General features: G+C 48.3%; 1 protein-coding gene and 1 long non-coding RNA gene across 2 annotated transcripts; one reads left to right on the forward strand and one right to left on the reverse strand.

Annotated features, from left to right (window-relative positions):
* The first annotated feature begins 18,416 nt into the window (after positions 1-18,416).
* LOC119624463 (uncharacterized) lies at positions 18,417-33,631 on the forward strand. Its single transcript, XR_005240624.2, has 4 exons — positions 18,417-18,774; positions 30,890-31,016; positions 31,781-31,830; positions 33,036-33,631. It is a non-coding gene; the product is annotated as an uncharacterized lncRNA (long non-coding RNA).
* Positions 33,632-59,550: 25,919 nt separating this feature from the next.
* Positions 59,551-60,243, reverse strand: LOC103236830 (putative uncharacterized protein FLJ41423). Its single transcript, XM_037999472.2, is given in 2 exon segments — positions 59,551-60,018; positions 60,021-60,243. Coding segments are annotated over 2 exon segments (498 nt in total). The 3' UTR covers positions 59,551-59,743.
* Positions 60,244-72,089: the final 11,846 nt, after the last annotated feature.

Raw genomic sequence — 72,089 nt, forward strand, 5'->3', positions numbered from 1 at the left:
AGTGCTGAGCCCAGAAACGGTTCCAAATAAATGTTTCTGAGTGAATGTGTTTCTAACCCATAAGTGCCTCAGATATACATTGCTAGTCCAAAGAGCTTTTCTTTTCTGATGGAATTTTACTGCATGAAAGAGAAAAAACAAAGGCCTCAAACCAAATAATTCATCTACATTTTATAATGGCATTAGCACAGGGTCTTCCATTTTTTTAGCACTTAAGATGTTTCTAAGACTTTTTATATCCCTTTGACTGAAACCTCAAAGCACAGTGGTGAAGGGTAGAGGCCGCTGAGCCTGGCGGTGGCCTGGGTTCAAGCCCTGCTCTGTCACTCCCTGGCTGATGATCTGTCTGAGCACAGTGACCTCATCTATGAAATGGGGACAGTAACAGCTGCCTTGTAGAATTGCTGTTTGGATTAAATGAGATTAAAGCACGCTGTTTGAACAAGTTTCTGGTACTCTGTAAGGCTACAATAAACTGGGGTTATCCTTTGAGAGCTGTGAAGGGTGTGATGGTGGTGGTGTTACCACCCTTAGCTCCGTGAGCTAATGCAATTGACACCGTGTGCTGCAGCCGAGTTAGGATTGGATTCTGGTTCCAACTCAGCCACATGCCTGGGACAAGACCCTGTTCTTCTCTGGACTTTGGTTTCCTGATCTGCAAAACAAGGGGACTGAACAGGGTCAGTGTGCGTGGGGCTTGGCATTCCTTCTTCACATCAACATGTGTGTGGAGTCAATCTGAAAAACAAAAGTAGGACTGCCCAGTTTATTGATAGGGCGGGGACCCCTCACCCCTCACTCCTCACCCTAAGGAGCTCTGAGGCATCGCAGGAAGACAGTTGGAACGCTTGGTTGAGCCAGAATTTAGCACCAGATTAGACCTGTAGATTTGTCTCCTTTGGGGTGAAGAGTTAAAACGTGTGTAAGCAGGGAGGGGAGGGGGACTCGTGGATTTCAGTGTCTTTAGACAGGGTCTGACCCCTGCAGGGAACTGAGTTGGATTCATGTTCAAGCTCTTTCCCTGGCCTCTGATCAACTCTTAGATGTAGAATTCTTTTTTTTTTTTTTTTTTTTTTTTTTAACTTTTATCTTCAGTTCAGGGGTACGTGTGCGGGATTGTTACATAGTTAAACTTGTGTCTCAGGGGTTTGTTCTACAGACTATTTCATCAACCAGGTATTAGGCCTAGTACCCATTAGTCATTTTCCCTGATGGCCTCCCTCCTCCCAGCCCCCCACCCTCCAGTCATCTCCAGTATCTGTTGTTCCCCTCTGTGTGTCTCTATGTCCTCATCATTTAGCTCCCACTTATGAGTGAGAACACGCAGTGTTTGGTTTTCTGTTCCTGCATTAGTTGCTAAGAATGATGGCCTCCAGCTCCATCCAGAGTGTATAATTCTATAAGGTCAGGCAGGATCTACCCCACTTCTCCCACCCCTCTCCCACCTCATCCCTCACCTCCCCTCCCTCTCCTTCCACTCTGAACTATTCTGTCTTTCCTCTAATTGTTGAATCTTTTATAATTATGAGCCTTTAAAATTTCCTGGTATCATTACATTGGTGCATGCGAGGCACACAGGGCTTCTTTCTGCCAAGGGGCTCACTTGGGAGCTGGTTGAGCTACGACCAGAGCTGGTGGGAAGCCCCTCCTACAAATGCGTCCAGAAGCCCCCCATGAGAATGCCCACTTGTACTTGATGTTGTTAAACCCTGCCAGGGGAGACTAGAACTGCGGGAGAGAAAATGTGGGAAGTGAGGGGTACAGGTGAGGTGGTCAGCCCAACCCATAATCAGGCTCAGAAAAACCTATTGAGCAGATCTTCTTCCCTAAATGACTTTCCTCATGTAAAATTGTCTTCTATGATTGTCAGAAAAAGGGTTTTTAAAAGAGGTTAACATGGGATTTAATGAATATACAGTAATAATGGTCCTTGTATCAAATTAAAATTCTAAGGTTGCCACATGAAGCAAGTACATTATGAGTATCCAACATTATGTATTATTATTATTGGACTGCTTGATTGCCCTACATACTTGGGAATAAAAGAAACAGCTCCAAGTCCTGCATTTAAATTGGCACACATCTCCCTTGGAATGAGAGTCTGGGAGGACCAAGAGCATGCCCACTCTGCAAAGGCAGATTCTGGGATCTTGAGAAATATCCTCATAATAAAGCAGAAGGACACAGAACAGATAGATGGCAGTGTTTTGTGAAAGTAGCAGAAAGGAAGGGCATGTCTGAATCTGTATGCTGTGTGACTTTGGGCAAGGCACCTCACCTCTCTGAGCCTCCATGTCTCCACACTTAGTCTGGATAAAGGACAGTTGTGAAGATAAGTTGAAATTACAGGCACGAGAGCACTTTGTAAACTCTGGCCAGGTGCAGTGGCTCACACCTGTAATCCTAGCACTTTGGGAGGCTGAGACAGGCAGATCACTTGAGGTCAGGAGTTCAAGACCATCCTGGCCAACATGGCGAAAACCTATCTCTACTAAAAATACAAAAATTAGCCAGGTATGGTGGCAAGCACCTGTACTTGTGAGGCTGAGGCTGGAGAATAGCTTGAACCCAGGAGGCGGAGGTTGCACTCCAGATATTGCGTCACTGCACTCCAGCCTGGGTGACAGAGCGAGACTTCGTCTCAAAAAACAAACAAACAGGCTGGGCATGGTGGCTCACACCTGTAATCCCTGCACTTTGGGAGGCCAAGGCAGGCAGATCACGAGGTCAGGAGATCAAGACCATCCTGGCTAACACGGTAAAATCCTGTCTCTACTAAAAACACAAAAAATTAGCCAGGCGTGGTGGCAGGCACCTGTAGTCCCAGCTACTTGAGAGGCTGAGGCAGGAGAATGGCTTGAACCCGGGAGGTGCAGCTTGCAGTGAGCCGAGATCGCGCCACTGCACTCCAACCTGGGCGACAGAGCGAGACTCCGTCTCAAAAACAAACAAACAAACAAAAACAAAAAGCGCTGTGTAAACTCTAACAGGCTGTTGAGTTCTGAGGATTGAAGATAATTCTAAAAGCGCTTTGTTGATGTCTTCCCTCTTCCCACCCCTCCTTGACCACTGAAGCCTGGATGCCGTCTATAACATTTAATAACAGTAACCTGCATTTACTGAGCACTTACGAAGAGCCAGGTATCATTTCACCCAGTTCCACCATAGCTTTATGTGGTAAGTATTATTATTACCTCCATTTTATAGACTAAGAAATGGAGGCTCAAGATGACTCCTAAGTTGCTCAAGGCTCAGGGAGTGGCAGGGATTTAAATTCCGGTCTTCCTGACAGAAAACCTCTTAGTTCTTATGCTATATTTGCTTCTACAATACTTCTGACAAGCTGCTTCCAAATTATGCTTGAACACCTCCAGGGACAAGGAGCTCATTGCCACCCCCTGTCCCTCTCCCCACAATGAGTGCTCTCCCCTGACACATAAAGCATGATTATGGTGATATTATTATCAGTAAAATGGAGTGATTGGAGTGGATACTCTCTTAAGGTCTATTTCAGAATGTCACTTTAAGAGCATGAGTATTCACAGACAAATTCACACTGGCTACAGAAGAAAGGATTAAAAATCTCCGTATGAAAATGGAACACAGCAAGGAAGATGTGCGTGTGAATGGGGGCAATTAATTCTCTTTTGCCAATCATTGTTAAAAAAATATATATATATTTGCTGGAAAGGAGGCATTTATTCCCTGCAGACCCATGGTGTGATTTTGAAATATCTCCGCAGAAGGAAAGATGACTGAGAAATACAAATCTATTAAATGTGGAGGACAAAAGAAAAAGGGGTTTCCATAAAAGGATTTCTAAACCATATCAAAGGCTTCAGAGGTCAGGGAGGGCTGCCGGCACACTACCAATTAGAGCTAAATGGGAAACCAGCTTGAATCTCAAAATTAAAGATGAAGAGCGGCAATTAACCTGTCTTCTAACAGAAAACATAGTCCTTAATGCTCAATGTAATTTAATATTTTAAAATTACGACCACAAGCATCAAAGGCTCCTGTTCAACAATATAAAGTGGACAATAAAAGTCTCAGTGGGGCTTTGGATATCGTGGGTGAGATGGCACAGGAATAATGCTGGTACTGATGACTCTGAAGCCACAGAAGCTGAACTGGCAGGGACACAGTTAGATCTCCCCCCAGGACGCGAGCCGCCAAGCCTCAGCTCCGTTTTCCGAAGACCCATTCTCTGGCCAGCAGGAATCATTTGATTTGCGTTTTGTGGGCTTTAATAGGATGGATCACGCTGATGTGAGTAGAAAGGAACCCCCCAGCAGTGCTTAGAGGGTCCAGAGCCTATTCCAAGGGATTTCTTTAAAGCAGTGCTTCTTATTGGGGAATTTTTATGCCTGGAGGGGCAAGGTGGCTTATGCCTGTAATCCCAGCACTTTGGAAGGCCAAGGTGGGCTGATCACCTTAGTTCAGGAGTTCAAGACCAGCCTGAGCAACATGGCAAGACTGTCTCTACGAAATACAAAAAAAATTAGCCAGGCATGATGGTGTGTGACTGGGGTCCCAGTTACTCAGGAGGCTGAATTGGGAGGATTCCCTGAGCCCGGGAGACAGAAGCTGCAGTGAGCCATGATTGTGCTACTGCACTCCAGTCTGGGTGACAGAGAGAGACACTGTCTTAAAAGAATAAACAAAAAAATAAATAAAATGCTTCATGCCTGGGCCTTCATGCAGACTAGAAGCCCTGGGCATCAGTATTTGTTAAGGTTCCTAGGTTAATTTTCACTGGTGTCCAGGATTGGGAACTGCTGCTCTAAAAGATTACGGGCCCAACAAGGAAGAGAAGATGGACATTTGGAGCATGGCAAGCCTTGATGATACCAGAATCAACAGCGTGGTACCTGATGTTCTGACAGTGAGTATACAGATGAGAAAGTGGGTCCAGGGACAATTTTTCTCCTAGCAGGCAGGAGAATAGGGAGCTGAGCAGAACAACCACATAGAAGGCAGCCCCTGACAAAGTCTCCGGCATAAAACCGTGGATAGAAAAACCCGCAGCTGAGAGTCTGGATTTCCAGGTCGCTGATTAATATCTGTGGACACTTCAAATGTGTGTGGCCCCTTTCTGTGGCTGGCCTGCCCTAAGAAGGCTAAAGCTGAAATGCCCCTCTCGAGTTCTCCAAGTCCGTGGCGCTTGGGCCAAATGAGTTTCCCCTTCATTCTCCGTGACTCTTCTTGCATTACCTGGGTGACAGTGTGGAGCACTGGGAAGGTGAGTGGCCCTGTGGACAGACAGACTGACAGACCGACTTGACGCCTATAGCCACCACTTACTGAGGGATCTTGGGCAAGGAATTAGCCTCTTGGAGGCCATTTTGCATCTACAAAATGCAGATCGTGGTAGACCTCATGGAGTTAGCATGAGGAGTCCGTGAAATGACCCCGGCAAGCTGCTGAGGTGGTGCCTGGCCCACAAAACCACATCTGTGCTGGGCACTACCTAACACCCCTCGGTGGACCCGCTGTCAATATCAACCACCGAGGTGCTCCTCCCTGGACTCCCCCCAGGCTTTCCAGCCTCCATGCTTCTGCCTCAGCAGGTCCCACCTCCTGGAGTGCCTTCCTCATCATTCCTTCCTGTCCAATCTTCCACCATCTAACCTGATGCTGGGTTAGGCTCTAGACCAAGCTTGTCCAACCCACGGCCTGTGGTCACACGCGGCCCAGGACAACTTTGAATGCCGCCCAACACAAATGTGTAAACTTTCTTAAAACATTATCACAATTTTGTGTGTGTGTGTGATTTCTTTCTTTTTTAGTGCATCAGCTGTCGTTAGTGTTAGTATATTTTATGTGTGGCCCAAGACAATTCTTCTTCCAATGTAGCCCAGGGAAGCCAAAAGATTGGACACCCTGCTCTAGACATACCATGTTTTTGCTCTATTTGGCATTTTTTCAACCTGGAATTTAGATTTAAAACTCTCCCATGGTACTGCTGTCTTCCTTGGCCATTTACTCTTTCCATTCTGGGCCTTCGCTTTGCACTGACCCCCCTCTGCCTAGTTCACCTTATCACTCCCACCTACACTGAGAATTCACTGAGGGTAACATCTGTGACTTTTCGTCACCTGGAGGAGAGCATGAAGTCCCAGAAAAGCACATGTTTTGGCACTTAATCCTCATAGCTAAGTCCACATGGTAGATCCTATTATGATCTCCACTTTACAGAGGAAGAAACTGAGGCAGAGAGATGAAGTCACTTGCCTAAAGTCAAACAGCCTGTATCAGAGGTGGGACTCGAACCAGCAGCTAGCTCCAGTGTTCAGGCTCTTAACTACTTTGGGGTGCAGACTTGCAGAGTGAGGTTCTTACTGCAGATGAGAATAAACAGGAGGAAAAAGGGGAGGGTCAGGGAGATTAGGCAGCACCATGAAACCCAGCTGGAACTGGGAAGCCTGTCACAGCATCAAGGAAGCTACATGAGTACTGAGGTTCCCTTCCCATTATTGTCCACATGGACCACCTGGGGATGGGGTCCTCAGGTCCCTGGCCAAACATCCAGTCTGAGGTGTCGCCCATTGGTGCCTGGAAACTGCTCAGCGCTCCTCCAACCCACCCCTGAATGGGCAATTCAGAGTCCAACAGTCCAGGATGCTTTTAAACTCTTCACCCAACCAGAAGGAGGGGCTCTGGACATCTAGAGTGATGGTGGTAGTAGCATGGAAGAGAGGACCGTATCCCTGACCAAGGTCAGACTTGCAAGAACCAACGTGAACCCTCCCATTCAGTAGAGCAGCCATGGGACACAAGCAATAACATTGTGTGGTCAGTGATTCCAAAGGCTGCAGCGTTGCTAAAATATCCTGGGCCCACCTTCTCCCCTCATTTCTCCCAGCTGGGCTCAAACAGCCTCCTCAGATTCCTCAGCAGAGTTCCTCTTACCCACCAACATGCACTCAGTAATCCTCAAAAACCCATCATTGTCAGCATGGATGATGCCCCCTACTAATCTACTAATCAGTGCAGCCAACTGCTTCAGATCACCTTGACCTGTGGGCACATGAATTCCAAGAACTGGTCTGGCTCCTGGGAAGCCCCCCTTCCCAATGTCTACCCCATCTCACTGAGCGATAGTCTCTTCTCGGCTTCTGTCCATCCTGGCTACACCACATTTATTAGCTGTGGAGTCTTAGGTAAGTCATTAACTTCTCTAAGCCTCTGTTTCCCCATCCTCAGAAGGGGACAATTCTGCTTGCCTTACAGAGGCACTTGAGGATGTAACGAGCTGCCATTTAGAAGGCTCCCAGAACAGAGCATGGCACCAGGAGACTCTTGGCAGTCACTGGTTCCCTGTAGGGTCTCCTGTTCCAAATTGCCAAAAGCGAGTGGCTTCCATTTGGCCCTGCTGGTGTCCCTCCAACTTCCAGTTTCTAGGCAGACCAATCCTGAAGCCCCCTCCACCCCACACATAGGTCTCTTCACTGTAAGTGGGATGAGAACTGAGCCAGACCCCACACAAATGTCCCTAGGACCTGCGCAGAGAAACTCATCAATTCCTACCTCTTTGCACAGTGAGGGACCTCAGTCTCATCCCTGCTGCCTCCCCCGGAAGACTGGGATCATGGAAGAATATCCAGGGTAGAGCGATGTTTGGGCAGCACCTAAAACCATCCTGCTCTGAACCCCAGAAAAAGTCCCTCAGGGGCCTCCAAGCTACCGCCCCAGTAGCTGAAATTTCTCCTCTGCAGAAATAGGAATCACAAACAAAACCAAAACAGGAATAGTTTCAAAACTCAGAGAACGAAATGTTCAGAACAGAGTGCAGAGCAGGTCCTGCTCCACGGGGTGGGAAAGGAAAGTGCTATTCCTTTTTGAAAAAATTTTATCCAAGCAAAACATAAGCAGTTTGGATTTCCCATGCTTGGCATCCTGAACAGTTAGTGGAGTGCCTGCCTCTGCCACCTGCCACCTTAAAGGGTCCGAGGGACGCAAAACTCAACAGGGTGATTTCCCAGTTCCCAGGACAGCCCCTCAGACTTTGTTCTCACACTGGCAGATCCATTCTGTCCTGGTGGCAGTGCAGCGAGAAAGGGTAATGTGATTCTTTTTCTCATTTTGAACAGATGGCCAATAGAGGCTCAGGGAGGCAAAATGACTTGTTCCTGGTGATCCAGCTAGTGAGTGCTGGGCTGGGATTTGAAACCATCGCCACCAACTAGTAACTTTCAAATTGCATCCTTGGAGTTTTGGGGGTCTCGGGGGAGGGAGAGAAGGAGTTACAGGGAAGAAGAGCAACCAGGTGTCAGGCTTCTTTCACTTCTCTTTCTCTCGCTGGCTATAGTGATCGCAAACACAAAGAAGAACCCTTGAGGCCTGTCTGGAAAGCAAGAAGCATGGGCTGGGAGGAAGCTGGAGATATTCACACATGGGTTAATTTCTGTTCCTGTCACACATTGGGGCTATTTGTTACTGTTGGATATAAATTGGGCCTCCACATAAGATTTCATTTGAAGAAGGGGATAAACAGCTTAAAAATAATTGAAAACCAGTGTACCCAGCCAAGTCTGTGGCTTGTGCCTACTGGGTGGGTTTGTGATGAGGTGGGTTTTCTCTACCGTGGTGTACAGTGACAACCCTCAAGTCTCCAAGAGGCTGCACTGTGGCAAACGCCAGGCATAATTGGGGGAGGGCAGGGGGCGGGGAGAGGGAATGCCTCTGCTGAATTTGAATTAGAAACTTTAGCTGTTATAAATCGGCAACAGTCCCGTTGGTATTGGCAACACTCAAGTGGCCACCTCCCACGACAGAGCTCTGGGGAAGGTTTTGGTCCTTGTAAAGTTTGCCCCTTGGTCTGACAGGCATGACTCTTCAGGCTGGGTAGCTGTTGATCCCATGCCAGAGTGTCTGACCTCCAGGCTGGGCTAAGAGGAGGAGACTGGCGCCAGCTATCACTGAGCCTTCAAGCCCTGACCCTCAGGCATTAGATAACGGGGTTTTCCCTCATCTAAGCAGAAAACGTCAGACTCCTTGGGCACATTGGGTCAGCCTTGGGCAGATGGTCTGTCTGGGCAACTTCAGAGGGAGGCGGCAGTTTAAGGAAGTCTCTGAAGTCGCTCATACATCTGCAGAGGCTAAAACAGCAATTTCCTTTTGGTGGCTGGACACGGTGTTCCCAGAGGAACACGTGGCCCCCAGGTGCTCGTGGGCAGTCCCTGTTGTCCCTGATCCTTTCTTCTGCTGCTTGGCCTGATCAGAGCCAGAACAAACCTGCCCAAGAACTGACGGTTCACACAGCAACAGATGCGGCCCAGCCCCCACCAACGGCCAGGGCTACCAAGACTAATAAGATATAGCTGTGCCCTTGAGGAGCAGGGAGCATGCCAAGAATCCTTGCCTCATCACCTAGTGGGTTCCGGAAGTAATGACCACAGTAGCCACAATAATTTATTGACAGCTTACTGTGTGCCAAGCACTCTACATACATTACTTCATTGTATTACCACTATGACCCACTGAAAAGAGAATCCTGTTTCCAGATCCATTTAACAGATGGATAGACTGAGGTTCAGAGAGGTTATGCCAAACATTTAAGTGCCAGAGGAGAGACCTGAACCCAAGCCGGATGCCTAAGCCTTTATTCTTGACCAAGCTCTACTGCCTAGACCCTGTGTGTCTGGAGTAAGTGGGACCCCAACCCAACCAAGTCTATATTCCAGGGCCCTTGCCTTAGTTTCTCTACACCATACATTCTCATTGGGGACAATATTGTCCACTAATGCAGCAACAACTGATTCTGTGTGTTGGGGAACAGAACAAAAAATATTACTTGTTTTACATATAAAGCATACATACAGTATACAACAGATATAGAGCATACCTGTAATATTAAAAGTTTATGGGGAGTGCAATCAGGAGCAAGTGTCTGGTGCATAGCAGGTGTCCAGTAGACAGCCATCCCCTGCCTCACTGCCTGCTGGAGCCACACATGGATTGGTCTCAATGGGAGCTTTTGTGTATAGGCCTCAGTCTGCCTGGGCCCAACTCCACCCTCAGGCTTTTGGCCCTGGCAGGCTCCATGCCCTAGTCAGCACCCGATAGCACCCAAGCTCACCCCAAACATCCCTGGTGCCTCCTTGGAGGCTCCCGCTCCCCAGAGTTGCCTACTGGGACTTGTTATAGGTTAAACAGGTACAGGCTTAGCTCGGCTCAAATGAAACTTGAACACTTCGTGTCGTTGTTGTCAATTCTCCCAACACAGGGAAAAAGGTAATTGTCAATTAATGAGCCCATCAACTGAGGCAGGAGGAAAATCAATAACACGGACCAATACAGAGCTTTCTAATGCCAGTCAGGATTCCAGGAGCGGGAGCCTTTCAAACAGGTACGTGGAGTAATTGGCTTTTCCCTTGTGACCCGTCCCGCGGACTCTACAACTCTCCAATTAACATGTACCGTTGACAGGCACACAATTATTTGGGTTCACTGTGCCCCAGCCAGTGTTTGTTCAATCAAAACTTGCAAATATGTGGAAAGTGCACAGAATAGCAAATGCTGGATGTCTCTGGGGGAAGCCAAGTAGTGAATGGGTCTTAAAGGAACCTTGGATTTGACTTCTATTTCAGAGATCTGCCCCAAGTCTCAGCCGAGATGCTGGCTCCACATCCCTGTTCTGGCCAGCCCCTGACTGGACCTGTCTGCATCCTTATGGGGGACTCAGAGAAGTCTGCTCATGGCCTGGCCAGCACTCTCCTTCCACAGCCTATGAAAGGGGAAGGGACCAGCGCCCTCCCACCAGCTCCACCAGAGCTAGGAAACAGCTGGGTCTGTACTTTTGCAGAGGAGGCTCCTGCTGTCTAGAACACCATTTCTCACCTCCTCTACCTGGGTCATCTAGGTAAGCCTCCAAATCCTCAAGGATTCTTCTGGAGGCCAAGGGCCCTTCTACAGTGCACCCATACCATCCTGGTGCCACTTCTTCCTTAGCATGTATGCCATCTAATTATACCCATTGGATCACTTCCCTGTTTTCCTCACTAAAAAGTGAGCTTTTGATGTCAGGGACGACGTTTATTTCTCTTTAAACATCATTAGGTTAGAAGGTGCCAAGTAAATGGTTGTTAGACGCAAGTATGGGTAGGTTGTGCCAAAAAGGGTGGGTACATGGATTGATGGACTGTGGGTGCACAGAGGATCAGGAAGAGGAAGAGGAATGGATAACTAGCAGGGAATAAAGATGGTTGAGTGGTTAGAGGATAAGAGGGGAGAACGGGTGTTGGGTGAAAAGAGCAGGAGGGTACGTGGGTTTGAATAGAGGAAGGGTAAGAGACACGGAGGCTAAGTGGTTAGTAGGTGGGTAAGGCTGTGGAAGGCCCTTCAGTGCATTGGTTAGGAGTGTGTGCTCCAGAGCCAGATGTCTTCGGTTGAATCTCAGCTCTGGTATTTTCTGACTGTGTAATCATGGGCAAATCAATCCTTTTCTCTGGACCTCAGTTTTCTTTGTATCTGAATGGGAATAATAATTATAATAGAACTTTTCTCTTAAGCTTATTGTGAGGACTAAATTATACCTAGGAAACACTTCCAACAGTGGCTGGCACAAAGAGGACTGAATAAACATTAGCCACTGTGATTTTTATTATTACCATACTTACTATTAATAAATGGAGATGTGAATGGATGGATGAATGTGTAGACAGTTAGGTAGATGGGTAGATAGATGGATGATGGGAAAATGGATAGATGGGAGAGTTAATGCTTATGTAGGTGAGTGAATGGATGGATGGTGGGGAGGACGAGCATGGGAGTAGGATGGACAGAGAAATGGCTGCTCTGTGCCTAGGGTAGCAGTTGCATCTATCACATACAAGCCCTCCCCGAAAGCCACCCCCAAGGCATCCAAGACTGCTGCCTGCCATCCCTGTCAGCCCATGTAGAGTTTTTCCGGTTCCAAACCAGAAATCCTACTGAACCCCTCCCTCTTAAATTCCTGCTCCTGGCACAGTTATTTTGTTCTTCCTCCTGGAACCAAGCAGCTGGTAACTCAGTCCCTGTCCTCTTCTCATAGAGCTGTGCCCTTAGCCCAGACTGAGTCTCCTCCTAGAGGCTGACACCCCCGGGCCTCCTGTGAATCTGCTAAGAGTTTGGACTTTCAGTGCTCCATGGGAGGGAGCAGGACACAGCTTCCCTCTGTTGCTCCTTATTACTGTTGAGGTCATGGAATTGCCCTTATTCCTCCCAGGACACTGAGGGAATTGACTGAGCACCTCCTACATACCAGTTACCTGGCACCAGTTATTTTATTTCATCCTCATTACAACCGTAGAAGGTAGGGTATAACAATTCCTGTTTTACACATTAAGAAGTCAAGGGCTTGGAGTCACAGAGAGCAAGGAGAGGAGTGAGGATTTGAACCCCATTCTCCTACTCCAACGCCAAAGCTCCTTCCACAATCCTAGCCTTCTTGGGATCCTCAGAAAGTCCTGTCCCATTTCCAGGGTGCGTACAAAATGCTGCTTGGGAACAAAAGTTGGAACGGTGCCACGATTCTGGACAGAAAAATGTCTTCTAGGGATACATTTATTGATTTTGTAGTAGAGCAACTTGGCTAGAAACAAGTTCTGTTTATCAGTTTAAAGAGTTCAGCCACTTCTGGTCCCCAGTGCTACTCCTGTAATGGTGAAGAACATGGACATATTTTCCCCTTTGGATGTAAGGATACTGCTACCTGATGTGTCATCTCCCCATGGGAGTGGTCCTGGGACTGGCCAAGTGGGTGAACTGTGTCTTCTCTGCCCCATCTCTTGGGGTGGCAGCTATCTAAAATAGCTTCAGTAGAGACTCACTCTCAGGGTATCTTGGATCTTAAACGGGATTTTCGAGGACCAAAAACCTACCAGAATTATGGATGGATCCTGAATTGTCCAATTCCAGGCACTGCATCAGCCAAGTGTCTCCACATCACCCCACGTGGGCAGTTGGACATGCCTCTTGGTCAGGCACAGCCCCCCTCCCTGGGCCAGGCTCTTTGAGAAAATTAATAAATATCTAAAAACTTAGTGTTATATGATGTTCAAAGCACCATTTCTCTGGATCTTCAATACAGACCCAATATAAGGTATTATTTAAAAATCTCACTTATGAACTTGAACAAATTCCAGATAAGATATTAGCTAATAATTCAGTAATACATTTTGCAAATATACTATGATTAAGTAATATTTAACCCAGGAATGCAGGGTTAGTTCAATATGAGAAAAATTATTATATAATACAGCGTACTAGCAAATTAAATAGAAAAATCAGAGGATCACTTCAAAAGATGCAGAAAACTCATTTAATAAACTTCAACATGTATTCCTAATAAAAACAAACACACTTTTGGAAAAGTAGGAAAATAAACAAACTTTCCTAATCTGTTAAATTTCATCTATCAAAAAAATTAAAGCAAACATCACGTTCAATGATGTTGAATAGCAGACATAGTTCTGCTAGTCAGGAACAAGATAAACATGCTTTCTGTCATTGATTTTGTTCAACATTGAACTGAGTATCCTAATCAATGCAATAAGAAGAGAAAAATACATAAATTGCATAAGAATTAGAAATAAACTGTTAGTCCATTTTCACACTGCTGACAAAGACATGCCCAAGACGGGACAATTTACAAAAGAAAGAGGCTTAATTGGACTTACAGTTCCACATGGCTGGGGAAGCCTCACAATCATGGCAGAAGGCAAGGAGGAGTAATTCACATCTTACATGGATGGCATCAGGCAGAGAGAGGTTGTGCAGGGGAACTCCTCTTTTAAAAACCATCACATCTTGTGAGAGTTATTCACTATCACAGAACAGCATGGGCAAGACCTGCCCCTGTGATTCAATTACTTCCCACCGGGGCCTTCCCACAACACATGTGAATTCAAGATGAGGTTTCAGTGGGGACACAGCCAAACCATATCAGAAACAAATCTGTCTTCACTTGCATTTCTATATAGAAAATCCCAAAAAATCTCCAAGAATGAGTAAGAGCTCACCACAGTTGTGAGGTGAACTCAAGGTCAGTATATAGACATAGATTGTGTTCCTATTCACTAGCAATAACCAATTCAAAACTGTAATAAAAAATACTATCAAAACAGCAAGACATCCTGAAAGGTACCTAGGAATAAACCAAGCAAAAGATGTGCCTGATTTTATGGAGAAATTTATATAGCATTACAGAAGGAAATAAAAAGACAAACTAGAAAGACTGAGGGGGTTATGGGAAATGAGAATAAGGGAGAGAGGGTAGGTGAGAAGACTTCTCCAAGGCCCATGTCATGTGGACTTTGTACAGGTTGAGATAAAAGTTAATGGAAAAAGCAAAGCATGATTAGGATCCTGGACTCTGGGCACTTGAGTAAACTTCTCTTTCTGGTAAGGGGCTGCACTTCAATGCTCGTTGATTAAAGCATAGATCATGCACATGCTATTTTGTCAGTAGCTTTGCCACTTAACAATATAGCATAAATACTTCCCAGATCATTAAATGGTGTTTGATTTTTAAAAATATATTAAGAACAGTTCTCCAAGTCAGACAAGCCTAGGCATTCCCCCTGTTTCAGAGATGAGGACACCAGGGTGCTGGGGAGGGAGGAAGATTCACCCAACCCCTATTACATATCATCCAGTTTTCCCAGCCACTCTAGGATACAGAATACTTTCCCTCCATTTTACAAATGAGGGAATGGGGCAATGCAGGTTCCAGCTGCTGAATCACAGGTCTGGGACTCACACCTGCCTTTTTGTCTCTCTCAGAATGCTCAGCATAGTGCTATGTGAAAGGACATTTATTCAGTCATCCAACACGTGCTGTGTGCCCACTCTACTTGGCATTGTGGGACAACTTGAGAGGCAGCAGTGAACAAAATCAAGATCCTGACTGAGTTTCCTGGGAGTGATACAACAAGCTCCCTCTAAAAGTTCTTCCTCACCTCTTCCAGCTTCTGGCAGCTCCTTACATTTTTTGGCAGCATAATTCCAGTCTCTGCCTCTTCCTGTGGCCTTCGTCCCTCAGCCTCTGTCTCAAATCTCTCTCTCTCTCCTTTCTCTTATAAGGCTCCAGTCATTGGATTTAGGGCCCACCCTAAATCCACGATGAACCCATCTCAAGATCCTTAACTTAATCTGTAAAGAGCTTACTTCCAAATAAGATAAAATCATAGGTACTAGAAGCTAGGACTTGGACATAACTTTGAGTCAGAGTCCAATTCAACCCATTACATTCTAATGGAGGAAAATGGACACCAGCCAACTTTGTAATGGAGGAAAATGGACAACAAATAAATATACAGCATGTGAAATGGTAATCAATGCTCTTCCAAAGAAGGGGAAAGGAGGGAAGAAAGACAGAATCTATGGGGGGCAAGCACTGCAGTTCTAAATGGGGCATTCAGGGAAGGCCTCACTGTGAAAGTAAACATTTGAGCAAAGACATGAAGGTGTCCACAGAAAAAGCCATGTAGGTATCAGCATGAAGTGTCCCAGGGAGAGGAAAACAGCAAGTATAAAAGCCCATAGGAAGGAGCATGCCTGGAAAGAATTGAGCATGGGGAAGAGAAGGCGGAAGGAAGTCCAAGCAGTGGTGGGACTTGGATCACAGATGACCTCATGGGCACTGTTCTTCTGACCAACATGAAAGCCATTGGAGGGATGGTTTTGAGCAGAGAGGCTGATGTAACAGAAGAACATTAGCTGCCTTATGGAGACCAGTGAGGAGGCAACTGCAGGAATCCAGATGGGAGACACTGGCTTGGATCAGGTAGCAGAGGTGGAGATGGGGAGGATTAGTGGAATCCTGGGCACATTTTGAAGATTGGGTCATTAGAATTTCCTAATATATGTGGAATGTGATAAAAAAGGGAGGAGTCCCAGATAACAGTGAGGTGTTTTAGTCTAAGCAATTGCAAAGATGGAGTTGCCATTAACTGAGTTGGAGAAGGATACAGGTAGAGCAGAATTACAGGGGAAAGACAGGAACTGAGTTTTGGACATGTTGAGTTTGAGATACTGTATTAGTCCATTTTCACACTGCTATAAAGATACTACCTGGGACTGTGTAACTATAAAGGAAAGACGTTTAATTGACTCACAGTTCCACATGGCTGGGGAAGCCTCAGGAAACTTACAATAAATGGCAGAAGGGGAAGCAAACTCATGCTTCTTCACAAGGCGGCAGGAGAGAGAAGTACAGAGCGAAGGGGAGAACCATCGTGAGAATTCACTCACTCTCATTAGAACAGCATGGAGGAACCACCCCCATGATCCAGTCACTTCCCATGAGGTCACTCCCCCAACACATGGGAATTACAATTTGGATTACAATTCAAGATGAGATTTTAGTGGAGACACAGAGCCAGACCATATCAGATGCCAACTAAGAAGAGGTGATGGTGAGATAGTTGGATATTTGAGTCTGGAGTTTGTGGCAAGGTCTGAGCTGCAGATATGAATTTGGTTGTCAGCATAGAGACAATATTTAAAACTGTGAGAATGGATAAACAGGCTCAAGGATCAACCTTTGCAAAGGACACGTCAACATTAAGAGATTGAGGTGGGGTGTGGTGGCTCATGCCTGTAATCCCAGCACTTTGGGAGGCCGAGGTGGGTGGATCATGAGGTCAGGAGTTCGAGATCAGCCTGGCCAACATAGTGAAACTCTGTCTCTACTAAAAATACAAAAAATTAGCTGGATACAGTGGCAGGCACCTGTAATCCCAGCTACTCAGGAGGCTGAGGCAGGAGAATTGCTTGAACCCAGAAGGTAGAGGTTGCAGTGTGCCTAGATCACACCACTGCACTCCAGCCCAGGTGACAATGTAAGACTCTGTCTCACAAAGGAAAAAAAAAGGTGAGAGATTGAAGAAGGGGACCCAACAAAGGAGGCTGAAACCTGTGACCAGTGAGGCGGGAAGAAAACTAGGGGAGGGTGGTGTCTGGGAACCAAGGGAAGAGTGATTTAAAAAGGAGGTGGTGATCAATCTGTGAAATGCTACAGCTGGGTCAAGTAAGACTAGCACTGAGGAGTGGCTCTCGGTGCCTTAGAGATCTTTGGTGTCCTTGGTAAGAGCAGGTCTAATGGAACTACAGAGATGAAAGCTGGCTGGAGTGGAATTAAAACAGAGCGGAAGAAGAACTGGAGACAGCCCGCAGAGACAACTGCTTGCAGGTGTTTTGCTATAAAGAAGTAAAAGGAAATGGAGTAGTGCTGGCAGAGATAGAGCGCCAAGAGATGTTTTATAACTTTCTAGAAAGGGAGAAACAACAGCACGTTTGTATGCTGACGGGAATGACCAAATAAAGAGGGAAAATTTGCAACACAGGATAAAGCAGAGGAAATCTCTGGACACTGTGCTCCAGGGAGCTAAAGTGGATGGGACCTGGAGCTCAGGTCAAAGGAAGGGCTGCCTTAGGCGCATGAGCAGTCCATTTCATCAATGGGAGAGAAGACAGAGGATGTTGCAGGTACAAGCACTGGAAGTGGGTACCTGGGGAGCTGGTGGAAGATCTCTTCCAATTGCTTCTATTTTCCAAGTAAACTCGAGTAAGGCCTTCAGCTGAGGGTAGGAATGGAGGAGGAAGAACTGGAGGCAAGAAGGCAGATCTAGGAGAAGGGCAGGATGAAAGCACTGAAGAAAATATTAATAAATAAAGCAATTGAAGGCAGCGCAACGGACCCACTTGAGAACTGTTTGCTGTGTGCTGGTTGAAAGAGGAAGTGAATGAATGATTTTGAGCTCCATGAGGATGCCTCTGTGTTGTGCTGTTTCTAGTCCTCAGCACAGAGCCTGGCATTTGCTATGGATTTGTTGATTGATAACTGAATGAATTAATGAGCACATGAGTAGCAAAAAGAAGGGCTGCCCTGCCTGTCTGAGGGTGTTTTTCTTTTGGTCACCATGATCTGCTTCTCTTGGAAGGCAGAGTGAGACCCCAGGCAGCTGTAAGACCTGAGGCACCAGCCATATTGCAGGAAGTTAATTAACTCTGGGTGTTTTTCCCTTCTGTTCTCAACTGTGGAAAGCTCGCCTTTGTTCCTGACAACCTCAATTAGCTCCTGCTTCTCCTGAGCTCCCCTATCCCCACCAGACGGCAGGTGCTGTGGTCACTGGCCTGTTTCTGGGCAAGCAAGGTAGCCTGGCTTCCCCTGTAGCCTCCCTACCTTCTCAGACCCCACAGGCACTTGCTGCACTGGGTGTGCCCAGGGACAGGGCAAGATGGTGCCATGAGCCCTCCCAAACCACCCCTGCTGAACAGTGAGGCTGCCCTGGACTCACTCCAAATCCCAGGCACCCCGCCCTGCCACACGCATCTCTTGGCCCCTGAAAAATGCCCTCTCCTGGGCTTTTTGTTCAAGGCAACCAGGCCCCACCTGGGCCTCTTCTTCTTCAGTGCCTTGTACAGGGATTCCTGTCCTGTGCAGACAGATGCTGTGACCCCAGGAGAGATCTGGCCATGGGGACCCAGCACGTGTAGTTTCTAAATCTCCACAGGTGATATGGTTGGCTGTGTCCCCACCCAAATCTCATCTTGAATTGTAGCTCCCATAATCCCCACATCTCATGGGAGGGACCCGGTGGGAGGTAACTGAATGACGGGGGCAGGTTTTCCTGTGCTATTCTTGTGACAGTGAGTAAGTTTCACAAGGTCTGATGGTTTCATAAAGGGCAGTTCCCCTGTACAAGCTCTCTTGCCTGCCACCATGTAAGATGAGCCTTTGCTCCTCCTTCCTCCATGATTGTGAGGCCTCCCCAGCCATGTGGAACTGTAAGTCCATTATACCTCTTTTTCTTTATAAATTACCCAGTCTCAGGTATTTCTTCATAGCAGTATGAGAACAGACTATTACACCAGCTGTTTTTAAAACATAGCCAAGGTTGGGAACCACCTCATCCTCCATAAAACCAGGCCAATCATTCCTTTGTGATTATGAGGAATTTTTTTAAAAAAGCAGAGCAGCTAGTATTTATTGAGCAATTACTATGTGCTCAGTACTTAATCTTCCTTAATCGCCATAGCAGTCCTATGAGGTAGGTATCATTAGTCACATTTAACAGATAGGGAAGCAAGCTCAGAGATAGGAGTAAACTTGTCCTGGGGCGTTTAGCTATAAGTGGGCAGAGCGGGGTTTGAACCCAGGTCCTTGTGACTCTAAGGCAGGTTGACGTTTGCACCTGGCACACATTGGGCCTTTGTCCACATGGGCTGTTTTCTTTCTTTTCTCAAATATACAGATAATGATAATCCCAAGCAGGATGGGTGAAGTGGTTTTGTTTTTTGTTTTTATTTTTAATCTGGGCTACAGACCCAGTGGTATGTAGGGATGTCAGTGAGGTGGTGCAGTCCAGCCCACCTGGAAGGTATTGGGAGGGCTGGGTGAAGGAGTGGAGGGGGCATTTAAATTGAGAATTTAAGTCACTGAAGGCCTCTGAGAAGGAAAGTGATCAGACCAGAGCAGGAAAGAATTGGCAGCGGAGGGGAGGTGAATAGGATGTGGTAAGCCCAGTTGGGAGGCTACTGCAATAGTCCAGGCAGGAAGGAGGTGCAGGCAGGTAACAAGCTGCACACAGGCCCATACAGGCATCCAGGGCAGCCCCTGCACCCAGCTGCCTTTCTGCTGGAAGACCGTTTTCACAAGGCAGCCGGAGCCACTCCCAGGCAATCCCGTCTGGATATGACTGCATTTCATTATAATTTAAGTCTTTCTTGGGCTTCATCAAAGGCTATGAGTGTCTTGAAAAAGAGAAGCATCTCTTTCCTCAGGTGAGAGGAAAACACGCCAGAGCTTTCTCTTCTAATATAAACTAGACAAGGAGATGCAGCTGAGCTTGGCAGAGCCTGCCGGAGAACGCTAATAGATTCGACGAGGATAGAATTATAGAAAGAGACAGCTCCAGCGGGTGGTGGGGCAGGAAGAGAAAGAGGCCCCGGGACTGCCAGCCCCAGGCGGGCTAGTAAGGAGCTGGATTGGTGTCAGCAGATGTGGCCCGAAGGCCTGCACAGATCAGCTCCTCATCTGGCCAGAAACTTCTCTGCCTGGAGACCAGAGAGATAAGATCCCAAGAGATAAGACCCCTCCTCGCCCCCAGCATCCCTCTGGCTGGTTTCCAGTGATCCCATTAATTATGGAGGCTCAGGGACTGGAGTGGAATCCTTAGCGTTTCCTGCATGGGAGCTCTCAGTGGGGGAGGATGGAAGTGACCTAGAAACATTTAGCCCGGGGAAAAAAATCACCCACGCAGGTTTGACACTCCCACCCGAGGCTGGGCAGGGGTCAGGGGCTATCCTGTGTATATGAGTGTTTTAAGATGTTATCTCAGATGGTTAGATGTCCCATGAAACCTTAAGAAGGTGTTTTGCTTTTTTAAAATCAGATTATTTTCCTTTTGCCTTTAATAAAAACCAGCACTGGTCTCTGACTCACAGGCTTAAAACAGCCTTCACTGGTTACCGAGGCCGGGATTTCAGCAGTGGCACAGGCTGGAACTGTTCTCAAATAGGAAATCGAACACTGGGAAGACAAAGGAGGGGAGAGGGAAGAAGGGAGGGAGAGGCAGAGCAAGAAATAAATTTGGAGTTAATGCTGAGTGAGGGAGGGCTTCACTGCTGGCTCCTCGGGTCCTCCTGAAAGGCTGCTCAGCCCCAGGAGTGAGCAAGGCAGGGGTTCTCGGCTCCACCCTGGCAGCCCACTTGTCCCCTGCCAGTCAGCCCTCCGGACCACAGGGCTGCTCATCCCAGCTTGCGAGGGAAGCCTCCTCTGTATCAGAGGCCTCTGAATCTTAAGCAGATGCCCTGTCACACAGGAGAGAGGCTGTCACCTCCCCCAGGGAGGGTACGGTCACTCAGAGTTGACATGGTGGCTACAAGGCTGATGGACACCAGTCATCAGGGCCTGGGAGGCAGGGCGTGAGGTGGGGTGAGAGGTGGGAGGGGGAAGGGGGCAGGTTGGGATTGTAAGAGAAGGTGGTCCCTGCTCTAGTTTCTCTCTTTCTCTTTCTCTCTCTGTGTGCCTTGCTTTGTCTTTCTCTTCTATCTTCCTCCCAGTCTCTGGATCATTTTATCTCATTGTCTCTCTCATTCTTTGTCTCCATCCCTCTTTCTGTCTGAATCTTTTACTCGTTTCAGAAAAATGGCTGAACTTGTTAAGCCGGAGATCAAACACCCCAGCAGGCTGAGTGCGGGAGAAGGGAATACGGCTTTAACATCTGCTGCTCTCTTTCTCTGCGACACAGCGGGCTCCCAGCGGAGAGGAAGGGCAGGAGGTGGGGGGGGGGGCGGGGGTGAGAATCCCTGCAAACCTTGGCACTGTCCCGGTTGGGGTTTGGGTTGGGAGGGGTGATGAGGACAAGGGAAGGGAAATTGGACAAGAGCAAGACGCACACGCTGACCAGGGTACTCGCAGACAGATAGGGAAGGCCCCCACCTTGCGGGAGGAAGAAGATCTGGTGAGGGCCACCATGCCCCAGGGGAGTCCCGGGGCTCTGAAGCTGCTGCCTGAAAACCTCTGCACTTTGCACGAGTGAAAAGAAACATTTATAGGAGTGAAGGACACGGACTAAGGGCCTCTGAACTAGCAGCGTTAAGAATGTCATTTCAGCAAGTCCTCCTAACAGCCTTGCCAGGGTACTCTTCCTGCCCTAAAGATGCGTGAAGTCACCAGGCCGGGAATGTATGCAGTGCTTCTGGCCGGGGAGGTGCAGGGCTGACTCCTTGGCCTGCGCTTTTTCCAGCCATACTTATTCCTGCAGAAGATGGAAGCTTGTCTTGCGCCAGGTTTATAATAAAGGCAACGGGTGAGGGCGCAGCCTTGGTCTGAACCTAAAGGGAGAAGATGGAAGGACAGAGGGTGTCCAAGCCTGCTGAGAGGACCTGCCCTCCAGGGTCGCCTTTCAGAGGCAGGTTGGGAACGTAGTTCCCTGGGCCCAGGCTCATTTTGAGAGATGGGGCATTCTGTTGCCCTGAGGAAAGGGAAGGGGAGGAGGAAATGAGAGAGGGAGAGAAAGACAGGGAGAGAGAGAGAGAAGCACAGTCTTCCCACTTCTTTCTGCCCTCTTCGTGGAATGCAGACCTGCCAGTCACCAGGAAGAAAAGAGAACATTTGATCAATCTATTGAACCTACTGTGTGCCTGTGCTAGGCATGGTCACTTCTCGCCATCGCAACAATCCCATCCCTATTTTACAGAGCAGTAAATTGAGGCAAGGAGAGCTTAAGCACTTTGCTCAAGCTCCCAGAGCTGGTAAGTGGCAGAGCTGTGGTCCTCATGCACAGCCCCCACTTGCATATTTTCCTGGACCCCAGTTTCTCTCTCTCTCTCTTCTCCAAACATAAAGCCTGGAGCAATGAGCAATGCAGGCAGGCCCTGCTAGGGCAGTGCCACAGGGACAGGAGGAGACGGAGGACGAGCTGGCCCACACAGTGTCGCACACAGCCTGCAGAGGTGTCATTTGTAACAGCAGCAGCCTGTCTCAGCCTCTCCTCTGCCAGCTCTCGATGACATCAGGCCCCTTCCCTAGGGAGCGTGACTCAGGCCGAGTGTGGTTGTGGTCAGTAGGGCACATGGATAGGCAAGGTAGGGCTGAAGAAGGGGACCAAGGAGGCTGCTGTAGTGCCCAACAAAGGGGCCTCTTTATCCCCTGTGCTAGGATGTGCTTTGGGCTCCCAACCTTATGGGACTGGAGATGAAAGGCAAGGGCTTCTACTATGTCACCTGGATAGGCCCTAACAAGGAGAGGAAGCCATTCCTGTGAGAGGGCAGTAGGGTGCTGGGAGGAGCGGCTGGGTGCCAGGCTGGTTGCCAGGCATGCTTTACATGAGCATGTGAACCGAGGCCCCACACCTGATACCGACATATACAAGTAACACGCAGCAGCACCTACCATATGGCTGATGTGCGTACCTCGTGCCTGCCTCCAACATGAGCAACCTGCACCCAATGCTGACACGATTGTAAAAATGAAACTCGGATATGGCTCCTGACATTCAACACTGTTTACTTAATCCATGACGGATACGCGGCTTTCACATACTCATCCACTCAACCGTGACTTTGAAATGCCTGCCCCCATGTGCCGGATGAGCTGCATCTCACACAACACCTTGGCCTGTGCACTCGGCTTGGGATGATGCTAACCTAACACCAAGGTCAAGCCGACAGCCACAGGACAGGTCAGTCAGCTGCCTGGTTTTCTTTACCTTTTAGTGTCAAAAACGTCTTCAGCCAATTTTTCAATAGCAGGAGATTGACATACAAATCAGAAGGGCTGGCTTTCCTGGGCGCTAACTCACCGGGCTTCACCGGCTGGTGCTGGGCAGTGCTCTCCTAGTTCAGCAGGAACCCTGCCCCTGCCATGTCTCATTCCCACAGCCCACCTGGCTCTGCAAGCCCAGGGCTTTGGGACCTGGGTCTGACACATGCCTGTGGTCCCCATAACACGTTCTTTCTGGTTCTTAACAAATTCTTAGCAACCTCCCAGCTCAAAAGGATGGAGGCAGCCGGCTGCATGCGAGAAGGCCTGACCCTGGGTCAGTGCCTGGCTGCCTGCCTGCAGATGGCAGATGATGTATTTCTCCAGGGGCCACTCAGACTGGACACATTGAGTCGGTCAGCGTGGCAAATGGAGTCCCCATGCCCTGCCCTTGAGCATCCAGGGAATCCTGACATCCTGTCGCCATGATCAGCCAGTCAGGCCAGGCTACTCTGGGGCTGGGGAGCCAGGCTGACCCTCCACAGTGGTGGCTGTGGGAACCAGAGCTGGGCTGGGTGGAAGAAGGTGGAGCCTTTGCCTCTCATAGGTTGCATCTCCTTCTCCAGTTCTTGTTCAATGACTGTTCCAGGGCACCTGTAATGAGGCAGGCCCTGTTTGAGATATGAAGAGGGAACTGAAATTTAATCCCTTGCCTTAAGACACCCAATCTTCAGGGAGAAGATAAAAGACCATGGGCGACCCCACATCCTGGCTGGCTTTACAGTTCAAGTTCAGGGAGAGGCCCAATCTAATGCTGAGGTTGAGGAGAACACTCTAGTTGGGGTGAAAGCAGGAAGATTTCATGGGGAATGTTGCTTTTGTGTTGGGCCTTAAAACACTTCAATAGGGAGAGATGGTCAGAGAGTTGGGGGGTGGGGAGGCAAAATGAAGGGCAGGGAATGTGGTCCCATATGGAAACAGGGGAATTTTCAAAGTGGCTGCTGTGCTGGATGTTAACGTGGATTCCTGTGTCTTCCGTGGTCAAATAAACATGGAGACGATTAGGTTGAATAAAAGTTTAACATGTTGCTCTGCACGGTTTCAGAGCCTTTACTAATATGTATGTATGGTCACTTTTCAAGAAGGCATGGAGAATACAGAATTTTCCAAATTTGTCTCCAGGCCCCACCGCCACCTTCTTTCTTTTTATCTGTAGCCAGGGAGCACCCATTGGGCTGACGGGAATGGGGCAGATGAGGTAATAGACAAAAACTGGAAGAGGCAAAGCCAGATCGTGCTAGGTGACCCAGGTGCCAGGCAGCAGCTTTACTATGCAGGTAATGGGAACATGAAAGGTTTCTAGGCAGAAGGTGACATTATCAGGTTCAGTAGCAATTTACAAAGATCAAGGTGCTGTTTGAAGAGGCTGGAGGAAAGAGCAAGATAGGGGCCGGGATGAGGATAAAGGCTCAGCCCTGGACCAGCAAGGGGAGGGGAGGGTGGTAAGGAGAGGGGAGGGTGGCAAGGCCTGGGGAGGAGTCAGAGGGAGGAGTGTCTGACAGCGTCTCCATGGGGCAGCAAGGTCCTGCTGGATTCTCTCAGGAAGGAAAGTGGCCATCGGTTCCCTTCCAAGCAGTGTGGAAATTTCCAAGGGTCTAAGGAGGCTGCCCACCCACGTAGGAGAACTGTCCCTCCAGGGCAGGGGTGGCCCCTGCTTTCCGCAGGAGCAGAGGGCCAACAAGAATGGCTCTCTACTGTGTGCATTTGACCTCCTGCACCTCGTTTCCTCCGCTGAAATGGGGGATAGAGGTAAACCAGGGGTGTTGCAAGGATCGAGAAGCTGCGGTGTGCCATGCAGGTTTCAGTAGAAGTCACTTCCGTGTTGCTTAGGCTACATGGTGAACTAAGATTCTGGAGTTAGGCAGAAAAGGAGTCAAACCCTGGCTTTGCTCTTTTTATTTTTCTTTTATAGGAGACAGAGTCTCACTCTGATGCCCAGGCTGGAGTGCAGTGGTACGATCATAGCTCACTGCAGCCTCGACCTCTGGGGCTCAGGTGATTCTCCCATCTCAGCCTCCCGAGTAGCTGGGACTACAGGTGTGTGCCACCATGCCCCGCCTAATTTTATGGTTTTTTTTGTTTTTTGTATTTTTGTAGAGAGATGGGGTTTTACCATGTGGCCCAGGCTGGTCTTGAACTCCTGGGCTCAAGCAATCCACCTGCTTCGGCCTCCTAAAGTACTAGGATTACAGGCCTGAGCCATTGCACCGGGATATGGCTTTGTTCTATATTAACTGTGTGACCTTGGTCAAGCCATCTAACCTCACTAAGCCTCAGTTTCCGCATTTGAAATGGGAACCCCCAGTATTCCACACTCGGAGTAGTAAGAATTAAGTGAGAGATTGCTTGTGAGGTGTTATATAGTGTTTGACACAGTAAGTGCTCAATAAATATTAGCTATCATTAATTTTAATATTAATGAGATTTTATACTATTTGTAATAAAAGTCCAATAAAAGTTGAATTTAGATTACAGGATTTTAAAATGCAGTTTTATTACTTTTAGGTACATAGAGTGACCCCTATTGGGCTACTGCAATATTGCCAGATAGTCTTTGGGGGATTGTAAGAATCACTGGAAAATAATGATTTGCAATTAATGGCTTGTTTCTATATCACAAAAGGTACGTCTCAAGCACTTAAAAAGAGTTTCTGCAGTTCCATAGTCCCTATGGGCCACTAGAATGTGGCCCCGGGTGTTTATTTGCTGACCAATGCTCTTCTCAGAGCAGGAGGGCCAAGTCCAGGTCTGGACCAGGGTCATCACCAGTCAGGAATGAAAGACAGGAGAGAGGCTGAGGAGAGGCCCTACCACAGAGAGCCCTGTTAGAAGAACCAGGCAGACCGAGGTCAGGGGAACCCCAAGATCTTCTACCTCACAGCTGGGGGCAGTGAACAGAGCTCAGTGCTCAATCCCTGGGGGATGGACGCATGGGGCACCTGGAGTCATGCACAGGCCATGCACCTGACCACCTGCTCCTCCATGATGGTGAACTGGAGGCTGCCACAGTGACTTCCTCTGGCTCATCATCCACCAACTTCCATGCTTTCCTGCCTCTAGAGCAGTCAAATTATGACACCTGGTTGGCCAGCTAGACTACACTTCACAGTCTCCTTTGCAGTTAGGTCAAGTTCTCGCCAATGGGATGTGAGCACAAGTGATGCATGCCCCACTCAAGCCAGAGCCTTTAAGACAGTGGGCCCACCTCCCTCTAAATCTCTTTCTCTTTCCTCCTGCCTATAACCAGGACATGGGTGAGACCCAGCTTCACCCATGGAGAGGTTCATAATACTCTGGGGAATTGTGGAGAAACAGATGGAAGGAACCCACGACTCTAAATGAGCTACCTGCCCAAAACTATTGTAAAAAAGAAATAATTATTTTTCTTTAAGATACTGGATTTTGCAAAGGGGGTCTCTGTTACTACAGCTTAGCTTCTCCTGACTAATATAAAGAATTTCCAAAATATTTGACAAAAGAGGAAGCAAGGAAAGTCACTTTGGAATCTAGAATTGTTGGTTTCCTCTTCATTAACAGCAGAAGGAACATCTAGTCTTATTGGGTTACATCTAGTATTTTTTGTTGAGCTTCTACTGTATGTCCAGTACTGAGGGAAAGTCTGGGGATACAGAGCAATAGAAAACAACAAAAATGTTAGAACTCCTTGACCCATCACCGTAGCATCACAGTAGGACTTCGGTGAAATTTCCCAGCTCACTTCATCCCATCTTACTGCATACCCTGTGTTCCAGCTCCCTGGGTCTACACCAGCTTCCAAACATACCATGGGCTTGGATGTCTCTGGATCTTTGCTGTTGCTGTACCCTCTGCCTGGAATGCCCATTCTCTTCCTTCTCACTGATGAAATGTCCCTTATTCTTCCAGACTTTCTCTGTGGTAGAGTTAACTCTTCTTTATTGGGTCATATTGCCAAGAAGGTGTACCTCTTTATTTTTTAGGTGGGCACCCAGTGGGTCCTATTAAACTTTGGATGCCCAGTACTGAGCACAAGGGCTGGCAAAGAACAGGGGCCCACAAACACTCATTCATTTGACAAACACCAGTCAGGTCCCCTAAGAAGGACAAGAGACAGAACAGTGAATAAGACACGCATCTTTGCCCTCAGTTTATATTCTAGCAGGGGAGATGAACATTACACAGACAAATAAACAACTATGTAATTACACATGATGATGTATGATGTAAGGAAATGGACAAGGCATGGGGATGAGAGCTTTGGATGGGCAGTACTTTCAGACAAGAGGCAGGGCTGGCCTGAGTGAGGAAGTGCTGTGTAAGCTGAGACTTCAGGGGTGTGAGAGTAATGGGGAACAGGAGGGTGTCTGTGGTGGGGACGGTGCTCAGGCAGAAGGCACAGTTTGTGCAACTGCTTGGAGACAGAAGAGAGCTTGATAGGTGGTCACAGGGAAATGAGCAGGGGGACAGTGATGGGAGATGAGACAGGGTGGTGGTGAGGATTTGGGGGTTTTATCTCCTGAGCACCAGGCAGCCATCCATGGCTTCAAGTAGAGTCATGACCCAGTCTGATTTCCATGACAGGAGAGGAGTTTACTGCAATGGTCCCAGCCCAACTTGATGCAGCCTTGGACGAAGGAGGATGGTGATGGGGAATGAGCGAGCCATATAGGGTCGTGCTGTGGAAGTAAAGTGAATGTACTGGGTGTAGGAGTGGAGGTAGATGAAAGAGTCAAGGTTGACTCCTGGAGGCTTCTGGAAGGGGGGATGGGAGGGTATTAGAAGAGGTGGAGGAAGGGAAGAGGGTCTGTGTCTTCAAGAAGCACGGAGCCACAGTGACGGAGCAGAAGTTACAACTGAACAAGACCATGTGCCCCTTTAAACAAGTGCTGACAAGAGTGAATGAGGAAGAAGAAGATTTATTTAAACTTAAAGATTTATGCTAATAAAGAGTGGAAATAACCTATACATCTAGCAATAGGGGACTGGAAATTAGAAGGCCTCTCTATAACAGATCACTCTGCAGCTCTATAAAAGAACAAAGAAACTCTAGATTATTAAGGAATTGTCTCCAAGACATATTATTAAGTGAAAAATTAAGGTGAAGGTATAGAACGGCAGGCATTGTATGCAACCATTTGCCTTAAAATTGAGGAAATACATGAACATAAATATACAAATCTATAATACAAATTTTTTTTTTTTTTTTTGGCTTTAAATAAGCTGTCTCTGGAAGGACACACAAGACACCAATAATAACGGTTGCCTCCAGGAAGGAGAACAGGAGTAGAGGGAGAATTTAGATTCCATATCCTTTTGCACCTTTAAGAGTTTCAACCACGAGGAGGCATTAACTATTAAACAACTAATAATTATCATTAAATACGAATTTAAAATCAAGAATATATTCCAGCCCAAAGATTAATCAGCTATTACAGAGGGTGTTAGATCTGAAGAGTTGTTGTCAAGGCCGACTTCTTCCTGCTCCGATGAGCGCCCCCCACACTCCCTCTCCTCCCCCTCCTCCTCCCACTCTGTACTCCCAGCTCCGGGTATTGGGAGGCAGCAGAGAGCTGGCATTTTGCCCTCCTGTCCCATAAACCCAGGCGTCAACTAGGCTATACTACCATATGCGGGCTTCTACAGTTTTGATTGTTGCTATTAAAACTGATGTTTTTTCCTTGAAATCACCTAATATACAGAAAATATATGGTCAGTTCTACAGCAGTGAGTAGCCTAAATCAAGGTCAGAATCCCAAGCCCATAATGTTTCCCCCAAAAATAGCTCCATGAGTCACCAGTCACCCCTACCCCTCGGGGAAGGTGAGCTGTTATTGAGTCCCCGTGCCCAGCCCAGGTAAGGCAAGAGATGAGAGAGAGAGACATGCAGAGGCTGCATCTCCGTCATGGAGCCTGCAATCTAACCAGGAGAGAGTGAACGCCCCAGAGAAGTCAGCAAAACCACAAGAGCTCAATTATGAAAGCGGAAGCCTAGGAGATGGCATGAGGCAGAATATACACCAGACGGGGCTCCCCATGAGACAGCAGATGCTGAGGGTTCAGAGGAGCCTCCGGGAGGGGAAGGGAACCACACAGTGGGGTGAGTTACACACACCACCTCCTCTCACCCTCCCACCCACCCAGGACCAGCGACATGATTTGCAGGACCTAGTGCTAAAAGAAAATGAGTGACCTTTGCTAACAAATTATTAGGGATTTCAAGATGGCAACAGCAGAGCATTAAGCCAGGCACAGGGTCCCTCTGAGCATGCAGCCCTATGTGACTACACAAGTTGCATACCCATGAAGCCAGCCCTGCAACCACCCTTCAGTGTAGGCAACCCAAATGAGGCCTCTGAGGTGCCATGAGGTTAAAGCAGATGCCTAAGGTTGCAGGGCAACATAGTGGAGGGGTTCGGATTTGAACCCCAGTAAAGCCCATGCTTCTGGCCCACCACTGCACTCTAGTTTTTTTTTCTTTTTTGAGACAGTCTTGCTCTGTCACCCAGGCTGGACTGCAGTGACATGATCTTGGCTCACTGCAACCTCCACCTCCTGGGTTCAAGCAATTCTCATGCCTCTGCCTCCCGAGTAGCTGCGATTACAGGCACCTGCCACCATGCCTAGCTAATTTTTGTATTTTTAGTAGATATGAGATTTCACCATGTTGGCCAAGCTGGTCTCGAACTTCTGACCTCAAGCAATCTGCCCACTGCACTCTCATAATAAGAATAGCCAACCTTGAGTGCTCACTCTAAGCCAGGCAGTGTTCTAAGCATTATTCATGTATTCATTTAATGCACACAACCACCTGCAAAGTACCATTATTATCCCTATTTTACAGATAAAGAAATAAGCACAGAGAAGTCCAGAATGTTCCCAAGGTCACACAGCTAGTGAGTGGCAGAACTAGGGCTCAAAAAAAAGGCGATCTGACCCCCAAAGTGTACTCTCCCCGTGCATTCTCCTGGGAGGGTTGGGAGGGTTCCACACAGAAGGTGCAGCCTGTGAGGTGGGTTCTGAGGGCCAAGATTAACTCAGTTGACCAGAGTGGGCAGGTCAAATTTGGGAGCAGAGAGGTAAGGGCCAGAAAAGGCTAGATGTGACCGATCTCCAGATTTGACAGGACAACTCACGAAGTCCTGCATCACCGCCGCAGGTTGCCCCGGGGACACCCCTACTCTGTGGGCCTGTTGCGCAGGTCCCACACATCCCAGCTGTTTACAGGAATGGCAGCAGCCACATCTTCATGGGCAACCCTCCCCTGATGGAACAGCAGCTCACAAAGAGAGGAGGGAAAAATAATAGAAAGTACTGAGAGAAGCTAGAATGTTTACACCTTGCCCTGGCTTTTTTTCTCATGACAGGCAGTGACTAATACCAGCAGTAAAAAAATAACCCAGCCCAGTGCAGCACCCCAGTGGCATCCCCATGAAATTGATGGATACATGAGCCCCCGCAGTCCATAGCCGCCTGTGTGTCCTTGCTGGGGAAGCAGGGAGAGGGGTCAGGAGGAGAGGTGCACACCCAGCAGCGTTGGGAAACTGCATGCCGTGCTTGTGGCTAATAGCAAAAGACAGTGCTTTAGTGGGAGGCATGGTGGACCCCAGAGAACTGACAATTAAACTGACTTTAAATCCTGGCTTCTTCTCATCTCAGTTCTTCGGGTGTCCAGGCTGAGTGCTCTGCCATGTGGCTCACTGAGTCACATCCTCACACAAACCTTCGGAGAGAAGTCCGTTATTCTTCTCATTTTACCCATCAGGAAGCTGAAACTCCAGAAACAGTAAGTCACTTGTCCAAGAACACCCAGACCGGAAGGGCATGTTTCCATGTCTGCATCTGAAAATGAGTAAGTTGCTAGACCACATAAAATTGTGTTACCCCTAAAATAAGACACTGGCACAGCAGCTGGTACACAGTAAGTACTCAAGAAATGAGTAGTATGAAAGAACCCACCCGACAGGCGGCTGCTGAGAACTTCACTTGGCTTCAGGCCGGTCAAACCTTCCAGCGTGGATGAGAATCCAGTAGTAGCAGGTTGCACAATTTCATTTTATCTCAGACACCCAGAGTTTGGACCTTCAAGACGCAGCGCACAAATGGATGTAAATGAGATGCAAATCAAGCTGTCCCCAGATAAACAGGAAACCAAATATCTCTAGCGATAGCTCTTTCCTCTCCTTATGGAGATCAAGGGCATGGGCTGTCTCTGAAGGCAATCCAAAGCTCACATCTGTCTGACTTCATGATTACCACCAGCTCTCCCAGATAGAGAATGCCATCGCCAAGCACTGCCATGGCAGTGCTTTCAGGGGCCCCGATTCCAAGGCCTTATTTCCCCTCATCCTCTTTGAGGAGTGAGGGCCTCACAGGCTTTGATCTTTGGATCAGAAGAGAAGGTGAAATTTCTTCTTGCTCAGGACTTGGCGAGTGAGATCAGCTCTAAGTAGAGGCCCTGTCAGAGGCATCTGCATGGCAACAGAAATTATAACTGCAGTAATGTGATGTAACAAGAAATATATACTTGTTCTCTGCCCCTGGTTCCAGGCACAGAGCTCCTAAAACCCTTGTAATGTTCCGAGCAACAGAGGTGCAAGGTACGTCTTTTGTTCTAATAATGTTTGGTCTATGACCCTAGTTCCTGACCGAGTTCCTAATCCCTTGGAATTTCCTGGGTGATAGGGGCATTTTTTGTTCTAATTAGGTGACTCTTGTTGGGATCCTGGGTAACTTCAGGATGGGGGCTGGTCCCCAGAGAGACTGGGTCATAATTGGAAGCTTGGAACTTTCAGCTCCCTCCTCATCCTCCAGGAAGGAGAGGGCCTGAGGATTGAATTAATAAGGGACCATACGTATGCGATGATGCCTTCATAAAAATCCCAGAACTATAGGGTTCGGAGAGTTTCTGGATTGCTGAACACAAGGAGGTCTGTGGAGGGTGGTACCCCCAGAGAAAGCATGGAAGCTCCACACCCCTTCTCTCTTACTTTGCTCTAGGCATCTCTTCCATCTGGCTGCTCTTCTGTATATTTTGTAATACGCTTTGTAATAAACGTGTAAACACAAATAATTCCCCTGAGTTCTGTGATGCTCTAGCAAAGTCATTAAACCTGAAGAGAGAATCATAGGAACCCCCACTTTATGGCTGGTTGGCCAGAAGCACAGGCCACAGTCTGGAGCTCATGATTCACATCTGGAGTGGGGGGCAGTCTTGTGGAACTCAGCCCTTAACTTGTGGGATAAAATGCCATCTCCAGGCAGATAGTGTCAGAAATGAATTAGAGGACACCCATCTATTTTCCCCTGGAGAACTGGTTGTTAGTGAGGAGAAACCCGCACACATTTTGGTGAGCAGAAGTGAAGTGTTCTGTAGTGAGTGGTGTGTGAGTAGGAAAAGCCATGTGTGTTTTCCTATCTCTTTGATAACAACCATAGGCATCAATAGAGACCTGCATGATATGATGAGATGCAGGGACAATGAGAGCTCTGCATGGTATTCTGAGATGCGTGGTATGCTGAGATGCATGGTATGCTCAGATGCATGGTACAATGAGATGCACGGTACGATGAGAGCCCTACATGATAGACTGAGATGCATGGCATGATGAGATGCAGGGAAGATGAGAGCTCTGCAAGGTACGCTGAGATGCACGGTACGCTGAGATGAGTGATACCATGATGAGATGCATGGTACACTGAGATGCATGGTATGAAAAGATGCAGGGTCGACGAGAGCCCTGCATGGTACAATGAGATGCAGGGATGCAGGGTCTTAACAAAATGCAAATGCAAATGCCTGCAGGTGACATGCACAATGAAACCAGGAGTGTGGAAGGAAACCACCAAGGCAGCCCAAGGATGGCAAGTGGTATTGGACCACTAGTGCCTGGGAAGCAATAGGAACTGGGATACATCAGAGGACCTGCCTTGTCTCCAGCTGGAGCCCCCACTTGGATGGGACCTGCTACTGCTATGTAGGAACTGCAGGCACAGATCATCTGATACTTCAGAAGAAGCTAATGATCTTGACTTGTAACATGACATTCTTGATTACTGGTTCAATGTGTTGTAACACCAATGAGCTTAACAAAAATTTGAGGTTTCTGGCTCATGGCTTCCTGTTTACAGGACCTGTATCAAGAACGGTTTTCAACCTTTCCTCTCGTGGACCCTTTGGAAATGCAATGAATACAAGTCAAAAGAAAAGCCCCGGTGTGAGAAGATATTTGCAATTCATGTAACTGCCAAGGATTGATTTCTAGAATACATTAAAATGAAACTTAACAAAAAACCCTTTATGAATCAATAAATTAAAAACAATACAACCCAATGGAAAAATGGGTAATAGACTTGAACTGTACTTTACAGAAAGGACACCCTAATGGCCAATAAATGTATTAAAAGTGTCAGATCTTATTAATCATCAAATAAATGCAAATTTAGCAAAAACATTGCCCATACACACACCTACAGGACTGGCAAAAGTGAGTCTACCTAACAATACCAACAGTGGCGAAGATGTGGAAGAACCGGCACTCTCATGCTGGTGGGAGTGTAAACAGGTAGAAACACTGAGAAAAATGGTTGGATTACCAATAGTCATCTTGCTTTTTAAACCTTAGGAGGAGAATGATCTGGCTTTGGTGTATTAAAGCTTAATTATTTATGCTTGTCTGGTAAAACTGAGTATACACATACCCCATGACCTGACAATCTCACTCCCAATTATTTTCTTTAAACAATCTCTTGCGTGTCCACGGAACATTGTTCTTAATAGTCAAAACCTAGAAATAGCCCAAATGTCCAGAAACTTGTGCGCTGCATTGAGTTACATGATGGAAGACCAGGGTGCAAAGAAACAGAGAAAACCGTAGGTCCACACGTGGGCAGGAATAAATCTCAAAAGATCCCCTATATATTTATAGCATAAATTCACTAGAAGTTCAAAACCAGGCACGACTAAACAATATGTTGTTTTGGAATAGATTCATAGGTGGGAAAACTATAAAGAAAGCCAGGGGAACGATAATTTTACAAAAATTGGGATAATAGTTATCTCTGGGGGGAGAGGGGAGGTACAATCCTGGAGGACCTACGGGAGGAGGTTTCCAAGACATTGACAGGTTCCTATTTCTCTATCTGTATGGTTGGTACGCAAGTGACCACACCTATGTGATGAAGCCTCCATAAAAATCGCTGAACGACAGGGTTTGGAGAGTTTCTGGATTGCCGAACGCACGGAGGTCCCTGGAGGGCAGTGCGCCCAAGAGAACATGGAAGTTCCACGCCCCTTCTCCCTTACCTCGCTCTATGCATCTGTTCCATCTGGTTGTTTCATTATTCTTTATATTAGACACATACACTTTATATATGCTTCTTTATATTTCACAACAAAGCAAATGCAAGAAAAAAATCAATGAATCTTCCTTTTACCATTAAAATTCTGATGAAATCCATGGACCCTATTTCCCAAACAATTAAAAAAAGATCCAGACATTTCATTTGAATACAGAGGGTTCATTGACCCCTTAAAGATCCCCTATGGGAAGGTTCCACATCTGGTGTTACAGTTGATTCACACCCCCATAAATCCTTGAGGCAGTGGCCATCTTTATCCAGAGCAGCAATGTGGCCCAGGAAACAACCTGGGCTGGGATGGTCCAGTGACGTCAGAACCAAGCCCGCACCCCTAAAGAGGAACTCTGCAAGTAGGCAGATCCCCCACAGTCAAACCTAGTCCCCTTTCCTCCCTACCTGGAGCATTTCCAGCTCCCTAGATCCCACGATCCTCCCTCTGCCTCCTCCTTCAGGGCCACACCTTTGGCCAACACGTCTAGCTGCTGGGCCCTCTGCAACATAAAAAAGCAGAATCCTTTGGGGAAGAGGAGAGTAAGGAAACACCAGAAGGTAGCTAATTACTTGTGTTACAAATAGTAATCTTGCTTTTTAAACCTTAGGAAGATAATGATCTGTTTTTGGTGTATTAAAGCTTAATTGTTTAAGAGGGGGAATAAAAATCAGCTTCAAAACAGGGGGAGCCTATAAGAAGAAGAAACGTCCTTAGAAGCAGTGTTGCGAGCTAGAATAGGATGACTTGCCATGTGGCATCGGGGAAGACACTTCCTCCCTCTGGGCTTCAGTTGCCCATCTGTTCAACGGAGGAGTTGCACTTCTAGAAGATGCCTAAGTCATCTGCACCCCTGACGTCGCGGGGTTCTCTGGTCACCAGCTTCATTTCTCTCTGCTCTGGAACTGTGCCAGATGGAGGCTTCCTCATAACCCAGTGCCTGACACATGGTAGGTGCCCAACTAATAGCGTGGTTGACTTGTACTGTGCTTACTCTTGTTCCCTAGTCCTCACACAGCCTATCACAGACATGAGCCTTTAGTTAGTCCTCAATACTGCGTTCCTCATCTCTAAAATGGGAGGAACCATGTAGGGCCAATGCGAGAATTAGATAAAGTATGTGCAAGCCCCTTGCCCAGTGCCTAGCACATACTAGGTACAATTTAAATGATCCCCATCTTTTTTGTCCTTGTTCATCATTCACCTGAAAAAGTTCATCTATTCTGGCTAATCCTGGTCCACTCCCTGCATACACAGACACAAGCACGCACGCACACACACAGACACATACACACACACACACATGCAGACACATACTCTTTCTCACGGAGCAGCTGCTTCCTCCCCAGGACTGACCATCATCCCACCGGATGTCCAGACAGTGCTGGGCAGCCAGGCACTGACTCGGCCAGTTACTGCAGATGGCCAAGAACTGCTGGTGGAAACGGAAAGCTAAGGTTCTACACCTCTCTGGATCCCCCGAGAGCCTCTATGTGTTAGACACAGCCACCAGGGTAATTGGGGGCCCCCAACACCTACACAACACCACATCTCCCTCAGGTCAAGGTCCACAAATGTTAAGTCAAAAAGTGAGGGTGATTCTGACTGAGGAGTGTCTCTTGGACGGTGTTGGCTGTTAAGTAAGGTCAGAGGTGGGGGATAGGGAGAGAAGGGCAGACAGAGAAGAGAGGAGGAAGGAAGAGGAAGAGGAGAAAGGTGGCAGGAAGGTAAAGAGGGGAGGAGGAAAGACAGAGATGGAGGGAAGAAAAGAAGCAGAGAGAGAGATGGGGCATAGAAAGTAGAAAATGGAACTTCAGGTCCTGGGGTGAGGGCTTTGGACGCAATTGAATTTTAAATTAGCAGCTTGCCTTGGCCTGTTCCTCTGATTTGGCCTGGGTCTAGGAGGCTGATCAAGAAAGTGAATCTCTGCTGACCTCCATATGAGACTGATGGTTGGCTGGGGCTGCCCACTGCTTTTCTCACACTCAAAGAGAAACCCACACTCAGTCTCCTGGGGTGTAGACCACTGAAGAGCGGGGACCAGGGCTCCCCATCTGAATGGTCAGAGGGAGGCTGCTGCAGCCCCAGCCCCAGTCCCTGCCAGTGGCCCTCCCCATATAGGCTTCCAGGTGGTCACTGGGATGACTGTCACCAGCCCTGGGCACCGAACGATCCCTTGAGATTTTCTACACCCACCCAGATCTTTGGAAAGGGTCCTTTTTAAAACTGCCTCCCAATTCCCCAATTTGAGTGAGCCTGTCTCCTGCCAGGGGCGATCTGAAACAAGCACAGAGTTTATACTCTTCACGTCAGCCTTGCTTCCAGGCCATCCCATTTCCAGCTAAGGGAACTGAAGCCCAGAAGGTCAGAGATGGGGAGTGATTTCTCCGAGGTTGCACAGCTAGGGATGGGGGAGTGGGGACTGGAACCTGCCCCAGCTGGGTGTTTACATTACTAGGGCTTCAGAGAGACAGGGTGGTTCAGCAAAGGTGGACCAGGTCAGAGGTCAGGAAGGACTAAAGTTAACACCGCCACTGCCTATCTGGGTTCTCCTTATGCTGGAACCTCAGAGGCAGCCAGGAAACCCGCCTTCCTCACTCCCCACATCCACTACCCTCTACCTTCTGTCCCCACAACCAGTGCCTGGGGTCAGACTCTCTCATTCCCTCCCTCGTGGGCATGGCCAAAGCCTCCTGGCTGACCTCCCGTCTCCATCAGCCTCACTACAGTGGGAGGGGCCTTTCTAGAGGGATCTTTCTGGCTCACTCTGATACTCCTCTTTCCTAGGATCTGTCTCTGCATCCCCAGTGCCTGTGGAACAAACTCCAAAATCCTTTGGTATCAGAACCCTTCCCAGCTGACCTTCTGCACCTTGCAGCTCAGCTGTGCCCTGCCCTTCTGCACCTCCGTGCCTTTGAGCAGACTTTCTCCACCGCCAGCAACCCCCCTCGGAGTCCCCTGTTCCCCATCAACGTCCACATGTCCCTCAAGATCCAGCCAAAGCGTGGTGCAGGGCAGGGTCTCCTTAGTTCCACCTCCACCCCGCCTCCCCTGCCCCCGACGCACACAGACACCAACCCTCCCACTGTTGTCCCCTCGTAGAATCTGTGTTCTTGCTTCTGGTGTAGCGTTTTTTGTTTTTTGTGTTTTTTCCCCCCTCACCGCTGTCTCAACTCCCTCAGAGAATGAACCATGGCTATACATCCAAAATAATCCATGGCTCTCCAGGCCTGGCGTCACAATTGCATTGTGTCTTTCTCTCTTGCCGTAGCACAAGCTTCTAAAGGACAGGAATGTATCTTCATCCTCCAGACCTCCAGGCCTGAGGGCAGGGCCTGGTCCCCAACAGCGCTAAATACATTTTCCCTGGCTGAGCCACTGAGGACGGGTGATCCTCGACTGCATGAGTGAGGACTCTTCGGGCCTGCGGCTGCTGTGCAGCCTTGGGCAAGCCCCTGAGCCTCTCTGTGCCCATTTCCCTTTCCTTAAGTCTGGGGAGTAAGATCCTCTGCTTGCTTTTAAACGTTTAGCTATCCTTTTCCTCCCTTTCCTCAGAGCCCAGGCCTTCTCGGAAGGGCTCAGACACTTTGTATTTTATGTGTATCCGGCGCCTTTAGAAAATTCTCCTCTTTGGGTTTGCTAAACCCTTCTGCAACGGCTTTATTCCCACTCAGAGGAGAGCTGGTTGGATCATGGAGGGACTGCTGATGGAGCCTGGGAGCCCCCAGTGCATACCCACGTGAGTTCTCTTGTCCGTCAAGGGCTCCAGCTCTTAAGCAAGCGTGATGGGCCACGGGAACCCCAGGCCTGTGGAGGCATCCTGGCCAAGGTCTCTACACCCTCCAGAATCCAGGCTGGGGGCATCCTGGATGGGGCTCTGCCTCTTCATAGAAACATCAAGCAGGGTTCAGAGCAGCTGACATCATTCTCCTCCTGTGATTCGCTTTTCCCTGGTGGCCCCCGCCCACCGCCCCCAGCCTCCCCACCAGTGTGCTGCCCCTTGCTGAGATAGAAGTCATCCAGAAGCAAGGCTCTGTGAGGTATCTGGCTGGTGGACGACACCCCCCTGGGAAAACCTGGCCTCCCCCATCGCCTCATTACAGCCAGCTTTCCCACACACTGCCTCTGATTCACAGATCCCAGGAAGCCAGGAAGCCATCCACTTACAATAACGTGACTTATGATTTATGGTTATCATTACCAGGCCTTTTTCTTCTTTTTCTTTTTTTTCAAAACATCTGATTTAATGGGGAAAATGCTATCCAGAGGAGCTGTGGGCTGTAAAAATGCAATAGCAAGAAAAAAAAAATGCTGCTAATGGCCTCTTCTAATAACAGACCCTCAGAGATCAAGTCTCAGGGTTGTAACCGAGGCTTCTCAAGAGCTGGCCTGAGAAACAGACCAGGGCTCAGCTGCAGCCCAGAGGTAACCTCAGAAAGCTGGGCCTCCTTTAAGACTTGTCTCTGCCTCCTCACCTTCCATTTAAAAGGACCCTTAAAACAGAAAGGCAGATCCCATCTCCTCCTGCTTTTCCTCACCTCCGGGCCTCACCTGGCCACACAGTCAGCAACGGAAGGGAGGGAGGGACCCTGGACTCTGGGGCCAACAGCCTCTTGCCAGGCTTCTTGGCTGTTGGGGGCACCCAGCAGCTGCTGCTAGAGCTTTCAGACCTGCTTCTTCTCCTGAAATACAGGATTGACAACCCAAACACAAAGGCATCTCCTTTAACTCCTCTGAGCAGCCTGGGGTAATGGGAGCCCTGCTGTGTAGGACCCAGGATGCCTGGGTTCAGGTACTTGCTGTGTGACCCTGGGCAAGTCCCTTCACCCTCCAGATTTCCTTCTCCAGAAGATGAGGGAGGTGGATGAGATGATCATCTTAGGGACTTCTGGGTAAGCAGGGCAGGCAGGATTATGCCAGTTTTCTCTTCCTTGTGGAAATATAAGCTCTAAGAGTGCTGGATTCTGTTTCCCCTTAGCTGTGTGTATTTCACATGTGAATTCTGCGGAGCAGTAATTGGTGGCCTGAAGGGGGGGACTAAGAATGACTCTGAGACCCCAGCTCAGCTGAGTTTGTCCAGGGCACCTCAGCTTCCCCACCCCGCCCACACGGTAAGCTCCTCCCAACTCTTGCTGGCAGGAAAGACATGTTCCTGGAGCCCACTGTTCCCATCCTCAGATGGGCCAGCAGGGCTAAGCATCCCCAGGATTCCTGCCTCCTGCACACTCTCACCAGAAGCAGGCCTGGCCCACTCTGCGACTCAGGCCCCAGGGACGGCCGCCTCCCCTCTGAGAGGCTCAGTCCTCAAGGGCAGGCAGTTGACTGCTCCAAGCCCACATCTGGATGAGTCTCTCAAAGCTCTGGCTGCCTCCGGAAGCAGAAAAGCAAACAGGCAGTTTCTAAAAACCAAACATTTTGCTTTTGATGGGTTGAAGGTCAGGATGGATAAACAGACTGAAGAGTTCTCCTACCAAAGGAGGTCACAAGCTGAGGGGCTGACTTCTAGACTGGATGGTGATTTAGCATCCTGCTGCCCCACCTGGACCTACCCAAGGGGGCAGAAGTGCCCTGAGAGGCTAAAGGGGAGGACGGAATACAGCCAAAAGCACACTCCCCTCTCCTTCTCCAACCCCCTCCAATCCCCCCACTCCCCAGCCCCGAGGCTATCGCTGGGCAGGAGAGGCTCAGGCAGTCTTTAGTGCAGGCCTCTCTCCTGGGCATCTGTTGATCAGATCCCTGCTCCCGCTCTCCCCGCGCCTCCCTGCGATGTATCAGAAATAAAACTCAACCTCTCCACCCAAACCTGCTCCTCCGTGGGCTCAAGACCAAGCTGTGGGGGTCATCCTAGGCCCCTGCTTCCCCCTTCATTCCTGCCCTGTGGGCTCTGTCTCCTCAGCCCCCTAGACCCATTCCTTCCTCATCATCACGCTACCCCCATCCTTCTCCTGGCCCCCGTCATCTGGAGAGCGTCCCGTCCAGGAGCCCTCAGTGGTCCCCCACCACCAGTGTGGCTCTCTCAGCAATGCAGGGCTGAGGGCAGACCCTCCGTGGACAGCCTGTTTGGAGGGGGGTGAGAATGTGGGTTGGGGGCTGCTGTGGCTGGGAGGACCCAGAGGAGGGCATGAGGCAGGAAGGTTGTTCTTCACAGCGATGGTGGGACGAGATTGGAGAGACAGGAACCAGAGGCCGAAGCGGGGGTGGCGGAGGTTAGAGGCCCACCCTGCCAGCCACTGGTGGTGTGCCCACGCAATACCAGTTGCTCCCATGTGACTCAGGCAGAGCTACTCTCCACCCAGAGCCCAACAGCTCCCAAGCACTTATTTGCTCACAGCGTGTGGGAAGGGATGAGTGGTTAGAATTTATTAAGCCTGTGCAGGGGCTGGGTTCTGTGAGGACAGGGAGGCACAGAGAGGTTGCAAAACTTGCCAGCATCAGACAGTAGGGGGTGAAGGCAGGCTTTGAAGCCAGGTTTCTCGAACCCTCATTCACTCTATCACATTGGAAGCAGCTACTTAAACTGTGCCTCAGTTTCTTCAACTTCAAAAATGGATGGGGATGATGATCATTTCACCATCTCAAAGCAGTGATGAGGATCAGAGATGATGCTTGTGTAAGTCAAGGTCAAAAGCGCCAAAGCAAGATGGTCAGGGAGGGTCCTGGGACCCTAACTCCAGTCTGTGAGTCCCAAAGTGCTTTATCAGGCACTGAGTTTCCTCCTACCATCATCACCACCATCACTGTCCCCATTAATGCAAATATTATAGAAGGATAATGGGAGAGTCTGAGAAACTGAGATTCCTGCCTCCCAGGCCCTTATGTTCTAGGAGAGTAACAGATCAGAGAGAAAAACTAGAAGCAGCACCAACCCAAAAATGAGTGTGGGGTGGGGACTGGGCATAGGGGCTTGCCAGGGGTCTGGGCAGGGTGCACACTATGCCTGTGGCTGGCACACTGCAGACCATGGGGCTCAGCTTGGTTTGAGATGGTTTGTATCTTGCTCTGCCCTCAGACAGGGAGCTCCAGGGGACATCTGAGGCCTGGGAGCCAGTTCGCAATTTTTACAAAGCACAGAATGAGAAAGGGTGCTGCCTCATCAGGAAGGTGCATTCCAAGAAACAATCTGGTCTTTGTAATAATCATTTTTTTCATGACTCTAAAATTCTACTGGTGCGTACACCATAATTTAATGTGCTGCAACAAGAAAAATGCTTATGATAGAACAGTAAGGGAATAGAGCAGACGGCAAAATGGCCCTTTCCTTCTGGCTACACCCATTTAATAGTCTACCCGCCATGGAAGGGAGCTGGCCAACACAAAAGCCGTTTTACAGGGCAGTTCTTTCCCACAATGCTGTCTAATATTGCTGCTGCACTGTTTTTGGTTTTTGTTTTCCGGTTGTGTTTTGGGCCTTCTGGAAGCCATAACAACTTTCCAGCCTTCTTGGCAAACTCTGAAAGTAACTTTTGGGAAGAAGAAGTGAAAAGGGGGCAATGTTTGGTTTTATAGAGAAGCAACTGAGTAAACCCATGAATAAATACGTAACACACAGCAAGAACCCCTCCACCTCGTGTTTGCACCCAGTGAGCTGGCGGGTGAGGCTAAGCCTGAAGGAGAGAGTCGGGGAGACAACTGGCTACATCCATAACCAGGCTCCCTGGGCGTCACGACGCTGGGGACAAGGATCTCCACTGGGACCAGCATTGTTATTGATGTTTTAACTCTGTCGGGGGTGACAGACAGTGTGAAGGGACCCTGCCTAATCACGATTAAATTTAAAATCCTGATTTTGCCAAATACTAAAGAGATATCCCAGTATAACTCCCAAACTACTCTACTGGCTCAGGGAGAGGAAGACACCTCCTGCTTAGGGAATAAAATCATATTCTACAAAGGGACATTTAGGACTCTAGGGTGTAGCCCCCCATCAGGGATTCCAGAGCTCTTTCCAGCATCTCCACGGCTGAGACCTGTCCCTGTGGGACAGGCTGAGTGACCCAGGACAGGGGCAGCTCTCCTCTGTGACCAGATAACCTGGGCCACATTTTACCTTCTGCAAGTCAGGGGAACTCTCTAAGCCTCAGTGTCTTCGTCTATAAAATGGGGCTGCCAGTTCCTGCCTTGCCCACCTCCCAGGATTCTTGTGAGGCTTTCAAATCTGAGCATGGATATGAAAGTGCTTTGGAGATGGTTAAACTGGGATGTTATCAGGAAGGCTTGTTCCTATGCAACTGGCAGACTCTGCTTGCCAAAAATCACAGTGTTTGTGAAATCTGCACCAAAGGCATGTGGCTACCAATTCTAGCTTGTCTCCCTCCACTGGGAAGATATCCTGGCAAAAAATTCAGGCAATCTGGGCTGAGGAAGATAAGCAGAGGCTTTTTGGGGGAAAATTTGAACAACCACCACTACAAATAAACAACCAAAAAAAGTCATTTGGAGCACTTTGGTGTCATGCACTTTACATCCAACGTCTTTTCTAGTCCTTACCACAATCCGATGGGGTAGAAACTGTGCCTTTTGTAGATGGGGACACTGAGGCACAGAGTGGTTAAGTAGCTAACTGCAGGTCACACAGCTGGGATAGGATTCCAGGACTGTCTGACTCTGGAGGTCACAACCTCCGCCACTAAGCAAATTGCCTCTCTGTTTGGGCAGCAGCCCTGGTGGCCACAGAGAAGAGGAAAACAGAGGTTGCTTTTGCTTTTCAATGAAAGCACACAGATCCATGGGGCTGTGAGGGTGGGCAACATCTCTGTAGCAGTCAGCTGTTGCTGTGTAACAAACCATCACAAAACTCAGTGCCTAGAAACAATAACCATTCATTGTTACTCACAGTCTATAGGATGGCTGAGTGATTCTTCCATTCTCTGTGGTGAGGTGCAGGTTGGGTAGACAGCTGTGCTGATCTTGGCTGTAGTCTGGTCTGGGAAATCCTGGCTCTTACTCACAGGTCTTCTGAAGCCTTCCAGCAAGTTAGCCTGAACACATTCATATGACAAAGGCAGAAGAGCAAAAGGAACATGAAAATACACCGGTGTTTTTGCAAGCTCTGCTTGAACCCAGTTGGTGACTATTCCATTGGCCAAAGCAAATCATAGGGCCAAACCAGAGTCAATGATCTGGGAGGAACTACTGAAGGGCAAGAACACACATAGGCATGAGAAACTGGGGGCATCATTAATATCCACCCTTCTGGAGGCACAGTCCCTTTGCAGAGAACCTTCCCTGTGGGCAATGCCAAACCCTTTCCAAAGCCCTCTCCTCTTCACGCTGCCATTTAATTCCCACCACAACCCTGGGAGGTGGCACAAAGCAGATGGACATTTCTGCCCTTTTGCACATGAGGACACTGAGATCACCCAGCAAGTGCATAGCAGAGTCCCAACAAAAACCTGAGTCTCCCAAAACCCACATGGACTCTTTCCAGAACACCAGCCCCCTGATTAATCTAATTCTACAGATTCTTTTTCCCCCCAATACCTTCAAAGAAGTCCTGTCCCCACCCCCCTACACTCACTCCTGGGCTTTCTCAGCCCTCAGCTGCATTCTCCCTCCTCCTGCAAGATTCTGGGCACCTCTCTGCCCTTACCCTTTGCGAGCTCTTCCTCCATTTGCAAGAAGCCCTGGCAGAATGGGGAAGCATGCCATCAAATGGTTAAAATTCCCAGTCTCTCATAAATATTTCATGAAAAATATCTGCTGAGATAACCCCAGACTGTTGATGTCGACATTATTGCACCTGCACATTTTAATTGGTCCAAGAGAGCTGGCCCATAATTGGTGCCTGAAAATCGGCACAAACCTGACTTGGTTGTAAATTGGAAGATTGGGCTCTACAGAGAATTTGGCATTTTAACTGTGATGTGGCCAAGGGACTGGAAAGCATGGGTGAGGGTCAGATAGGGAAAAGAGGAAGAGGGGTACACCCCACTCAAATGTGCCAAGCCTCCAGAGACCGCTAGTCCAAGCTTATTGTTCTGCATGGCTCTGGAAGCAACCTGATGGCATAGAGGCTCAGTATCTGCGAGGGAGGTGAGCCTAGTGGTTAGAAGCACCGGCTTGAGAGCTGGGTCTCCTAACATTTTCTATGCCATGACCCATGCGACCGGCTGCTAGAGACTGTGGATCCTTTCTGAAAACAATGTTTTTAAATGCGTAAAGTATGCATGATTACAAAGCAAGTCAATTATATATATTTCCAAAAATAATTTAAAAATGTAAAATTGGAGGCTGGGCATGGTGGCTCATGCCTGTAATCCCAGCGCTTTAGGAGGCTGAGGCAGGCAGATCACCTGAGGTCAGGAGTTCAAGACCAGCCTGGCCAACATGGTGAAACCCAATCTCCACTAAAAATACAAAAATTAGCCTGGCGTGGTGGCGCACACCTGTAGTCCTAGCTACCCAGATAGCCGAGGCAGGAGAATTGCTTGAACCCAAAAGGTGGAGGTTGCAGTGAGCCAAGATCATGCCATTGCATTCCAGCCTGGGTGATAAGAACAAAACTCCGTCTCAAAAAAAATAAATACATAAAAGTGGGATATAGCAATATATATGCATTAAATTCTCTATTAATGCATTACATTATAAGATCTAACATCAGGTCTACTAACCACTGTAATTTCAGAGTAGTGATGAGCACAAATGATAGTTCAAGATCTTTGTCACAATTACAGTGTGATGTGAAAATACCTGTGGTTTCCAGTGGCAATGAAGTCACAGGTGCTGTTAACAGAACTGGGATATGTTGCTTACATTTGCACTTGAAGGAAATGCTACAGTTTAGTTATAAGTGAGTGAACATAAAGTTGTATTTTCTTCCCACCCAAGTTCACAGACACCCCTCCCCCTACCCACCAACCCCCAGTTAAGGACCCAGCCTCAGAGCTTGCCAGCTCTGGTATTTACAGCTGGGTAGCCTTGGCTTCCTTTGGCTTTGAGTTCTTCCTCTACAAATGGGCTTTGGAGGCAGATTGAGCCGGCTTTAAAAACTGCTCTGCCACTTGGGGGTGCCGTTGGAAAGTGACCTGAGCTCACTAAGCCTCAGTTCACTGGTTGGAGGATGCGGTTCCTGACAGCAACTTCCTCACGTGCGGTTCTGGGACTTGGATGAGATACTGTGGGCAAAAGGCTCAAAACACATCAACCCACTGCAGCCTCAAGGAGCGACCTGGTGCCCGGCATCCAGCCCGGGTTGCTCAGTGTCGCCCCAGCCAACCTCGAGTGCTGGATACACACGCATCTTCTGTCCCGTGTGCATCCCCTGTGCTGGACTCTGTGGCTTCCTGCCCCTGTCCAGCCCGAGGGCCCCAGAACTCAGGGACGCATCTGTCTCCAGACTAGAGCTATTCAAAGCCCTTTCAAATCAGCGCCCCTCAAGTGGCTGGGATAGGGAAGCCAGACACAGACCCATGTGGTAACTGGTGTATCTCAGCGTTAGGTGAAAGCCCCACCTTTAAGATGATAAATACGTTTCCAACTCTTCACACTGGGTGCTGGTGCACAGAGGGGTCACCTCCCCCCTCTCCTGTGTCTGCTAAGGGGCCTGGTGTGCAGGCATCAGGTGTCTACAGGCTCTTGAGGGCTCAGAGTTCCCCCACCCCCACCACTTCACACCAGCTCTGTGGTGGTAGGCGCAGGACAGTCCTCAAAAGTGCCAGCCCCATTCAGTATGCAAGGCTGGGCAGTGACTGATCTTGGACCCACTGGCCCTCTCCAGGCCTCATGTAGACATGCGAGGTACTGGGGCATCTCCTATTATGGAGTGTCAGGGAAGGCTGCCATGGCTACCTCCCCCTTCAGGTTCCCACTCAGCCCAAGCCCACCCTGTCATTGACTGTCAGCTTCAGAGTCAGCTAGAGCCAAGCGGCAGCCCCTCCTCATCTTTCTCTGCTCAGAGGTGACCCCTCTGGAAGGCAGCTGCTCATACCCCCAAATCCTGGGGGAGCCCCTCCATTGCCCAGGAGATCCCTCTTCCTCTGGCACTTGCTGTGGGCTCTGGGGGGAGCCATCACCGTCTTTCGGAGGCCTGCAGGGCCCATTAGTGCCAAAGACAGTGAGAGATGCTGGCTGGGGGAGCTGGGGCTTGGGGAGGGAGCTGTGGGCTGGCGTTGGGGAGGTGGAATCCTCTCAGGAGCACATCTGGCAGGCCCAGGTTGGGTAATTATGGGAGGAGGGATGGATGGCCATGAAGAATAGGGGCCAATGCCCCCAGCAGCCCTGGGTATTTGCAGGTTTCTGCTGCCAAGTTTCTTACAGCCCCCAGCTGGGACAAGTGAAGGGGGAGACTGTACTCCCCGGATGCCTACTACTTGCAAGCTTGCTTTATGGACACAACCTCATACTATGTCATAATGACTCTCTGAGGTGGGGTGCTGTTTGATTCCCATTTTACAAACAGGAAACTGAGGCTTAGAAAGGTTACACGATTTGCTTACGGTGACAAAGCTGGGAAGTGATGGGAACCAGAATTCAAACCCAGACCTGCTAACACTTGAGACCTCCATGAACCATGGAATTCCCACTGCACGCCTGACCCTCAGAAGCTGCCTACCAGCTCCCAAGAAGCATCTCTGCACTGGGCACTGCTCTGCGCTATGCAAGCATCCTACCTGCTCAGATCCCCATGGATTCTCTACTTTATAGAAGTGGACACTGAGATTCAATGAGGCCATGTCACAGGTCCAAGGTCACACCACTAGCAAGGAGTGGGCATTTCACCTGGATTTGTCCATCTCCAAAGACAGTGATCAAAGTTCAATTCCACAAATACTAATTGAACACTTGCTACGTGTCCAGCCTTGACCTAGGTGCTGCCACCATAGCAGTGAGCTTACCAAGACCCACCTTCCTAGAGCTTCCCTCGTAGTTGTGGGGAACAGACAAGAATAACAGACAAACATAAATCATCTAGAGTATCAGAGGTGATAAGTACGAAGGGGAAAGCAGAGCTGGGTAAACAGGGCTGGGTGAGCCAGGAGTGCAGTAGGAGGGGGCTAGGCATTAAAGAGGGCAGACAGGGCAGGCCCCAGTGCAAAGGAAGGAGGGAAGAAGGGAGGGAGGGAACCAGGTGAATAGCAGTACCTGCTGCATCACAGGTGCTTAATGAATAGATGCTGAAAGAATGAACTCATCATAGGAAGTGCCTGGTGGAGAGTAATGTGGTGTCGGCCATGAATAACAACAGCTGCCTCCTACAAGCACCTAATAGGTGCCTGGGCTCCCATTGGCACTTTACACGCTTTACTCCTGTTCCTTACTTGTTCTTCATGGTGTGTGTGTGGACGCGACATTCGGGGCTCGATCGCTGTCTGTGGACTTACAGATGACAGGAATACAGAAGTGAAGGATGGGCCTCACACCATGCCTGGCATGAGACGAGCCCTCTGTGTTAGCTCCTTCCCCAAGATGGCTCAGTTCCGCTCCCTCTGGGACTTCTGACTCTTCTGCAAGGGAGAAAGCTGCCAACCACAGAGATGTGTGCTGGACAGAACAGACATTCTTGTGGGTGTGGGTTGTGGCTTTGTGGTTAGGAGCCAATGAAGGGGCTGGGCCTCTGGCTCTAAAAGGAAAGGCCAGGGAATCACATTCCTCTCCAGCCTGCTCAGGGCATCTCAGCACAGCCTAAATCACTGTCTGCTGAGAGACGGGCAGAGGTGGTATTTTTGAGGTTAATGCCCAGTGAGATTTGGGGGTTGGGGGCAGTTGGAACATTATCTGTAGACTCGGCTGGCCGGGGAAATCCTGACAGTACTGCAAAAGTAAACGGTGCTTTCCTATAATTAGATACATATTTATTTTAAAAGGTTATAATTTCCTACTGGTTTGTTGCTTGATAAATATAGAGTTTATTATTTTTTTTCTTCACTGGAGCTCAAGAAAAACAAATCCAGGTTTGGACATGAATAGGAATGTCATGATGACTCCGGGCAGCAGTTTTCTTCCAAACCCCACCAAATGCAAGTGCAAGATTGGATGGGCTGGAGGGAGCTCGGCATGTATGAGATTTTGGGGGTAGGCAGGCAGAAGGGCGAGAGGAGAGGGCTTGAGTATGCTTATAATGAGTGACATAATTACTGCCCTGCAATTCCCTCCTACATGCTTGTACTCCTGCACTACCCTCTGCCTGGGATGCCCTTCCTTTTCCATAGCTAAATCCTGTCAATGTATGGTTGAAAGGCCACCTCCTCCAGGAAGCTGCTGAGGATTCCTCTGCTTGGCAAGACCTCTTTATTCTGAATACTCACAGCCTGTCTCCAGTTCCTCTAAGGTAGTTGCCACAGTGCATTGTGGTTACTTGGCATTGTACGTTGAACTGTGTCTCCACTTCCCCAACCCCCGAAGAAAGAGATGTTGAAGACCCAACCGCCCAGCACCTGTGAATGTGACCTTATTTAGAAATCTGGTCTTTTCAGACATAATTAGTTAAGATGAGGTCCTATTCAATTAGGATGGGCCCTAATCCTATATGACTGGTATACTTATGACAAGGAGGAGAAGCGATACAGAGACAGACACACAGGAAGAAGGTCACGTGATGACAGAGGCCAAGGCTGGATTAATGTGTCTGCAAGCCAAGGAACACCAAGATGAATGGCCACTAGCAGAAGGTAGGCAGGGGCAAGGACGGATTCTACTTGGAGTCTCATAGGGAGCATAGCCCTACAGACACCTCAATTTCAGACTTCTAGCCTCCAGACATATGTGCAGATGCATTTTTGCAGTTTTAAGCCACTCAGATCATGGCGCTTTCTTGTAGCCACCCTGGGAAATGAATGCACAGGAGGACAGGTCATTTCTTCCTCCTGGAGAAGGCTCACTGCCATCACAGCATATGGCACAGCATAGGTGCTGAATCGACATCTACTGATGAGTGAATGGTTGGATGGATGGTCAGTCCCTGGAGAGGAGGATCCAGATCTGGCTGGTCTTTGTGTCCCCAGATTGCCTACTAAGGACAAATGCCCTGTCCTAGTTCATGTTCCCGTGGCCTCCAGTCTGGATCTCCACAGTAGACAGTCAGCTGGCCTCCATGCCGCCACTCTCATCTCCCAGCCAACTTCCTCAAACTTTGCTGAACTCTTAGGTCATTCCAAGAGTGGAATAGGACTTTCCAATCCCTGGGCCAATGCCCACACTGTGTCCTTGGTCTGCAGTGCCCCTTCTCCCTTTCCCACCAGGTAGACCCCCACCTATCCGTCAAGCCTGAATGCCAACATTCGCTTCTCACTAGCTTCCCGGAACCGCCGCCATCCCTCGTCCCTGGCAGAATCACGTGTTGCCTCCTCTGTGCTCCCTGGCTTTCCATGTCTGCTGCATCTAGGATAGCTCCTGTCACCCTGGTTTAGCTATTTGTTTGCTTCTCTGTCTGCCCTGCTGGCTTGTCAGTGTCTTGAGGTGAAAGACCCTTCATTTCTCATCTGTGCCCTCATCATGCCTGCCAACAAGTGGGGACATGTGGGTGTCTGAGGAATGAATGAGATGATCAGGTGCTTGAAAATCAGGGTGAGTGGGCCGGGTGCGGTGGCTCATGCCTGAAATCCCAGCACTTTGGGAGGCTGAGGCCGGTGGATCACGAGGTCAGGAGATGAAGACCATCCTGGCTAACACAGTGAGACCCCGTCTCTACTAAAAATACAAAAAAATTAGCCAGGCGTGCTGGCATGCGCCTGTAGTCCCAGCTACTCGGGAGGCTGAGGCAGGAGAATGGTGCGAGCCCAGAAGGTGGAGCTTGCAGTGAGCCGAGATCATGCCACTGCATGCCAGCCTGGGCGACAGAGTGAGACTCTGTCTCAAAAAAAAAAAAAAAAAAAAAAAAACACCACACACACACACACACATGAAAATCCGGCAGAGTGGGGAGGAGGAATGGTCCAGCCTCCTCTGTGGGCGCTCGTTAGGTGATTTTCACATCTGCGCCAGCTCCCTCCCAGGGCCAAGGGTCCCAAAAGACGAGGAGGCTTCTGGGGAGACCCGACAGGCGGAGCTAGAAGGGGCTTTAAAGGCTTTAAAGTGACTTCCTGGGCTGGGCGTGGTGACTCATGCCTGTAATCTCAACACTGGGAGGCCTGGGTGGGAGAATTGCTTGCTCCCAGGAGTTTGAGATCAGCCTGAGCAACATAGTGAGATCCTATCTCTATAAAAATGAAAAAATGAGCTGGGTGTGGTGGTGCATGCCTTTGGACCCAGCTACTCCAGAGGCTCGAGTAAGAAGATCGCCTGAGCCCAGGAGGTCAAGGCTGCAGTGAACCATGATTGTGCCACTGCACTCCAGCCTGGGTGACAGAGCGAGATCCTGTATCCATAAATGAATAAATAAATAAATGTGACTTCCTAGCCTGCACATCTCAAATCAGAGATGAAAGAACCACAATCAGAGGAAAGGAAGAGGCTTGCCCCAGGTCACACAACCCACACGGGGGCATTCTCAGCTCAAAGTCACAAGATTTGACTAGTGCCTTGGTGTACTGGTGTATTAGTGTGTTGAGTCAATACAGCTCTTCCACATTAGGGGCTAGAATTGGAGGATTTGAAGGGAAAGAAAAAGGGATAAAAGATCTAAGTCCCTCAAGAGGAGATGAGAGCTTAGACTCAGGTGTGCTTACTATGTGCTGGCCCTGGGCTAGGTGCTTTGACACTTTATTCAGAAGTCTCAGCACAGCCGTAGTAGGTAGGTAGCATTTACAGATTAAGAAAAAGAGGATCAGTTGCCCCAAGTCCTACAGGGAGAGCTGGGATTTGAACCTAAGCCTACCCTGCCCAAAGGCCATGAGCTTCCTTCTCCACTGTGGTGGCTCCTCCTGTGAAGGGTACCGGAATCTGGGTCAGCTCAGCCTCAGAGGTGGCAGATCCTAAAGGGCAGCAGACTCTGTTTTCTCAGGTGCCTGGAGACCATCCTTGTGGTGGTGGTGTTGTTATTGTTGTTGTGTTTTTTTGTTTGTTTGTTTGTTTTGAGACGGAGTCTCACTCTGTTGCCCAGGCTGGAGTGCAGTGGTGCAATCTCAGCTCACTGCAAGTTCCTTCTCCTGGGTTCATGCCATTCTCCTGCCTCAGCCTCCGGAGTAGCTGGGACTACAGGTGCCCACCACCACGCCCGGCTAATTTTTTGTATTTTTAGTAGAGATGGGGTTTCACTGTGTTAGCCAGGATGGTCTCGATCTCCTGACCTCCATCCTTATGCTTTTTAAGTGGAGGAGAACACTCTGGAGTGCCCAGGACCTTGAAGAAGCACCTCTTCCAGGTGGAACAGTTAAGGCAAAAGAGAGGAGGAGGATAAGGATGCAGGCTGGGGGCTCAGGCTTGGAGGGTTCTATCCACAGTGTGATGGAGCTAACACAAGCAGCCACGTGGCTTTGGCCACATTAATGGGGGTGGAGTGTTTGGAAGGAAGGAGGTGATTGCTTGGGTAGGCCTTGTTGGGGCCGAACAAAAGCCTGAGCGGAGTCCACTGCTGGGGCCTCATGCTGAGAGACACGGCTTGGTAAGAGGGCTGGGGATTTTTTATCCTAGAGAGGACACAGCAGGAAATGAAAACTGTCATCAGTACCTCGAGGGCTCTCCAGTGGATGAGCAATTAGACAAATTCCTTCTGGTTCTGAGAGCTGGAGTAAGGACCCGCAGCTGGAGGGTACAGCTAGCCAGGCTTCACACCATCGCCCTTCTTCCAACACAAGGCGCTGCCTTGGAGGGAGCCAGGCCTCCATCCCCGGAGTCATTCAAGCGAGATGCGTCAACAGGTGACTCGGCGTGAAATGATGGGTGGGACCAGGTGCCTCACCTCTGAAAGAGACAGGAATGCCTGGCCCCAGGAGACGCTCACAGCTCCACTCTCATTCTGAGTTTTCTATGGTGACACATTAATTACTTCCTAATAATTTAGATGCCCTGATCTTTCTAGATGTGACTAGTGCCTCTGAATTTCCCCTGATAGTGAGGTCTGGGAATCTACACCTTAAAGTGATTCTGGTATGCAGCTAGGTTTGAAAATTACTGTCTGGCCAGGCGTGGTGACTCACGCCTATAATCTCAGCACTTTGGGAGGCCGAGGCCAATGGATCACCTGAGGTTGGGAGTTCGAGACCAGCCTGACCAATATGGAGAAACTCCGTCTCTACTAAAAATGCAAAATTTAGCCAGGCTTGGTGGTGCATGTTTGTAATCCCAGCTACTCGGGATGCTGAGGCAGGAGAATTGCTTGAACCCGGGAGGGGGAGGTTGCAGTGAGCTGAGATCGTGCCATTGCACTCCAGTCTGGGCAACAAGAGTGAAACTCAAAATAAATAAATAAAAAAGAAAGAAAGAAAATTACTGTCTGTGAGGCCATGGGGGCAGCAACATCCCTCATCCCCTCCCTGCAACCTCCATTACACACTCAGTAACCAACATGCAGCCTTCAGCCCCAGACCTGAGCCAGGTCCTGCACTGCGGCAGGCTAAGAGGCCTTGACTGGCCGAGGCAGAGGTTACACCTAGTGGCTGGTGGCTTCCCATCATGATCTTCTGGGGAAGTGGGAACAAAATCTTACTACCGTGTGGTCTGGAATCCAAGATGAGTGGCAGCCTCTCCGAGGCCTGGGATATGTGTCTGGTATGTTTGCCAATAACAGGGTGGGATGGTTCACTTTATGTGTCAACTTGGCTGAGCCACGGTTCCCAGATCCAGAGTTAAACATCTTTCTAGCTGTTTCTGTGAGGGTGATTTGGGGTTGAGATTAACACTGAAATCAGTGAGCTTTGAGTAAAACGACTGCCCTCTGTAGCATGGGTAGGCTTCATCTCATCAGCTGACGGCCTCGATAGAACAAAAGACTGACCTGCCCTGAGCAGGAGGGAATTCAGCCACAGACAGCCTTTGAGCTTGAACTGCCCCATTGGTTCTGCCAGCCCATCCCGCAGATTCTGAACACGCCAGCCTCCATCATTATGTGAGCCAATTCCTTAAAATGAATCTTTCTCTCTATACACATTCCATTGGTTCTGTTTCTCTGGAGAACCCTAATACCCAGGGACATGGACCAAGGCGATCAGCAGAGAAATCACATAAAGGCAAGCTCTCTGGGCACCAGGAACTGCCAGGCATGAAGGAGGCACAGAGAATGTGAAAATTCATTCTGGCCAGGAACAGTGGCTCATACCTGTAATCCCAGTACTTCGGGAAGACGAGGCGGCTGGATCACTTGAGGTCAGGAGTTCAAGACCAGCCTGGCCAACATGGCAAAATACTGTCTCTACTAAAAATACAAACAATTAGCTTGGCCTGGTGGCATGTGCCTGTAATCCCCGCTACTTGGGAGGCTGAGGCAGGAGGATCACTTGAGCCTGGGAGGTAGAGGTTGCAGTGAACTGAGATCACGCCACTGCACTCCAGCCTGGGTGACAGAGTAAGACTCCATCTCAAAAACAACAACAACAACAACAAAAACTCATTCTGCCAAAGCAATCTCCCTCTGCTCTGAAGCCGGCTTCAGAAACGCTGTGCACGGACAGGCAGGGGGAAGCACGTGAAGCTCCTTAGAACATCCTTGGGAAATGCAGAAGGAAGCCAATCAGAGACCCAGTCACTGGGGAGCCGGCAGGTGGGCCATGACGGCTGATGGACAGTGTGCATGCCTGAACCTGTCTGGACCCAGGAGGGGATGCTGAGAGTAGGGAGTGGAGGGAAGAAGCCTCCAGGTGACTTGGAAAAACTAAATAGAGACAGAGACCCACAGAGGCCAGGGCCCATATCACCACGAGAACCCAGATGAAGAAAGTTCAGGGAGAAACTCCCAAAACTCAAGACTCTCAAACCAAAAAGACCTTGAGGGATCATTCAGTTCAGTCCTCTGCCTCCAGACTGGACAGCTGGCAGCCCAGGGCAGAGAAAGCCTTGTGATGGGAGTATTTGCAAAGAATATCAGAGAGGGATAGGAGGGGAGAGGAAGGGAGGGAACCTTGATGCCCGTGATGGCCATGACCTTGGAGGCTTTTGAGCATTTCCTGGGTGCCAGGCACTGAACTGACAGCTTTCCATACATTGCTTCATTGAATATGAATGAATATGAAGTAGGTACCATTACTGTCCCCACTTTACAGATGAGGAGACTAAGGTACTAGTGAAGTAACTTACACAGGTAGAAAGTGGTAGGACTGAAATTTACACCCAGATCTACCTGATTCTGAAGTCCTTGTTCCTTATCACTGAGGAAGAAGAGAAGATAAGGGAGTTGGGGTAGGAAGAGAAGGAGCACAATTCTGTTATTTGATACAGAAGTAGGCCCAGGAAAAACAAAGGATGTACTTGGGGCCTTGTGGCTGGTGGTGCAGGCTGGGTGCGTGACTGAAGGCTGCAGGGCTGGACCAGGGCACACAGGACCATGACCCGAGAGGAGCAGGCCCAGCAGCCTGAGCAAGTGTGTTTTCAGGCCCTAGAGAAGGACTTGCTAAATCTCTCTCCTAACAAACCTGGAATTTCACTGTTTGTGTCCTTTTTCTCCTAGATTTCTCCTGGAAGTTTGAAAACCCCAGGGAGGCAGGGCACACGGAGTCCAACTTAAATATCTGCAGTAGGAGTACATTCATCTGGTGACTTTTTCCAAATCTGGTGATCTAACTCCAAGCCACCACCTTAGTGTGGACCTAGACAACAGGTTGGAGGAAAAGCCACAGCAAGGGCTGGCCTAGGGAGCAGGGGAAAGAGGAGGGAAAAGTATCTAGATGCACCTTGAGGTATCCCTCAGGCTCCTTAGATCAGCATTTCCTAAGCCAAAAGTGCCACTTTCCTCCTCAGATCTGATCATCCACCCTGGCCAATGATGCTGCAATTCTGAGAGTCATCTCCGACTCACCCTCTCTCTCTCCCATCCCATCAACAACGAGGTCCTGCCAATTCTGCCTCCTAAACAGATCTCAAATCCTCCTACTTCTACCTCCACTGCTATCACTCGGTCCACACCATGGTCCCTCACCTGGATGAAGGCCACCATCTACTAGCTGGTCTCCCTGCTTCACCTTTTGCCTCTCAACCATCCATCCTTCACTCAGCAGCCCCAGTTGTCTTTTTAAAAGACAAACCCTGTCAGGTCTCTTGCCTCCTGAAAACTTTTCCATGGCTCCCCACGGCTGGCAGGAGAAAGCCCAAGCTGCTAAGCAGTGCATAGTAGGTCCTCTGCCGTCTGACAGTCCCTGCCTGCCCAATCCCACCTCCTGCCCCTTCGCCTCAGGGTGCCCCTGACACTGGCCATCTGGGCTCCCTGGGTCTCCTTCCCTGAAGACCTCACACTTTCTTGGCTTTGCACATGCTGTTCCACCTTTGTAAATTGTCCCTTCTCCCCTGTCCCCTGTGCTGTTCTGTGAAACTCATCTTTTAAAATGTAAGCCAGGCATCACCACTTCTGGGAAGGCTTCCTGGATCACCCCTTCCCCATCTGCAGGCAGAGATGCCCCAGGTTCTCAGCACATCCCTCTCCATCTGCTTTAATTACGTGTGGACTTGTCCGTCTCTGCCAGGCTGTTGAGCATATGGGAGCCCCTTTAATAAGGATGAGGATTGGATCTTTCTCATCGCCAGTGACTAGCTCTGGGCCTGCCCCATAATTACAGCTTGATGAGAATCTCTGGAATAAAGGCAGACATACAAGCAACCATGACATCGGGCAGGAGGTGATGAGAGATGAGATTATAACGAGAGGTACAAGGGCGAAAGAGGAGATCGATTCTAAGTCTTTCTGGAGGTGGTGGCATCGGAGCAGGGTCATAAAGCATGGGTAAGCTTTCAATAAGCAGAGATGGAAAGACGGGAGGCAGCTTGGGAGCTCCGCTAACCATTTGTATAAATGCACTGTAGCTGCTGGCCTCGGCAGTCAGGAGCAGACCTGAGACCCAACCTTAGTATCCAGTCCGCTGGGAGCGCTGACCTTGCCCTTCCAGTCATAATATTAAGAGTAAGGGATCCAGATTCCCAGGGCAGATTGCCTGTCCTTAGGTCACTGGAAAAAGAAAGAAATTTGAATGTTTAAATACCCTGCCCAGATTCTCCGTTATTCTGATTCACTTCCCTTTATTTGCCCTGAAGCTTAGTCCCACTCAAACAGCGCTCCTTGTTCATTCCTTCATTTTATCCTCTGTAGGCTCAAAGTCTGAAAGCAGCTGAAAGGGAACCAGAGCCTGGGGTGGGCTCAGAAGGCCCAGAGGCTAAGCCTTTCCTGCTTCTTCCTGAGACCCTGTGTTCTTTGGGGCTATACAGAGACGGGAGAAGACAAATTTCTTTGCTAAGAAGAGTATTTGGATGTGTTGACAAGGTCTCTATAGTAACCAGGAAATTGAACAAGTGTGGCCAGAAACCCACAAACAAGAAGGTGTATTTTTCCCCAAAATTGATCAGCTGTATCCAGGAAGCTGGTGTGGGGTTGGGGCTTTAGCCATGCATGTGAGCGATTAGAAGCCAAGAAACCATGCTCCTTCACTGGTTGGCATTAGGAGCTGAGCTGAGCGCTGAGGCTAGCTTGGCACTCAGGAGCACAGAATCAGATTTGCCTTGGTAGGCAATTCAGTCTTGCTTTTGATCAAAGAATAAGCAATAAAAACCAAAACCAACAACAAAACAGAGAAGTAAAACAACTCAAGATAGAGCAATCGAGCTGGGTCAACTTTTGGTATCTGAGAAATAACAGAACCCTGCTTCTAGAACCCACTCTTCAGGGCCAGACAGGGTGGATGAGGAAGGAAGGTTACAGACAGCAAGGGAGGGGTGGACATTTTTGGAGCTTCTACGTGCTAAGCACTGGATTCTGCCAAAATTGAGGTCAAAGAGCACAGTGGTTAAGAGTGGGGTGCCAGAGCCAGGCTACCTGGGCTCAAAATCTACACTGTCCTCTCCAATTTTGTCCCTGGGGTTTGTTTAACCATCCTGACCCTCCATTCCCTTAGCAGCAAACTATGAGTTGTTATGAGCAAATACATATAAAGAGTTTAGAACCTAACCTGACACATAGTGTACGCTCATTAAGTTTTAGTATTATATTAACTTGTTGAATCTTCACAATAACCTATAGGTTTGTAATTTTACTCTCCTCAGTTTGTAAGGAAGCAGGCTCAGCTCGAGAAATCCCCTGCCCAGGGCACATGGTTGGCAAGAGGCAGGAATGGGACTCAACTCCAAGTGTGGTGGGCCTCCTCACCCCTCAATGCCTCTGGTAAGAGCTTGCTCTCCCTATGAATCTGGATAATGACCTGGCTCTTCCTAGTTCTTGGGGTTTTTTTTCTATGAGGGAGGCTCCATTCACCCCCACACATGACATCATGTGATGGGGCTCACAGAGCAGAGTGAGCCTCCCTCACAGTCACAGGACAGAGGGATCAAGACAGCATCCCATGGTCCTTTCTCCTTGTGGCCTCCATGGCTCCTTGTCACCCAGGATGACAGACAGAGCACCAGGTTGGGAATCAGCAGGTGTGGGTTCCAGCTCTGCCGCAAACCTGCTGCATGACATTGTGCAAACCAATTTCCCCATCTTAAAAATGAAGAGGTTGGATTTTGCCATCCTGAGCTCTCTGAGAGTCTGAGTTTACAATTCTGGGGATCAGAATGTCACATCTCACATGCTAAAACGAAAAGGTGAGCGTTTCAGCCAGTTGACTGCAGTGAGAAGAGATAACCCATCTTCTCAGTGCCCCGTGGAAGTACTTCCATTTAGGATACATAGTACATTCAATAGGTTTTGAGAAAAACCAGGGGGTGGAAGTAGGGAGAGAAGCACTATTGACTTTGCACACCTCAGGCCTTGGGACTGACATTTCCACACACAAGAACCAGTGACAGCAGCCTGATGGCACCGGGAGTGTCTGTGATGCCATCTTACAGAGGAGGCAACTGAGATGCAGGAAGTCAGGTCTTAGCACCGACATCACTTTTTGACCCAGGTATTTCTGAATCCAAATAGATGCTCATTATAAGATTATAAGCAAACAATAGATTACAAGCAAAAAAGTGAATTCCTTTTTTTTTTTTTTTTTTTTTTTTTAAGCGTTTTGCTTTTTAAGGGCCAATCTTCTCTTCATGTGCAAAATGGGAACCAAGATCTGGGTCACAGCTTACAGTCTCAAACCCCAGCTGTCCTGGAAGAAAACAAGGACTCATCAGGACCTGGAAAGCTTGTGTCTGAATCTCCAGCAATCCATGGCTGGCTGATTTCTTCTAAAGTCAGCCAAGTCAGAGCCTGGAGGGCTGAAAGACCATTTGACTGGCGGCACAGAACCCATTCCCCATGTGTTTCCCACCACCCACAGTTCTTTTGTCCTACCTGAGTTCCTCTGTGGCAGGCAGTTTACCAGACAGCCAAGCACCAAACAGGGCCATGTGTATCTGGCCTGGTCCTCTGTACAGCAGGAGGAGCCACGCCTCTTCCTGCCCTTCCTAGGAAGCAAAGCACCTACTGTCTTCCCAGCAGAGCCAGCCCAAACATGGGCTTGGGAATGAAGCACACCTGCCTCCCCAGTCTGGCTGTCTCCCCTTTAATAATCATGTCCCTGGGCCAGATGCGGTGGCTTATGCCTATAATCCCAGCACTTTGGGAGGCCAAAGCGGGTGGATCACCTGGGGTCAGGAGCTTGAGACCAGCCTGGCCAACATGGCGAAACCCCATCTCTATTAAAATACAAAAATTAGCTGGGCGTGGTAGCGTGTGCCTATAATCCCAGCTACTCAGGAGGCTGAGGCATGAGAATCACTTGAATCAGGGAGGTGAAGGTTGCAGTGAGCCAAGATCACACCATTGCACTATAGCCTGGGTGACAGCGAGACTCCATCTCAAAATCAAAAACAAAAAAACATAAACAAACAAAAATTGTATGGTCCTACACTCTCCCTGTTTGGCCTTTAGCTTTATATTAGAAAAATGGGGATACTATTTCCTTGGATAGTTATATATAGATTTAATGAGCTCAGAGCTTTTAGATCCGGGTTTCACGGAAGTACCAAAGTGTCTGTTAGGAGTGGGGAGGATGAGAAATGGTGAGGGACGGGGCCTTAGGTGCCCCATCCCCTTCCATCAGAGGTGCTTCCCTGGTATTTGTTTTACACGGCCAGGTTAGGCCTGCGATTTTGGATGGAGGAAAGCGTTATGCAGCTGAAAGAAAGCAGAAAGACCGCTGCTCTAGTTGTTGAGGAAATGCTGGGCACCCAGCGGGCACTTAATAAATGTTAGCACTTTCCCTCTCCTCGCCCCCATCATTCTCCCGCCTGGATTCTTTATTAGATGGCTCGGCGAAAATCCGGACCCAGATAAATGGAGAGAAGGCAGCAGGCAGAAGATGGAGTGCTTTTAAAATACCAAGCGAATCACTGCAGTTGTGGAGTGCCTGGCGGGCGCTGGGGGTCACGGGGGCTGTGATCCAAATACGACGGGGTACAGGCTCACCGCAGCTCCACACTGAGGGCCCCTGCCTGCAACCAGCACAGAAAGCCTCCCCAGAAACAGGGGGACCGGCCCCTGCCCCACCAACGCCATTCTCAACAGGCTCACCTCCTCCTCCTCCTCTCCTGAATGGAAGGACCCAGAGGAAAAGACAGAGCTCTGAAACATGCGAAGGGGCACAAGGGGTGGGAAGGCCCAGTGGGCTGACCTGGCTACTTCTTGCAAATAAGTGGGGCCTGCTGCACTGCGAGGGCACCGAGAAGAAAGAGCTGCCATCAACCCTGCCCGGTTTTCCCAGATCCTCTGAAAATGGATCTCCCGAGAGCAGCTCGGCAACCGGAGCCACAGCGCCACCTACAGGCTTCCTCCTGCCATGCAGTTTGCCTTCAAATGCTCCTTTTCAGCTTGCAGGTATTACATGCTAGATATGCCAGGGGCCGGAGCTCACATCAAATCCACTGAACTGCGAGGTGTCGTGTTGCTGATATGCTCAGACAAATGAGTTTGGCGTAGAGAGAACCGTCGTTGCTAACGTGTGTCTTGCAGGCAGGGTGTCAGGGCTGCACTCCAGGCAGGAAGCTGGCAGAGTTGACAGCCAATCTCCCATCTTAGTGATGGGGAAACTGAGGCCGAAACTGTCCACAGTTACACAGTGAGTTGGAGACAGAGCTAGGACCGGAAGTATTCTGTGCCTCTCCACTTGGATGGCTGTTCACCTGTAATTCCGCAATAACTGTACTGTGACAGCCACCACGGGCCTGCAGCACACACACTAGAGAGTGATTCCTTTTCACTCAGAAATGTCAGGAGATGGGGCCAAGTTTAGAGGTTGCAGCTACAGATGAGCCTCTGAATACGGGCTCCATGGGGCCTGGGGATAGGTCCCTGCTCTGAATGTGGATGTGAAAGGATTTCGTTCGCAGAACTGACCTTCCCTCCTACACACCCTCATGCTCACCCTCTCCATCTAGCAAACTTTACCGTTTATGGCCCACTCACAGGTTGCTGTCTTCCAAAGCCTTCTCTGATCCCTTCTCCCTGCCAGTGGATTGTGTCATCTCTGCCTGTGCCACCACAGTACTTATTTGAGACATTGATCATTGAACAGATCCCCCTGTATTATGATGATTTATGTGTCTGTTTGTCTAAATGGAGAGTTCTGGTGTCTCCAAAGCTCAGCCCAGAGCCAGACACAAAGCAGGTGGGCACTCCAGAAAGGATGGGTAGATGAATGGATGGGTGGGCATGTGGGTGGGTGGGTGAGTAGATGAAAGGGTGGGTGGATGGATGGGTGGGTGGGTGGGTGGATAGATGGATGAGTGGGTGGACAGCAAACGAGGCACACCTAGAGGAAGGGGAACTACATTCTAGATTCTAGAACAGGGATAGCATCTGTTTCTAAGGAGACCTGCATCTAAAGGCATCTGCTTCCAAGTCCAAGTCAAAAAGCATAACAGGACGTGCATGTTAAGGGCAGTGGGGCTGGCCCTCTCCTCCTCCTGACTGCCCCTCCCCCCTGGTTTCCCAGATAACCTGTTAGAAACCTGCCAGTGGTCCTCAAGGTGTAGTTCCCTGAACGCCTGAACCAGAATCGCCTGAAGAGTTTGTCAAAATGCAGGCTCCTGGGCCCTTCCCTCAGAGATTCTGATTCCGTGAGCCTTAGGAAGGGCCTGGGAATATGTATGTTTAAATCAGCACCAACCAAGTGATGCTGATGTGAAGGTAAGTTTGACATCACTCATCAACACAGCACAAGGACATGCCAAAAACTGCTTTTGCTGATGGTCCATCCACAGAGGCTTAAAGAAATAACCCTGTCTCACAGACACCAAATGGTAGAAAGTGCCTATGGAGTCTTCAAACATCTAGAAGTCCAGGGAGAGGGAGGGCTTCCGACTCCCTCCATGCATCTCACCCCACCCCTGTCCCAACCCAATCCTGAGGGGGCTGGCCCACTCCCTAAAGAAAAATGGCCTTCCCCTCCCCAAAAGCAACAGTAAGCAGGGCCTGCCTTGTGCTCCCCACTCCCCAGTGAAGCCCACAGTTGGGGGGCTTTATTCCCTGTTTACCACAGCAGAGAAGCCAGCAGCTGTTTTCAGTGTCTGTTTCTACCTAAACACATCTCACGCTCCCAAACATGGGCTCTGCCAGCAAACGTTAGCAGACCTGGAACACGAGTACCCCATTGGGTTCAGGCTGGAAAGGGCTCAAGGATGAAGACAGGACCAGAAGATAGTTCTGGACGGGGGCACAGCCAAACATCTTGGCAACTATGAGTGGGCAAGCAGCCCTCCCAGGCCAGCTGGTAAGCTCCTGGAAGAAGCAGAAAGGACCCATTGGAAGGCAAAAGAAAACAGTGCCATCCAAACATCTGTTTGTCTCTGTGGCCCAATAACCTCAGCTCCAGCCACACTAGGTCTTCTGTTGAATACCCACTACGTGCCAGGCCCTGTATTTGGTGCCTTACTATTTAGGTTAATCCCCACAATAGCCTTAGGAGACAGGTAACATCGTGATGCCCATTTCACATACAAGGACACTGAGGTTCAGGAAGGGGAAGTGACTTGCCCAAACCCTGAGTGGGTCAGGCCAGATGCAGAGTCAGAGCTGGAGTCCAGGTTCCTCTGCTTTTCCAGGCTCCCTTGCTGTAGCTGCGCTGTTCACCAGGCACATGCCAGGCAGTCTTGCCCTGTCCATGCTGCTCCTCCATCCAGAATACCTGACCTCTGGTGCCATGAACATAGTCCTTCTTGTTCTTTAGAGTCACAGGCCACTTTTTCCCTAAAGCCTTCCTGGATCCCATCTCCCATCCAAATAGAGAAGTTAATTGCCATGTTCCCACAGCACACTGCTTGGCCTGGCACTCAGCCCCATTTTCATCTGTCTTACAGCTGCTGAGATACACAACAGTCCCCCTAAATCTCAATCTCCCACCCCCACCTCTGCTGCTGCCACCACCCAGCCTCTGCCCATCACATCCCTGTCCCCAGCACCTACCTCAGAGCCTCAGCAGGCTTCAGGCTGACCCTCTGGGGCACCACACAGGTCCAGGGCCCATATGTAGACTGAGGACTAAATAAATTGCCCTTGCCAGCCACGGGCAGCCAGTCATTACTGAAGGTGGTATGGCCTATTGACCCAATGGAAGAACGCTGAATTCTAAGTTTAAAGGCCTAGCTTTGAGACTTGGTTCTGAAACTAATTCACTGCATGATATTGAGCTTCTCTGGACCTTGGGTTCCATCTGTAAAATGGGTGGGTGAATGGAAGACATGATCTCTATGTTCTATAACTCTGTTAAACACTTAACTGTGCACTGAATGCGGACATTTGAGTCTTTATCAAAGGTCTAATCCTTTGAACCCACAGAGTGGCTACGGGTGCCTGCCTGAGGGCAACTGAGATGGGCTCAGCTGAACCCGAGGTTCTGACTGTGAGTAGGAAGACAAGTTTGGGTGGGTCAGCTAAAGGGCTTTGAATATCAGGAAAGGAACATGGAACTGACTTAATATGGCAGGGGAGTGGTTGTTGCTCCCTCAGGGGGGAAGGACAGGAGAGTGGGGTGAGGGATCACTCATCTGGCACTGATGTGAAGGGTGACAGAAAGAGGACCTTGGCCTGAGACACTGCTCGGGTGCCTGCTTGATGCAGGAAGCCTGGTTTTCATGAACTGAGGGTCTGTACTAGCATGAGTAGCAGGGGATTGAAGAAGGGAGATGTTTTGGAAACATCTCAAAAGAAGAATCTCTAGGATTCCTAGAGACTTCAGCATGCAGCATGGAGGAGAAACGGAAACACAGATGGCTCAGAAGCTTGATCCTGTGAGTTTCAGAGTACAGTGGGTTGAGGGGCTGAGTACCTGTGACTCCAGTACTGAGGGGCAGGGGCTAAGGAAAAAGGGACAAGAGAAAGACCTGGGTGTCAGTCTCCATTCCTGCTCCTAACCATAGCAGATCATCGTTCCACTCTGAGCCCATTTTGTCACCAGTGAAATGGGGGGAAAGAATCCTGCTGACCTGAGAGCGATGCTATGGGGCTTTCATGTACTAATAGGTATGCAGTGTCTGCATAGGGGAAGCCTCATAAACATTGACTATTATAATGGCTATGCGTCCACAATCCATTTTTATTTCACAATATAATAATAATAGCTACCATTTATTGATCACCTGCCATGTGCCAGGCTGTACTAAGCAATTTGTTTATACTCATGATCTGATTTCTTCCTCACAAGAATTCCATAAGAACCCCCTGCATTGTGTGGATGATTAACTCTGAAGATCAGAGAACTGAGGCAACTTTCCTGAGACAGCACAGTGGCTGAGAAGCAGTCACCTCCAACCAGCATTCAATAAGCACCTAACAGGTCCCAGGCACTGGCTGGAACATAAAGAGGTGTAGAACCTCGCTTGGTCCTTTGAGGCAGTTCATTGCAGCTACCGGCCTCCAGTGAAACAGGTCTCTTTGAGCTATTTGTTCTGGAATTTTATTCTCTGCTGTGAATGTTGATAGACAGGGAACAAATATCTCCTGGTTGGACTCTGAGCACGGGGCACTGGGAAAGGATGTCAAGCCCTGAGACCATTGTTCACGATGAGCGGCTGCACCCGCCCACCCGACAGTCTTTTATCCAACTTGGCTGGGTGCTATTATTCAGCTCTGAGCCATCACCAGGAGCTGCAAAGCAGTTAATTACAGAAGTATAATCCCCTTCTTCACAAGAAGCTGATCTTCTAGGGTTGCGAGAAGATAAGATTTATGCCTCTTTCAATTCCTTTATTCTCTCATCAACATAGATTCATATTTCAGTTTCCTGCATTGGAAACAAAAAGGAAACTCGCTCAGCCCACTGCTGCCTGAGAGAGATAAATTAGGCTACACAAAGAACCAGTCCTATAAACTCAATCTCTTTCCCTTCCTTTCATGTTTGTGATTATAAACAGAGTCAAGGGCAGTTGAAATATAACCCTCTGCTGCCTGCCTGCCTTGTCCTAATCAAAGAGAGGAGACAAATGCAGTGATATCAATCCATGTGGTGCCAGAAAAGAGGGACACAGGCCCCCCACGATCCCATGCCAGCCTGGTGAGCAGATCAGATAGAAAGACCTTTGTCTCCAACCATTCTCTGGTCACAAAATTGTTTCCAAAGGCCACAGAGAGAAGCTGGATGCCGCGCCACTGCAAATGCTTTCATTTTCTTGATGGCAACGTGTATGATGCTATTTGCTCAAAAGAAAGGGCCTTTCAATTTGGCGGGCTGTGCAGTGTGACTGTGCCAGGGCCCCTGGCCAGTCTCAGAAGTGTGCGGACAGAGGTTGCCAGTGGATCAGACCACAGAATAAGGCCAGTGTTGGCAGCTCTGAGGAACAGAGAGGTTCCAGGCTCTTCTGAGAGGAGAGGCCCACTTACTGAGAGCAGTCCTGAGTGAAATGACATTATCCTACCCAGGAATCGGGGTGGGTTTTTGGATTATTGTTGTTTCTGTTCAACTGCTTTTGTTGTTTTTTCAAGCGTCGCTGGAGTTATTAAGTGCGGAGAGTTCAGTTGGCAGATGAGGAACAAGGGACCACAGAAAGGAGCCGATTTGCTCAAGGACACAGGGAAAACGTGTGGCAGAACTGAGAATGACGAAAGTCCTGACGACAACAGTGGATCGTGAAGCTTGCTGAAAAGTGCCAGACACTGTGCTAAGCATCATCATCCCTCATCTTCAAGACAACTAAAAAGTAAACATCATCACCCACACTTTACAGAGAAGGAAACTGAGGCATAGAGGAGGTAAGATACTTGTTGGAGGCCACACAGTGGCCAACTCTGGAGCCCCTGTACCCCACCGCCATGCAATTCCGTCTCCCCCAGGTACGCCTTTCTGGCATCCTGACTTTTCTTGGAGGACTTTTTGCAACTGCTGATTGGTAGAGGGGAAAATCTAATTTTTTAAGGATAATGAAGAAAGGGAGGAAGGGAAGAGCAGAAACAGAATACAAGAGCCAAGTTGGCCCTTGTAATAAAATGTCATCCCACAAGATGTAAGACAACAGTCTTTAATAGACTTCAAGATTCAATTATCCTTTTATATTTGCAGCAGACCCATCATCATCTAAATCATCCATTCGCCGTGAACACACCCTAACTCACAAATAGAATATAAAGCAAATCAAGTTTGAGAGCTGTGTAGCCTCTGAGCCATCACTCCTCGAAGACACACACACCTCAGCATTCACTCCCAAGGGAAGAAGGTTAATAAAAGCCTTGGGCACTGTTTCTAGTTCAAGGCCTGGGGCCTGTCTCACAGATGGCTACGAAGAGCTCTGTGATTCAGAGGCGGAATTAATCCTTTCCATTCTGGGGCTTTTAATGCATATTCTTCTGATCTCTCCTGGCCACCGTCTCTCAAGCCCTCACATGGCAACTCTTGACTCTCTCTGGATCATTCTCATTTTTTTCCCCCAAAAGACTTTATAGATGTGATATCTCCAGTGAATGCCAACATATTCGATTTTTCTAGCAGCTGCCAGGGTAAGGACACGCCGGCTCAGCCCCACTTTTCTTGGTGCTGGAGCCTTCTTTGGCACATGCATCAGCCTTGTCAGAGAGGCTGATGATCCACCCTGCACAGGTCTCACATAACTAGCTCCTAAATCCCACTTCCTATTCTGTCCCTCTCCAGTATTTTTTTTTTTTAATTTTCCTCCTTTAAGTTATAAAAGTAATACATGTTCATTGTAACAGGTTATTCAACAGAGTTGTATAAAGCAAAGTTCCTTATTCTCATCTAGCCCAATTTCACATACAAGTGAGTTACCAACAGTCTGATATGTGCAGTGGTGTGATCTTGGCTCACTGCAACCTCTGCCTCCTGGGTTCAAGTGATTCTCCTGCTTCAGCCTCCTGAGTAGCTGGGATTAGAGGTGCCCACCACCACATCTGGCTAATTTTTGTATTTTTACTAAAGACGGGGTTTCATCACATTGGCCAGGCTGGTCTTGAACTCCTAACCTCAGGTGATCTGCCCGCCTTGGCCTCCCAAACCCTTAAACATGATTTTTGCCTTTTTTTTTTTTTTTTCAAATATGAGATCACACCATACACATTTCTCTACATTTTGTTATTCAGAATTAACAAAATATCATGGAGGTCTTTTCAGGTAAGACAAAGATGTCTGATTCATTCTTTTCAATAATGTTGCATGCATAATATTATGTAGTATGACTGAGACATATTTACTAAGCCATCCTATATCCTGACCCTCCTAGATGGCACGCCTGGCCTCTCATATCTATGAATGACATGGTTTCCCTCCATTGATAAACCGCTTATCTTTGGCAAGGCCCTTTCCAGGATGGCTTAGCCTTGGAGAGGAGACTCCTTACTCATGCAATGTTCTCGAGAACAGTCCCTGCCAAGGTAATCTCCCGGCCTTTCAGGAAAGACCCGGAGAGACTTGTAAAAGCCGGTTTCACTGCCATGAAATCTGGACTTCCTTTGGCAGTGAAAAAAAACAAAACACAAAGCATAACTAAACCCTTAAGACATCATAAACAGGCAAGCAAAAATACGACACATAATTCTAGGCATAAACCCAATACCCGCCAGAAAGACTTAGGAAAACAATCCTTGAGAACACAAAAAGACGTTGTTTACCAAAGAAAGATTTTTATAATGCCGATGCTGCGTTTTATTAGAGAGAGAAGAGGCCTGAAGAGGAGACAGCCTACAGAAGATTTCTGTGCTCATTTAAACTGAATGCTAAAACACTCTATGTCTGAAATATTGCAAAACTGGAAGTAAATTCTTTGAGGCAATCTGCTTTTCTAGAGCTCTTTTATGGAAGTCACATTCAAACGGTTTTAGAAATCAAAATGAAATCTCACAAAATGTATTAAGAGTTTGTCTCCTTTAGAATAAGTTACACCATTTCTGGGACTCTATCCTAAAAAAAAATCAAGAATGCCAGCAAAGATGAGGATATTTATCCAGCATTACTTATAATTAAAAAAAAAAAAAAAAAACTAAATGGTCTAAAACAGGAAAAATGTAATAGTACGCAACTATTAAAGGAGATATTCATAGTATTAATACCAAGAATAAATGCTTATGTTATGATATTGAGAGAAATACAATTGTATATTCAATTTGTGTAAAAAATACACATAGAAAACACTGGAAGGGAATACACCAGCATATTAACAGTGGTTATCTCTGGGTGGTAGAACCACATACTTTTTTCTTCGTCTCTTTTACTTTTCTGTAATTAAAAAACTTTCTAAAATTAACCTGCATTACTTTTATAATGGATTAAATTAAACCACACAAAAAAATAGAACTGATTCTACTGACTATTTTTAGGATCATGGGCTGGTACGTATGAGAAGGAATGGGCATGGATCATCAGGCTAAGGGTTTTCTGGGTTGGGGGCAGTGATGGAGAAAATCCTCCCACTCTTTGGTATGTTTAAGGCTGTGGACCCTCTAATCCAATACTTTCTACAGAACAATTAATACACAATGAAAACTTAATAACATGAAATAGATGACATTGCCAATTCACTCGACATTTAGTATGCACATACTATGTGCCAGGCACTAGGGGGAAATAACCAACTTTGTATTCCAGATCATTTTTTTAAAAATTAAGACTACACTTTGTCCCAATCATCATATATGAAATGTAGCACATTGATTCCTTCAATTTTCCTTCCATTGTTTTCAGAAAGGCAAACAAAAAGAAAAATGAACAAGTTAAGATTTGCAGTGGACGTCAGGAAAGAACATATTGGAAGTAATCCCAGGACCTTCAACCGTCTCTGTTAAGAGTGTTTATTCTTCATTAGAGCCAGCTCTGGGAAAAGAGGCAGCCAGGCAGTTATCAAACCAAGGTTTCAAGTTTCTCCTGTCTGTTCTGAAAAATTTTAACAGATGGGTCCTCTCAGCAGGACCAGTAAATGGTTATTAATCCATTCATTCAGTCAATACCTACTATGTGTCACACTCTTTTAGGAGCTGGGAGCAATGCAGAGAATCAAGGTCCTTGTGCTCATGGTACTTACATTCTAATGCAAGAGACAGGCAACAGACAAATAAAATAGAAACTAATATTATTCAGGTCATGATCTATGGAAAAATTAATAAAAGATTAAAGAATAGAGTGACAAAAGGCTCTTTTCTAGACAGAGTATTAAGAAAAGTCTTTCCTAAAGAGGTGACATTTGAGCAGATGCTGAGTGATTGAGAGGATTGAGTGATATGAGTATCTGGAGTAGTTCTATGTTGAAAGAGCAAATGCAAAGGCCCTGAGGCAGGAGTGCAGCAAGAAAAGCCATCTAGCAGGAGCACTGTGAGCAAAGAGGAGAACAGATGGAAACTGAAGTCAGGGATGAAGTCAGACTAGATCATGGAGGGTCTTTTGGGGCACAGTAAAGACTTCTGATTTTATTCTAAGAGTGATGAGGGGCCACTGCATAGTTTTGAGCTGGTGGGGTAGGGTAAAATGATCTCATTCAGGTTTAAAAAAATCACTCTGGCTACCACGTCAGGGGAATGAGTGTAAATATGAATTTGAGCTGAGACACTGTCGCAGAAACCCAATGAAAGATGATGGTGGGGATGGTGAGAAGCAGTACAATTCAAGGTGTATTTTTAAGATGGAGTTCATGACTGAACATAAGGTAAGAGCAAAAAGCATCAGGGAAGATTCCAAGGTCTTCTGGCATAAGAACCTGAGTAAATGTTGGTGCTATTTAGTGGTACAGAAATACTGGGGGAGGAATGGGTGTTTTGTTTTGTTTTAAGGGAACATAGCAGATGCTGTTGATACCCAGCCCATATCCCTCTGGCTTTACCACATCAGTGCACACTGGTTGACTTTTAACTGCAGCATTTGCATCTCTTTGCCTGAGGGTTTTCTCCTAAACTGCAGAGAACCACTCTGCCTGTGTGCCCAGCACACCACAAGGGAGCAGCTGTTAATCACCGACACTCAGAAGTTGGTGTATAAATACCTCAGCTCCCTTCCCTGAGTGGGAGTGGGAAGACAGATCATTCTGACATATGTGCTCTACACCACCATTCCCAGGGTTCACCAGTGGAACTGAGCTCCAGTCTTCCACAGGAGTAGCAATCCTTGATTGGCCCTTCTCCCTTCCCAGCTTGTTCTCAATTCCCTGCCAATGGTTCCTGAACCTCCCAAATAAATTGCTTATGCTTGAATCCTTGCCTCTGGATATGGTCTGGGAGAATCCAAACTAAGATAGGGAAATCAAAAACAACTTCCAATTCCTTTTTTTTCTTTCCATCTACTGCTAATCTCACCTTTTGGTCATTCATTCTCACTGCCTCTAGCAGGACAATAGCAGCAAAATCAAGATAATCAGTGAACCTCGGTTCTATATGGTAGGAACCAAACGGAGTAATTTTAATAAACCAGATTGCCACCTGCTCTCCCCATCCTAATCCCTGGGATTGCTAATCATTAGTCTCCTTTTCTTTTCCAACTACTCCAATGCAGTGACCTCACTTTGCTTTCACATTTTCAAAAATAGCAAATAGAAAGGACACTGATCTGAGAGAATCTAGGGAGCTGCCAAATGGGACAGGCAGGGGAATGAAGGATTTTTTTCTGTCCCCTTCTTCACTACACAGTTCAGCAAATGCCTGGAGACAGGAAGACCACAAACTATTAGCAGCCACATGAAATGCTATTTATTAAGCACTGCTTCTATGAGGAACTAAACCCTCTCATCAAAAGCCAGGGGCAAAGAGACCTGACTTGCCATATGCCATCTCTCTTAGGGAAGCACATTTGTTTACACAGTAGCATTTTATATGTCACAAATGACTCAGAATCATCACTTTCCATTTGCCCTGTTGATATGGACTGACTGTTGTGGGGAGATGAAAAAAAAAAAAAAAAAAAAAAAAGCAAAAGCTGCCCAAACATCCTTTGGCTTAAGCAAAAAAAAGCTTGGTACAAATGAACCGTTGTCAATGTCCATCAGGCACTATGTAAACATGACCACCCCTTCTACATATGAGAAGGCAGCGGATGCATAGCCACGTTGCAGCAAGGATGCTGGAATCTGTACCCCTGGCATATCAAGGGGCACTGAGATCGGACACTGGCTGTGGAATCAGTTAGATCTGGGATCAAACTCCTGGCTAGCCATTTACTAGCTGGTGACTTTGGGGATGATATTATTTAGCTTCTTTGGGTCTTGGATGCCTCATGTACTTAGTGGAGAAAATAATATACTCACTCATGGCAGGGCTGAGATGAATAACAGTCAGTGACAAGCAGAGCAGGCATTGCATCACTATTAGTTCCCTCCTCTGTTCAGCCATTTGTAGCTGAGGGCAACCTGGCAAATCCACCCTGACTCATTAAAGGCCTGAGAAAAACCATTTCAGTGATTTTCAAGACAAGGGATCGTCACTGAGAAAACAAGGATGATGCCCATAATAAAGGTTCCTTCCCAGGCCCTTGGTGCCTCTTCCTAAGGTCCCTGTGCGGTAGGTGTGAGCTTCTTGAACATCTGTCTCATACTTCTGCATCTCTAGCACTAATTGAAGGGCCTGGCACACAGTAGGAAAGCAAACTTGGTGCTTTGGAAATAGCACACACTTTTGAGTCAGACAAGCCTGAGTTCAAGGTTCAGTTCTGCCACTTGCCTTTGAGTAACTTACTTCCATGAGCCTTGGCATCCTTATTTGTAAAACAGCTAATGATGTCTACTTTACAGTGTTGTATGAACTGAGATAAGAGATGCAGAGCCTAGTACAGTGCCTGGAACATTGTAGACACTCAAAAAATGTTACCCTTTATTAAGAATCAACTCATGGATAAGAAGAACTCGATTCAACGAACAACACACACCTCCACACACACAATAAAAACAGGCCATATCACATTTTCCTTTATGCATATCAAGATGTACCCCCAGCTATTTATTATAGTGCAAAGGTTTCTTCCCTTCTTTGTGTGGCATAATCATAGCAAGCTCTGATTTGTACTTGGGATGTACAGACTGAACAGATCACATGGTCCACCCCTTCCCACCTCCCATCACCCCTCCATCCCAACACACATGTAAAGAAAATCTGGCTACAAATAAGGCCAAGGTAAT

Source organism: Chlorocebus sabaeus, chromosome 1, assembly GCF_047675955.1.
Source record: "Chlorocebus sabaeus isolate Y175 chromosome 1, mChlSab1.0.hap1, whole genome shotgun sequence".
In the NCBI taxonomy this organism is placed as follows: Eukaryota; Metazoa; Chordata; class Mammalia; order Primates; family Cercopithecidae; genus Chlorocebus; species Chlorocebus sabaeus.